We start from the raw sequence: 69,637 nt of genomic DNA, 5'->3' as shown, positions 1-69,637 counted from the left end.
CCAGTTGAGCCGATGTTGTGGAGTCGGTTCATCCGCCAACCATCAGATGCACCGGTGGCCGTCGGTGTAGCGGTCGGAGGTTGTTCCAGAGACGATGCAGAAACCGAGCCACGAAGACTTAAGCACCGGTTGAACCGATGCATGGTAAGCCAGGATGTCGGTTTAACCGGTGGTTAAGAGAACTTTCTGCTGAACTACAAACTCTACTTCTGATCCAAATTTTCAAAACCAAAGCCATAAACACTCAATTTGGACCATTTTCGAGAGACAACCTCACCCCTCAAACACTCATACATAGTGCTCGCAAGCTTTTACATAAACATAGGCAAATTAAGATCCAAGCGAGGTTTAAACACAAAAAATCAAATGTATGAGCCACTTTGCCTATTGTTGGCGCTCCTTAAGTACCCCTTTTATCCCTTGTTTATCCTTGATAATGGCATGAATTTAATATCAAAATCACTAACCGTCCTAACCCCGGCCTAATTATTGGTCATTTTCACACTTGCACATATATTTTGGAGGAACTTCGTTTTTGCTGGTTTTTGGCCTATTTTGAAGCATGAAATGACGAGGCCCGTGATCGAGTACTAACACGGAGAAAGACGAAGGCCAAAGCCCAAAGGAAGGACCAAAGCCCCTGTTGATTCGAAGCCCATTCACGCACATCCATCATCCAAGAGAGCCCAAAGGACCAAGCCCACGAAGATGAGATCAAGATACTTCGGGATTAAGCAAAGCAAATGAAGATTTAAGGAAGGATTCCCTATCCTATCCTTTCCTCGAAGATATCTCCAAGATAACGACGTCCAAAGGGGTGCAATTGTGAAGGAAAGAAACTCTAGAAGATGCGAGGAGTCTACACGTGAAAAATGAGACCGAGGCGAGCCCGAAAAGGGGTAGGCCGGCCGGCCTAGGCCTATGGGGCCGGCCGGCCCAGCCCGTTTTCGAGTCGGTTTGGCCTCCCCTTCGACCGGTGGCTTCCTCGGCTTATAAATAGCTCCCACCTTATTCAACTCGAGGCATCCATCCACCCAGAACTCGACGAAAACCTAGGGCAAAGACCGGAGGGAGACGACGGCCGCCGCAAGTCCTCGACGTTGCCTAGGAGATGGCTTAGGCCGCCCCTAGCCGCCATGGCCTCCCTGCGTGGTTGTCCCAAGGCGGAGTTCCGGAGCCATGCCATCAAGGCATATGTATATTGAATGGTGATGTTAATCTAATCTTGTCTCTACTCTGATCCACTTCGATGCATGCTTTCTCGTTCATATGATAGCTAGCATATGTTCTTAGTAGGAATAGATCTAATCGTGGTGATTAGTCTTTGTCTTGCGGATTCATCATTGTGGTGCATGAGAAGCCGGTCGTATTATCCTCGTGTGGTGACAGCATGCGGGAGGGAAAAGGCCGGATGAACGTGTAATGTTGAGTAGGATGACTCTTTATCATGGTACGAGTAAGATTAGGTTATCGCTTTGGCCGGAGTTGCAACTAGAAGATAATAGGCTTAGTCACCCCTTTGGTTATGCTCTGGTTGTGTCTTTGTTCATGGATGAGATCAACCTATACACATCACTCACATCTTATATAGGTTTACTCTTTATATGCAATTCATGCTTCATGTTAGGATAGATCCGTTAGATTAGATGGAAAACCCTAGGTCGTTCATTGTCGATCTGTGGATTGATAAACCTTGGATGGAATACTCTAAGGGAAAAGCTACACACGATCCGTGCGCTTGCGGTACGTAATTGAGGGCTCTAAGGAGCATCAACAAGCTTTTCTGGCGCCGTTGCCGGGGATCGGCAACTCGAACCCTAGGGCGATCTATCTAATTTTTTTGGGCTAACCCTAAATTTTATTATTGCATATACCCTTATTTTCTTGTTTGTGTCCTTGAAAGCAGGTGGAAAAAGCTAGACACCAAATTTGGGCTTCGAGAAGTCCACAACCCGCTCCAACAAACTTCGACAATCGACGACAAGACGATCGAGGAGTTCTCGACATCAACATCGAAAACCCTAGATCCACTTCGACAAGATGTGAATAACATCAAGTTTCGCTCTTTAGTGGTAGGTGCTAACTTTTGTTAGTGGCCCAGCATCCGCTATCGAGTCCCCACTCCCAAGAAAAAAAAAGTTGATAAACAAGGTACGCCGCCGTGTCAATTAGTTTTAAAGACTAATGTTTTTGGGAAGATTTGTTTGCTCAAGCAATAGGTATGAAGCATGTCCGAAAAGAAAATCGTGCGATTGGATCATCATCATCTATGAAGTGTCGCTGTTGTGATGATTTTTTCGTCAAGATCAGATATGTGCCATGAGGAAATAATAGATCATTATGAAGCTCCGTCAAGTCTTCTTTCCAACGTATCAAAAATCGTTAATTTTGGAGATCGGTGTGAAGAGTTATGGAAAGATCTTTCAACGCTGCGCGTTCTGAAATCTCTCGGGACGAAGCGTAGCGCCGGAGTAAAACAAGCATAACTTTTTCATCCGAGGTCCAATTTGGGTAAATGACCACCTCACAATGAGCTTGGAGTTTTGTACATGTTCTGCACTGGACGAAGGAGCAATTCAACGAAGAAAGGTGCAGCAGCAAACAACGGAGAAAGTGATGACGATGTCAAAGGATGATTGGAAGGCCGAGTGCACAAACGATGATGATTTGAAGTTGACCAAAGCTGGAGGCAACAAGATTAGAAGAATTATGACACCACCTATCTTCTCCAGTGGGATGCTCGATATACTTCTAGTCGAGTGATGCTATCAAGGAAGAAAACCGCTCAAATCATCAACACAAAGCACGGGAGCCTCCACTAATCCCGATACCTTGGGTAAAGCAAGAATCATGGAGAAGACACATCATTGAATCCATGCTATGTGCTGGTAAATCAATGGTGATGACCTTGGAGCCTAGGGACGCACAACAAGGCGCTCTAAAGACCACAAGATCATGATCATCGACATCTTCGGATCAATTCGCGAGAAGGTACTGTTCTCATCAACATTCAGCTCCACCTCAGAGGAAACTAGCAGCATATTTTTGGATATTCGAAAGCTCCATGAAGTTCCGGTTCCAACAAATCAAGAATCAAGTCAATCGGAGATTCCAACAAGCGGTTATGGCTGAAACATCGAAGGTCGTGCACTCTGAAATTTTCTGGACAGCACGCAGCGCCAAAATGAAACGGGCATAACTCCCACGTCTGAACTCGGTTTAAGATGAATGACCACTCGTTGGAAAGGTAATTTCATAAATTTTTCAATAGATCTATATTTCGGTATATGTTCTGTTGAGTACACAGGAGAGAGTCCACGAAGAAGAGGTAGGAGCAATGCGATGAGAACAAGATATAGGAAATAACGATGACAACAACAAGAAGGAGGAGCTTGGGCGATGCTTACATTGAGCATGCATGATCGAATTAAGAGGCTTATAGCAGAGAAAGAGCCCCAAAAACATTGGTGAATAAAGACACAAGCGGTCGACCTTTGACAAATAAAAGATATTGCAAGCAACCACGACGGATTTCAAGGGCGACATCAAGCTGCATGGCTACTTCGGATTCTTGCACGAAGAACCATGGCTTCACAACAATGAAAAGGTGTGTGAGAAAGTCGAGCTTTATGACTTTAAATGAAGCGCTTTGCGGGAGGCAACCCGGTATTTTATTTTAAATATGACCGTCTACATTGCGTTTTTTTTACTGGAACATCAAATAACATTGTACCATTGCTCTAACAAAAACCACAACATCATGTTGTTCATTCTAAATGTTATTAAGGGAGCACTTTGTTATTTGATCTTCGGAAACTTGTAGACCTTTTTTGTGTGTCTATTAGTGTTTTGAGTCTTTTTCTTTGAGTCTTTTTAGAGAGATTTATGAAGCATTGCACCACCCTTTGATTCTAAACTTGTGGCTAGTTAACTTAGGCTAACTTTTTGTTTTGTTTTAGACCACCTCATCGTTTCATATCATTTTGTTCATCCACCCCGTGTTGCATTGCATACCATGTTGTTCATCTCACCCTTGCATTGCATTGCATGTTGCATTTAAAAAAAACCTTTTCTAAAAACATTGACTAGTCTCGCTTTTGAGATCCTAAAACCCTTAGGAAAACCACTCATAGAGCAATCCCAAAACCATAGGGTATGTTTTTCATTCAAAAAAAAAAAGAAATTTAACTTTTGTTTCTCTCTAGTTTTTTTTTAAACCACCTTAGATATAATTTCTATACCCAACACTCTCTCTTCAAAATTTTTGTTTTAAGCCAAAACAAATATAGGAAACCCATAAACCTACTTCTAAAACCTTGTTAGCTCGGTTGCTTGATCCTTTCTCGATAAATAACCTTTTTATTGACAAAAGCCTCACTTCTTATGAAGTGTCACGAAGGCTTTTTGTCACTCTTAGCAATTGTTTTTGAATAAACTAGTTGCGGAACAACATCGAAAGGTCATTTCAACCATGCTAACACTTGTTTTTGCTAACTTTGCATTTGCACTTTGCATCCATTCCATTGTTCATGCCCTTATTTTGCTAGCTTGGTCTCAATTTTATTGATGTATGCTTTCCTATCCATGTAATGCTTGTCATGACAGCATTTACCTTTTGCAATCTTGTGTAAACGTGGTGTTTAAACTTGTTTGCGGACTTCCATCTTTAAGCTCTTTTGACCAAGATAACAATCCATTTTGTTCTCATGTTGCATTTGGTTGGTTTATAAGCTTTGCAATGCGCTTTATTTTTTTTTCTTGTGCTATGAAGGCCTATTGATCTTGGGATAGAGATGGTGTTTTGACCTTGGTTAAATAATTCTTTTTGGCTATGGAGAAGTCCGGCAACCTAGTTGTAAATATGGTGTTTAGAACTAGGTGTAAACATTGTCTTTGTTTATATACTTTCCTCTCATTTGCATTTACACTAGCACACACGTACACTCACTAGTTTCGCTAAGCTAGCTATGCTACAATTTGAGATCTTAGGAATGGTAGGTTTGTTGGCAATTTTCTCTACTCCCGACCGTCACCTTGGGGGTAGATTGTGCACTTGAATTGTTTTGCAGGCATGACAAAGCGTTCCCATGAATTCGTGATCAAAGAAAAAAATCAAATTCGTCAACATCTCCAAAGTTCTAAAGCAAGCAGGTGTTTTCATCAATTTGAGAACATGTTCAGAGCTGTACAAGAAGCAAAAAAGTTGATATTCAGAAGCTCCATCAAATTTCCGTTCCAACACATCAAGATCAATGAATTTCAAGACCCGTATAAGGAGATATGGCAAGAACATTAGACATTGCGCGTTCTGAAATTCGTCGGGACAGATTGCAGCGCTGGGATAAAATGGACATAACTCTCTTGTTCGGAATCAATTTTGGGCGAATAAGGACTCGTTGGAAAGGAAAATTCGTGCACTTCGCAATGGAGCAATATTTCAGTATAGGTTCTGTTCTGGAAATTGAAAGAAAAATTCGTGAAGATGAGGCAGCAATGGGACAATGAGGAATTGAAGGAGGCGACGACGATGAGAAGCAAAGATTGGGACCATGGCTTAGTACAAGAAGAAGTTGAAGGAAATTGAGGCAACAAAGGTGAAGACACATTGAAAATGATATTCATACACATGAGGGAAGGACTTCAAGAATTGCAAGATGATCCATCTTCTCTTTCCACGCCTAGCATCATGCTAAGCATGGGGAGGATTTTGTGGACAAGGAAGAAAGATCTCATGGAGTAAGATAATCACGGTTGCCACAAGATGCTCATGATTCGTCTTCCATACTTAGCACAATGCTTAAGTATGGTGGAGGCCGCGCTACACTTCATTACGAGCATCGAGAAGGACGGTAATTCTTCCTCAACTCTCTCTTTTTCTAAATGCTTGTACATGCATATATGCCTTCAACCAAAGATGCAACCTTTGTATATCTCTCCCTATAATAACATGGCTACTAGGAGTACAACCTAGATTTGTTTTTGTTTTCAATGAATGATAACCACCATCACCTTGAGCTCACCACGATGATATTCTTATATGCTCTTGCTTATGGAAAAGTGACGAAAGTTGCTGCTTTGTTTTAACTACGCTATGTTGTATATGACTTGACCATTTGCTCTCAATTAAATGGAATTAAAATGATTAAATACCGGCTCTTTTATTTGTGGAGGTTAAATGACTAAATTCTAAACCCACATATTCTATGTTGCTCTTTGATTTAAGTCTACCGATGATCTTACACCTTGTGTTGTTTAATTTGAAAACTTAATTCCTATGCTATCTACATTTGTGAATCTCTTGCAAAGTTCTACCCACCAAAGCCTATACATACATATTCTTTCATGACGAAACCTTTAGATTGCAAACTTATATTTTGATGAGTTGGATTAAGATTGATTTCTTTGGTACGAGACTAAGAAGCTGGTCATTCCATTTTTTGTGTAACCTTCTTTTTGCTAGCCTATTTATCCATGCATTGTGAATTTCTACTTCGGGAATTTTGCAAACCTCGCTGGATATCCACCCTAAACCAAAAATATCTTTTTGTGATTACCTCCTTGACCACAACCCAATTTGAGTATGGATTATCATTTCGACGGAATCAAAAGAATCAAGGGAACCATATAAAGAAAAGTTTTGGGAGACAAGGCTCACCGGAGATTCAAGAGGTTCTACGAAGAAGAAGGTGAATTTGAGATACTTACCCTAGCTAGTTGGTTCTCCCACTATTCATACTCGAGGACGAGCATTCGTTCAAGCATGGGGGGATGGCTGGGTAAGTATTCTATGTTATCAAAAGTTCTAAGGAGTAAAAAGATTGAAAAAAAAAAGAGAAAGAAAGAGAAAAATGAAAAAAAAGAGGAGAAAAGAAAAATGAAAAGAAAAAAAAAGAGAAGAATAAAATGCTCCTTAGTTCTTTTTGGCTTCATTAATTTTCCAAGTTACTTTGAAGAACTATTCCATACTCAAATCTTCCAACCATGTGCAATCCGATAACGAGAACTTCATTTGTGTCTCGGGATCATCCATTTGCCACTTGCACATGTCCACCTATCTAAATGTGTGTGTTACATCTTTCCCCCTGTCCAACATTATTTTCCAATGGCCTTTTTGACTAGTCTCAGTAATTCCATTAGATCTATCTCTTAGTTTGATAATATTTCAAGTATAAAGTTTTGCTAGGATTGTTTTTACCTACCAAGCTCCACATAAGCCTTCCACTTTTATATATGAGTAGAATAGGTTGAAAACAATCTAATGTAGGCTTGAGCGACTTGATGAGATGAGTATTTCCATGATCTTTTGCAAGAGAACCTCACTTATGTTTGATATGCATTCTTTTGAAAACTCTTCACGATGAAACAAGGTAAAGGTTTGAAGTTCGCTTAAATTTGAGAGCATTGCATTTATTTATTATTGTGGCTTGTTCTTTAATTGCTAGTCTATCTTTCATAATTAAAAAGTAGCCGGTCACAACATGAACTTAAATGCTAAATACTTGAGAGAGCAATATGTCTTGTTATGTATGACTAAGTGCAGAGAGGACATTGAGGGGCAATGCTGATTTCTTTATAAGCAAAGCTCCTGGACTTACTCGAGGACGAGCAAGGTTTAAGCATGGGAGGAATGTTGGCGCTCCTTAAGTACCCCTTTTATCCCTTGTTTATCCTTGATAATGGCATGAATTTAATATCAAAATCACTAACCGTCCTAACCCCGGCCTAATTATTGGTCATTTTCACACTTGCACATATATTTTGGAGGAACTTCGTTTTTGCAGGTTTTTGGCCTATTTTGAAGCATGAAATGACGAGGCCCGTGATCGAGTACTAACACGGAGAAAGACGAAGGCCAAAGCCCAAAGGAAGGACCAAAGCCCCTGTTGATTCGAAGCCCATTCACGCACATCCATCATCCAAGAGAGCCCAAAGGACCAAGCCCACGAAGATGAGATCAAGATACTTCGGGATTAAGCAAAGCAAATGAAGATTTAAGGAAGGATTCCCTATCCTATCCTTTCCTCGAAGATATCTCCAAGATAACGACGTCCAAAGGGGTGCAATTGTGAAGGAAAGAAACTCTAGAAGATGCGAGGAGTCTACACGTGAAAAATGAGACCGAGGCGAGCCCGAAAAGGGGTAGGCCGGCCGGCCTAGGCCTATGGGGCCGGCCGGCCCAGCCCGTTTTCGAGTCGGTTTGGCCTCCCCTTCGACCGGTGGCTTCCTCGGCTTATAAATAGCTCCCACCTTATTCAACTCGAGGCATCCATCCACCCAGAACTCGACGAAAACCTAGGGCAAAGACCGGAGGGAGACGACGGCCGCCGCAAGTCCTCGACGTTGCCTAGGAGATGGCTTAGGCCGCCCCTAGCCGCCATGGCCTCCCTGCGTGGTTGTGTCAAGGCAGAGTTCCGGAGCCATGCCATCAAGGCATATGTACATTGAATGGTGATGTTAATCTAATCTTGTCTCTACTCTGATCCACTTCGATGCATGCTTTCTCGTTCATATGATAGCTAGCATATGTTCTTAGTAGGAATAGATCTAATCGTGGTGATTAGTCTTTGTCTTGCGGATTCATCATTGTGGTGCATGAGAAGCCGGTCGTATTATCCTTGTGTGGTGACAGCATGCGGGAGGGAAAAGGCCGGATGAACGTGTAATGTTGAGTAGGATGACTCTTTATCATGGTACGAGTAAGATTAGGTTATCGCTTTGGCCGGAGTTGCAACTAGAAGATAATAGGCTTAGTCACCCCTTTGGTTATGCTCTGGTTGTGTCTTTGTTCATGGATGAGATCAACCTATACACATCACTCACATCTTATATAGGTTTACTCTTTATATGCAATTCATGCTTCATGTTAGGATAGATCCATTAGATTAGATGGAAAACCCTAGGTCGTTCATTGCCGATCCGTGGATTGATAAACCTTGGATGGAATACTCTAAGGGAAAAGCTACACACGATCCGTGCGCTTGCGGTACGTAATTGAGGGCTCTAAGGAGCATCAACACCTATGAACTTAGAGATTGAAACTTTAAGTTCGATAGGACGTGACTCAATAGGCATGAAAGCGCAATATTGATGTTATCACTCTTGTAGAGATGATATATCATATTTAGCATGAATATCTTTCTCAAAGTGTGATTTGCTCCCTTGTGATGCTACTAACATGATGCAATGACAATGCAAAGCTAGAAATTAAACATGGATGCATTCTATACGACAAGCACATGCATTGCAAAAATTTAAATCTATCTTGTCAAGTTTGAACCATTGGCAAGCTTCTTCATGATAACCATTCTTCATGCCATGAGCGAAACCAAGACCACCGGCTCATGCAAGACCCATGTTCATCACTATCTTGACAACGTTAGACAAACCCCTAGCATTTGTATATATGAAATGCATCTATATGACAAGGCAATTACATGACGTTAGAAGCATCTAGAACGTTAAGCTCACTTCGCAACCTACAAAAGGTGCTCTCATCTAGAGGTTTGGTGAAGATATCCGCAAATTGATCTTCGGAACGAACACCACAAAGTAGTATATCATTCCTTGCCACATGATCTCTTAGAAAGTGATGGCGAATATCTATGTGCTTGGTGCGAGAGTGTTGAACCGGGTTATTTGCAATTTTAACGGCACTCTCGTTATCACAAAGGAGCGGGATCCTATCTAATACTACACCATAGTCCAAGAGGCTTTGCTTCATGTAGAGGATTTGAGCACAACAAGCCCCGGCGGCAATATATTCTGCCTCCGCGGTTGACAAGGCCACGAAATTTTGTTTCTTTGACGACCAAGAGACTAAGGAACGCCCTAGCAAGTGGCACCCACCCGATGTACTCTTGCGATCCACACGACATCCGGCAAAGTCCAAATCCGAGTATTCTAAGAGTGTAAAACTAGCGCCTTTGGGGTACCACAAGCCTATGCTAGGCGTATGCTTGAGATATCTAATGATCCTCTTAACGGCACTAAGGTGTGATTCCTTAGGATTAGCTTGAAAACGGGCACACATGCATACGCTAAACATGATATCGGGCCTAGATGCGGTTAGGTAAAGAAGCGACCCAATCATGGAACGATAGAGAGTTTGGTCAACCGATTTACCTCCCTCATCCAAGTCAAGATATCCATTAGTTGGCATTGGAGTTTTGATCGGCTTGCAATCATCCATCTTGAATTTCTTGAGAATATCCTTTGTATACTTTTCTTGATGGATGAAAGTCCCTTCCTTCAATTGCTTGATTTGAAACCCAAGGAAGAAATTGAGCTCACCGATCATGGACATCTCGAATTCCCTAGCCATCATTTCTCCAAATTCTTTGCAAAGAGTGGGGTTAGTTGAACCAAAAATGATATCATCAACATAGATTTGACATACGAATAGCTCTTCATTGATGATTCTTGTGAATAGAGTTGTATCCACCCTCCCGATCTTGAAGCCCTTGTTGAGAAGGAAGTCACGAAGGCGTTCATACCAAGCCCTTGGCGCTTGCTTGAGACCGTAGAGCGCCTTGTGCAACCTATAAATATGATTAGGATATCTAGGGTCCTAAAACCCGGGAGGTTGTTCAACAAACACCAACTCATTAATAAAGCCATTTAAGAACGCACTCTTCACATCCATTTGAAAGAGTTTCATGTTGTGATGTGAAGCGTACGCTAAAAGGATACGGATGGCTTCAAGTCTTGCAACGGGGGCAAATGTTTCACCAAAATCCAACCCTTCAACTTGTGCAAAGCCCTTTGCCACAAGTCTTGCCTTGTTGTGAACCACTAAACCATGCTCATCTTGTTTGTTGCGGAAGACCCACTTAGTACCAATGATATTATTGTCTTGAGGACATTCTTCAAGAACCCAAACTTCATTGCGGGTAAAGTTGTTGAGCTCTTCTTGCATGGCCATCACCCAATCCAGGTCCTCAAAAGCTTCATCTATATTTGTGGGTTCCAAGCAAGAAACAAACGAGTAATGTTCACAAAAAGAGGCATATTACCGTCTACGAGTTTTTACTCCACCGGAGGGGTCACCCATGACCAAGTCAATGGGATGATTTCTTGAAGTTCTTGTAAGCCTCTCTTGTGCTTGAGACGTTGATTCTCCTAGTGGTTCGCCATCTTAATCTTGAGCTTGGGCTTGTTCACTTGTGATGTGCGTGTCATCAAATGGAATTTGTTCTTCAACCATTTGTTCATCTTGGGCATCATGGAAAGGAGGTGAGGCATCATCTTCTTCATCGGATGACTCATCATTGTGATGTGGTGGTGTAGACTTGTCTTCATCCTTTGAGTCATCCTTGGAAGTGACTTCAACTTGAGTGGATGAGACTTGTAGCTCTTCTACCTCCTCCTTTGGCTTGACTTGCCCAATAGTAATATTCTTCATGACTTCTCGAAGTGGTTCATCACCAACATCATCACAAGAGAAAACTTCCCCTTAGGAGCCATTAGTCTCATCAAACTCCACATCACAAGTTTCTTCAATCTTGCTAGTAGCACTATTGAATACTCGATATGCTTTGGAGTTTGATGAATAACCAACAAGAAAACCAACATCACATCTACTTTCAAACTTGCCTAGGTTCTTTATTTTCTTGAATATGTAGCATTTGCATCCAAACACCCGGAAGTAGGAGATGTTGGGCTTCCTCCAAATGAGAAGCTCATAGGGTGTCTTTCCCAAGAAGCGGTGGAGATAAACTCGGTTGGATGCATGGCATGCGGTGTAGATGGCTTCCGCCCAAAATCTTTGCGAGATGCCATAGTCATCCAACATTGCTCTTGCAAGAGTGATTAATGTCTTGTTCTTCCTCTCCACCACTCCATTTTGTTGGGGTGTGTATGTTGATGAAAACTCATGCTTGATCCCCATGTCGTTGCAAAGCTCTTCTACTTGAGTGTTACTAAACTCCGTGCCATTGTCACTCCGGACCTTCACAACACTTGACTCAAATTCATTTTGAGCTTGCTTGACAAAAATCTTGAAGATCCCCATAGTCTTGCTCTTGTCCTCTAAAAAGAAAGTCCAAGTATATCTAGAGTAATCATCAACAATTATAAGACAATAGAGATTACCGCCAAGACTTTTGTAGGTGGTTGGCCCAAAGAGATCCATGTGTAGTAGCTCTAAGCTTCTTGATGTTGACAAATAAGCCTTCATGGGATGTGATGATGCAAATTGCTTTCCGGCTTGACAAGCACTACACAATTTGTTTTTGTCAAAAGTAACATCTTTGACACCAACCACCATACCTCGTTTGAAGGCCTTCTTAAGTTGGCTCATGCCAATATGAGCAATGCGGCGATGCCAAAGGCAACCCATGGAGTTCTTGGAGAAGAGACATGTCACCAAGCTTGCTTCATTAGATGAGAAATCAACAAGGTAAATGTTACCATGTCGAAATCCTTTGAATATTAAGTTCTTGTCCTCCTTGCTTGTCACTACAACCTCACTATCACTAAAGGTGCATATTAGTCCTAAATCACAAAGTTGAGCAATAGATAACAAATTGAAACTAACCGACTCAACAAGCAACACATTGGAGATAGAAAGATCCTTGGTAATGGCTACCTTACCAAAACATACCACTTTTCCTTTTGAGTTATCACCAAAGGTGACATGTTCATAATCGCCCACATCTTCATCTAGTGAGGTGAACATCTTTACATAGCCGGTCATGTGTTGTGTACATCCGCTATCAAGTACCCAATGCTTGCCACCGGCTATGTAGTTCACCTACACACAAATGAATCACTTTTGAGGTTTGGGAACCCAAGCAAGCTTGGGTCATTTGACATGAGTAACTAAAGCTTTAGGAACCCATAGTTGGCGTGGTAGCTTTCCCTTCATGTGAGTGCCAATGAACTTTGCCTCGACCTTGCCACTTTTAAGCTTGCTTAACAAGAAATGATGTTCATTGAATTGAGACTTGTAATTAGGAGGCAAGGTAGGAGGTGGACGAGTAGGAATTGGACACTCCCTTGTGTGATGCCCGGTGATTTGACAATGTTGACAATATGAGCCAACTTCCTTGTTGAAGCATGCCTTGAGCTCCAGTGACTTGGGACAATTTTCCGGAGGCTTGGGAAATGATCCAAGTCCATTTGTCCCAAAGTGCCTTGCATTGTGAAAGAGGATTTCCTTGTGCAAGTATTCTCCCATTGTCACGTTGAACATGCATTTGGTCATACTTTCAAGTTCCTCCTTAAGTTGTTTCTCCTTGTCATGGTTAGTCTTTGATCAAGAAGGAGAAGTGTAATGACAAGTAGTAGGGTGAGACAACTCCACAAGATCATCACAAGAAGTAGCTATATTGACTTTGATGACTTTCTTTTGAGTTTCTTTTAGTTCTTCATCCAAGACATCAAAGGCAAGGTCAAGTTCTTGATACATCATACTTAAGTTAGCATAATCAAGCTTAAACTTCTTGTTGTATGAAGTAAGTGACTTGTTAAGCATAACTACTTCCTCATATTTAATATTCAATTCATCATGCTTAACAAGTAGCTTGTCATGCTCCTCTCTAAGTTTTCTTACTAGGAACAATGCATATATCATGAGTTTCTATTACCTCATTGTGCCTAACAATCAACTCATCATTTGAGGCCTTAAGCTTGGCATATTCAATTTCAAAAACTTTACATTTTGATTTGTACTTCTTGATCACTTGTTGGTACTCATCTAGGATGTTTTGCACTTCATTAGGAGATAAGCAATGTTCACTTTCATCACTAGAGGAGTCGTCATCATTACTCACCTTGGAGTTACCTCTTGCTATGAAGCACATGGGTGGTGGAGGTAGAGGTGCCTCATCACCATCATCTTCATCATCATGCATGGCAATCCGCACAAACTTTTTCTTGGATTCTTCATCACTTGAGTCATCACTTGAGAATTCTGCATCTGTGATCCATTCTCCAAGGAAAGCCTTGACCTTCTCTTTTCTTGTGAAAGACCCTTTCTCCTTGTGGTCCTTCTTCTCATGACTTTTCTTTGATATCTTGTGTTGATTGTCATCATCTTCTTGTTTTTTGTTGAGCTTTGAAGGCTCCGGACAATCATATGAGAGGTGGCCATATTTGCCACAATTGTAACAAATTTTCTTGACATTGTCCTTGCTTTTCCGGGTACAAAACTTGTTTTTCTTGGGGTCATAGTTGTACCATCTCTTGTTCAACCTTGACATCATCTTGGAGGTCTTCCTCATGAGAAGTGCTAGCTCAACATCACCATCTTCATCACTTAAATCTTCGTTAGCTTCATCTTCGCTTGAGCTTGGTGATGGAACTTTGCACTTGTTCTTTTTCTTGGACTTATGATCACTCTTAGCTTTGAGTGCAAGATCTCTCTTTTCTTGCGGTGGATCAACTTCTCCCAAGAGGAACATATCATGAGACCGAATCTTCCCAACAACATCACTCACTTCAAGTGTTTCAAGATCCTTCTCATAGAGCAATGAGGTGACGATGTTGTACTTGGGCTTGTGTAGACAATGAACGATCTTCCGGATGATGTCACTAGTAGACAAAGGAGAAATTTTAAGAGAATTAATGTCCTCAATAAGCACATTCGATCGATCATACATTTGTTCAACCAGCTCATTTGGAAGCATTTTGAATTCATTAAGTTTTTCCTTAAGCACTTGATATTTTTCTTCACGAACCTTTTTAGAACCAACATAGATAGCTTCAAGTGCTTCCCAAATTTCATGAGAGGTCTTTTTACTGTGAACACGAGCAAAAATCTCCTCACTAAGAGCATCAAACAAAACATTCTTCGCTCTAGCACCATATTTGACTTGATCTTCATTCCAAGGACCAACGATAGGTTTTTCCGTGACCGCCCAAGCGATGGAATTAATAGCCTCAAGGTAACCCGCCATGCGAGCTTTCCAATAAGCATAGTTTCTCCCATCGAGCTTGGATGGACCACCACTTCCCCCGGCCATTCTCTAGGATTTTAAGCCTAAAAAGAGAGCCCTGGCTCTGATACCAATTGAAAGGATCATGGCCCAAGAAGGGGGGGTTGAATTGGGACTTTTTCAAATTTGTACCTAGTCCTTAGCCTAGACTAGTATTGCCCAATTTATAAATTTGAAACCTAGTCACTAGAGCACGCTATCAAAAGATCCTTAGGTAGGTAAACACACTATCATGATCATTTTGTCTAGATGGTTGCATACTAGCAAGATCAAAACCTAAGCAAGAGTTCACACTACCATACAAGTTGTCCTAGTCAATCTATAAGCAATCAAAAGCAAGAATAACAATAAAGGGATTTAATTGCTTGAAATAAAAGTAAGAGACACGAGACAACAGGATTTTTTCCCGTGGTATCAAGGAGTTGACGCTTCCCCCTAATCCATGTTGGAGCACCCACACAAGGGTATAGCTTCACCAAGGAGCAAGTGATCACTAAGAATGCTCTTTCTCCATCTCCGGAACGGCGAGCTTCACACCGTGTACAATCTTCTTGTCTTGGGGCTCCCACAAACTTCAAGAGCTCACCAAGAACCTCCCGATCACCGAGACCGGCTAGGTGCCATCAAGCACCAAGAGTAACAAGCTCCTAAGCCTTCACTTGACCTACACTTAGTTGGCCCTAGCTCAAACACACTTGCTACACTTGCAAAGGTTGAATTCTTCAAGGTTGAAGCACAATCAATGTACTAGATCTTCACTCTTTTGCTCAAAGCACTTTCTCTTCTTCTCAAGGGTGGCCTCAAGTATATAAGGTGTCAAAGGCACTTCAAATGAGCCAGGGGGTTCCCTTATATAGAGTGGAGAGGGTCACATAGCCGTTGGAAGTCCACTGCAGAAAAACCGTGACCATCGGAAGAACCGACGGGTGACAAATTTGAGGCGTCGGTTCAACCGGTCTCTCTGTGTCCAATTAGTAGCCGTTGGGGTTTCTAACACAGTATCCAGGCTTGCATCATTGCACCGGTGCATACTCCGTAGAGGCATCGGTTCAACCGGTGCTGAAGAGGTTCACTGATCAACTCAAACAAGCTCTCTGGAACATAGTACATCCAATGCACCGGTGGTTGATTCTGAAGCGTCGGTTCAACCGGTGCTGAAGACGAGTTGAGGTCCATCAAAACATGCTCTCTGTAACATAGTACATCTAATGCACCAGTGCTTTGCTTGGGACCATCGGTTCAACCGGTGCTATAGAGATTGTTGATTTGATTTCTGCTTGCATCCAGAGAGATAGAACGACAGGGGCGTCGGAACTTTCGCCAAGCGTCGAATGCACCGATGCTAAGGCATCGGTTAAACCGGTGCTGCTGTTTTCATCGTTTTCAACTGAATTGACTTGGATTTGAATGTAACTTCAATTGTTTCTTCTTCCAAGCGTTGTGTTAACTTCTATTGACCATCTTGTGCTGTTTTTGAGCGAGTGTGTAAGATTTCTAAGGCCAACTCAATTTTGGTCAAGCTACTAACTAATGAACCCCTCTTAATAGTACGGTCAAGAACTAAAAACTATAAACCCTAGCTAAATCAAGTGTCCTTCATCTCCTTGTGACACTTGAGACTAGAAAGGTCCTTAATCTTTAAAATTGAGTCCTTGGCACGCATGATTGTTCCGAATTGAGGGGTCTCCTTTCACATTTCATATGAGACAAGACTAATCACTTATTTTTCCTTCAAAACTCATGTTAGTCGCATACGGTTGACATTAATCACTGAAACTTACCATTAGCATCTATCGGCCTAGATGCGCTTCAATGGGACTGTAAGGGCACAGGTTTACAGCCCTGCTGTACCTAATTTTTTTTCCCTCGGGGAAGGTCTGGGCCGGCCTCGCGCTGTGGAGCTTGCTGCACGAGCCGTCCATGCACAGGCAGACCACACCTATCCTCTCCATGTCCTCCGCCTGCACCTCCTCCTCCTTGGCGCCCTGCTCCTCGACGACGGTGACCTTGCACCGGATGGCGAAGCAGTCGCCCTTCAGGGACCTGGAGCCGCCGCCTTCGAGGGCACCGGCGCCGATGAACCTGGGGAAGCCCCAGGACTTGCCCGGCTGGAAGGGGGAAACCTGCAAGCGCTTCCGGTGCCGGCACCAGAGCGGCAGCAGCGGCCATTGGTCGACCAGCTCGAACTCGACATCGGCATGGACGGCGGCGCTCGTCCCGGGGTCGGCGAGGGACAGGTACAGCGAGATGAAGCCGGCGTCCTCCTTGTGCGCCCCGTCCAGGTAGCAGCAGATCTTCCAGGTGTGGCCGCCGGCCCTGAACTCGCCGGACAGGAGGGGCTGCTGTTGTCACCGTGCGTGTGCTTGAGCCGCGAGTAGCCCTCCACCTTGAGCATGTGGTGCCCGGTGCCGACCGCCCTCGCGACGGATCAGGTCATCGTCCTTGGCACCGGCAGCTAGGGGCGCGTACAATGGGCTCATCGCCGCAGAATAATCGTCGTCAGTGGGAACTAGCTAAACTAGAGGTGATAATGGGCAAGTGCGAGTAGTATTAGAGGTGATAATGGATCATGACTCTATACTTTTATCGCAATCCAACTTGATCTTCATATATACTCTATTTTTAGCTCAAAATTCTATAAAACAAAAGTTGGGCTCTTTTTAAGTTGTACCCTAGATTATATCTAGATTAAATTATTTTTGTCTCCTTAGGCTTTCTCCAACCATTCCCCCCATCCAACTCCCCCCAAACGTACTATTTACTATATTTTACTACCTCCCTCCAAAAAATTCCTCCCCCTATAACTCCTTCTCTCCAACCATTCCCCCTATACACTATACCTCACTCTTTAACTATTTATTTATCATTTTTAAATTCTGAAAAAAATAGTACTATATTTGTACTACTATAATACATATTGTTATCAAGTTACGAAATTCAAATAAATTTTTTATCATAAACAAATGACGTGATTAGAGTATAGAGGGAGTTGTAATCTCCCCCCTATATGTGGGGGGAGATTCAACTCCACCCCTACGTAGGGGAGCTTTAGGGGGTGCTGTTGGAGGCACCCTCCCCTCTAAAGCTCCCCCCACACGGGGGAGGGGGGTTTGGGGGGAGGCGTTGGAGAACGCCTTACCACCTCTACTAGAAGTACTATACGACTACCACATGGCCTATCCCGACCACGTACGGAATTATAGCCTTATATATACCATGAAAAAACAAGCTTATACATACCAATATATAAATTATATCCTACAAGTATATATTAAATATTGTACGGAAACCGAAATGAACGCTTTGATATTTATCCCTCAAAAAACAGAAATAGGTAGGTGATGCGATGGGCATCGATCATGCGCGATAAAATCCTCGCGTCAATCTCGTGAACTCCTATCGTTCCCATCGCCGGCCCTAGGAAACTAAGCTTGCGCGCGCCCGCGTCTCTTTGCGCTCGATCTGCCATGCCGGCGTCGGCGGCCATGCCGTCGCCACCGTGCGACCAGGAGGTGCTCACGATGACCGTCGGCTCCTACTTGGAGGCCACGAAGCTGGCCAACGGCAGTTGCGCCAAGTCTGCCCTGGTCCACGTCGGCGGCCACTCCTGGCGCGTCGTCTTCTACCCCAACGGGAGGCTCGCCGGCACCACCGGGTTCATGTCCCTCTACCTCCTGATGGACGAAGATGAAGGAGGCGGCGGGGCAGCCGCCGCCGCCGCAGTCGGGGACGACGTCCACGTGGTGTTCATTTTGATGATGTGCGACGTGGGAGGCGGGGCGCGGTATCTCACGTCCGGCAAGGTCGCCGCCGCCTTCGGCCGGAAAGGGGACGTGTGTGGCTACGAGCGCTTCGTCTCGCGCGAGCACTTCGTGGAGTTTTTCAAGAGCAGCGATGCTTCGCGATCCGATGCGAATGCGACCTCACCGTTTTTCCGGCGGGCAGTCGGCCAGAGCTCGGAGCCAGCCGCCGAGGTGTCGTCGTCACGCTCTCTAGCCACTCGAGTCCATCCGGCGAGAAGGCGCCGCCGCCAACGCCTGCCCCGATGAATCCATCCGTTGGGAGGCTAGCACCTCCGCCGTCATCTGCCTCGCCGGCGCCATCTGATGGGCCGAGGTGACAGCCGCCGCCGGAACCGCCCGTCCTGAGGGCCAGGGCGCCGCCGCTGTCCGGGCTGCACGCGGATCTAGGCCGCCTCCTGGCGACGAAGGAAGGGGCAGACGAGGAGTTCGAGGTCGGCGGCAAGATTTTCGCCGCGCACAAGTCCGTGCTCGCCGCCCGGTCGGTAGTTTTCAAGGAGGAGTTCTTCGGCCCGACCAAGGAGAAGGACACCAGCTACGTGCTCATCAGCGACATGCACCCGGAGTCGTTCAAGGCCCTCCTGCATTTCATGTACACCGACTCGTTGCCGGAGATGACCATGAATTCAGTGAAAGAGGGGGCCGTGCTCGCCGAGGATCTCCTCATCCCCGCCGGCCGGTACAACCTGAGGGATCTCAAGTCACTGACGGAGAACAAGCTGAGCAGCCATGTCGGCGTGAGCACGGTCCTGCTGATGCTGGCAATAGCGGAGCAGTACCAGTGCTGCAAGCTGAAGAAGATGTGCCTAGGGTTCATTGGTTCTAGAGCCAACGCGTGGGCGATCATGGCGACGAACGACATTGAGAATCTGGCAAGAAGCAGCCCCTCTGCCGTGAAGGATGTGATCGTTGAGATTTTGGACACAAGGATGGCGAGGAGCAAGCGTCTCATCAAAGCTTTCATTTTTGCTTGCTGTTTCCAGATGCTTCTTTTGGTGTTTATTTGGTATTCTTAAAAAAAACATTAGAGATGCAGAGGTCATTCTTTTCTTAGTTTCAGCATACGTTGTAATCGTGTGGTACTTGTCATTCTTCAATAAATGTTGTGAGCTTTATGTTTCCCTGTAGTAAAAAATTTGGTTTAATTTACACCCTCAAACTATTACAAAAGTTCAATTTTCAACCATCAACTTTGAAATCGGATAACAGAGACCATCCAACTGTTGAAGCCAGACAAATTTAGCCCCTAGGTGGTTTTCCATTTTGTGAGAACTAAAACTATTCAAATTTCAACTAAAAATTCATAAGTAATTCATTTTAAGTTAAAAAATCATGAAATAAGCATCAAAAGTTTTAAAAATGTAACTATATAGTGGCATTATACTTGTAAGTTATTCAGATCTAATTCTTTTATGTTCATAATATTTGGATGTTTGTGGTTATGCCTATTTTCTTTTGAATAACTAAGATCCAAATAGAGCAATAATAGATAGGTTATATTTTAGACAATTTTTAGTACTAATTTTCTATTTTTTCTAATTTAAAATAAATTAGTTTTGATTTTTTTTAGATCTAACTAGAATTTTTTTATTTTTAAAATATAAAATCACCTTCGAAACTACTGTAAGAGCCAATCCGTCCAGTTTCGAAGTTGGATGGTTTTTGTTGTCCGGTTTTGCAATTGAAAGATTTAAAATGGACTTTTACGATAGTTGGAGGGTATAAATCGGGCTTTTTCCTTTCCTCTATGCGCGTCTTTCTGCGCATTTGGAGCATCACATTCAATTTAATTATGTTCTTTCTGCGATTTTGAAGACGAGCAACATCCATTGTGCACCTGTACTGGAGCAGCTGTGCCATGGAGGATAGTGGTGTTCTTCTGGAGTTCCAATGACGATTCAAGATGCTTGGATCATTGTGCTCTTGTACGCTGTAATTTACAAAAGTGATTTCTTGCTGCATAATTGGGCAAAAATTGATAACTAGTACAATCAGGGTGTGCATATAATCAACAACCAATAAATCTGGTAGTTCGTTTGGAAGATCACGCGAAGGCGTGATTTGCAGGTCTACAACAGACGACGTGATCGCCAGAGAGAGAACGGCCGCGCGCCTCTAGCGTTCTGCCATGCCGGCGCCAATACCAAAGCCGCCGCCGCAACCATCAGCCCAGCAGGCAACGACGCCGGCGGGAGCATCAAGCAGAGCGCCTCCACCGGCCGTGAGGGCGCTGCGCTCCTCCATCTCCATGTCCAGCCTGCCCGCGGATCTCGGCCGCCTCCTCGAGACCAAGCAGGGGCGCGGACGTGGACTTCGAGGTGTGCGGCAAGGTGTTCGCCGCGCACAAGATCGTGCTCGCCGCCCGGTCGTCAGTCTTCATGGCGGATTTCATCGGCCCGGCCAAGGAGAAGGCCACCGTCGCTGCATTACATGTACACCGACTCGCTGCCGGCGACGGTGATGAACGCGAGGGAAGAGGCCGCCGTGATAGCCCAGGATCTGATCGTGGCGGCTGACCGGTACAATCTCAAGGACCTGAAGCCGGTCACTGAGAACAAGCTGTGCAAGCACAGCTTCAGCGCAAGCACGGTGCTGCCGATGCTGCTGGTAGCCGAGCACCACCAGTGCTGGAAGCTCAAGGACAAGTGCCTGGTGTTCATCGCTGCTGGGAGGAACACGAGAGCGATCATGGCGACGGATGACGTCGAGCATCTGGCGAGGCGTTGTCCCTCTGCTGTCAAGGAAGTGCTCACCAAGATTCTGGACGCAAGGGAGGCGACGCCAAGCAACCCTCTGATGGTCAGCGTAGATGCCTCCTTCTACATTTATGCATTGATTTTCATGGTGCCCTTGGGCTTATGTGTTCTTCGTGTGTTATTCCGTTAAAATTGGTGATCTAGTTGTCGATCCAACTCGAATGGATCGGAGCTTGTGTGGCTGATCTTTACACATAATGCTCTTTTTTACACTCTTTTTCAAGAATCAGTTCAGTTCCATTTAAATAGATAATGAAAAGAAAAATCCAGTACGCATGCATTTTGGCAGTCTTATGTCATTGTTTTTTGTCTGGTTCGTTCTAGCTTGCCTGCATGTGTATGTATATTCAAAGTTTATGAATTCTGTTGTGATTCAGAAGAAAGGGAAAAAGAATCTCTGAACTATGTGAGAACATCACTGCCGTGCCATGTCAACCTTATGTTATGAAGGGTGAATTTTAGTAAGGAGCCTGCGGGCAGTAGTAAATTTGGCGTTAACTAGCTGTTCACCAGTCACAAAAAGGTTATGAGTTCAGCATCTACGTTTGAAGCGGCACGATGCATTTTGAGTTTCACTTACGATGAGATAGAAGGGGATGCAACAACAGCTTGGGAACATGCATGTTGTGTGGTGTATGTGACACTGTCTTTGCAAGTTTCTTGAGAATGTGCAAGTAAAATCCTATTCACACAAGTACAGACCTACAGTGCATGTAAAATCCTACCTACACGTACAACAACAACAACCACAACATAGCTTTTTTTCCCAAGCAAGTTGGGGTAGGCTAGAGATGAAACCCGAAAGAAATAAGTTCAAGGTTCAGGCACATTGATACTAGTCTCCAAGCGCTCCTATCTAAAGCTATCTCTTTAGAGATATTCCAATCCTTATGGTCTCTCTTAACCGACTCATCCCACGTCAGTTTAGGTCTACCTCTACCCCTCTTTACATTATCGACCCGTTCAAGAACCCCATTACGCACCGGCGCCTCAGGAGGCATTCGTTGGACATGTCCAAACCATCTCAGCCAATGCTGGGTAAGTTTCTCCTCAATTGGTGCCACCCCGACCCTATCCCGAATAACTTCGTTCCGGACTCTATCCCTCCTTGTGTGCCCGCAAAACCACCGCAACATCCGCATCTCTGCTACACTCAGTTGATGGACATATCGCCTTTTTGTAGGCCAACATTTAGCACCGTATAACATCGCCGGATAAATTGCTGTCCTATAGAATTTGCCTTTTAGCTTTTGTGGCACCCTCTTCTCACAAATGATGCCAGAAGCTTGCCGCCATTTCAACCAGCCAGCTGAAATTCTATGCCTAACATCTTCATCAATGTCGCCATCCTTTTGTAGCACCGATCCTAAATACCGAAAAGTATTCTTCTGGACCACCACTTGCCCATCTAGACTAACGTCTCCCCCCTCATGCCTAGTCGCGCTGAAATCGCACATCATGTACTCGGTCTTGGTCCTACTAAGTCTGAACCCTTTCGACTCTAACGTGCGTCTCCACAGCTCTAACTTCCTATTAACCCCTGCCCTACTCTCGTCAACTAGCACCACATCATCAGCAAAGAGCATACACCAAGGGATCTCACCTTGTATATCCCTTGTGACCTCATCCATCACTAAAGCAAATAAATAAGGGCTCAATGCTGACCCCTGGTGTAGGCCTATGTTAATAGGAAAGTCAGTGGTGTTGCCATCACATGTCCGGACAAACATCGTCGCATCCTTGTACATATCCTTAATGAGGGTAATGTACTTAGTTGGGACTTTGTGCTTCTCCAAGGCCCACCACATGACATTTCTCGGTACTTTGTCATATGCCTTCTCAAGGTCAATGAAGACCATGTGCAAGTCCTTCTTCTGCTCCCTATATCTCTCCATCAACTGTCGTATTAAGAAAATCGCCTCCATGGTTGACCTTCTAGGCATGAACCCAAATTGATTTTAGGTCACACTTGTCACTCTTCTTAGGCGATGCTCGATAACCCTCACACAAAGCTTCATCGTATGGCTCATCAGTTTAATCCCATGGTAGTTAGTACAACTTTGAACATCGCCATTGTTTTTGAAGATAGGTACTAATATATTTCTCCTCCATTCTTCCGGCATCTTGTTTGACCGAAAAATGAGATTAAAAAGTTTAGTTAACCATACTATTGCTCTATCTCCTAGGCATCTCCACACCTCAATGCGGATACCATCAGGGCCCATCGCTTTACCTCCCATCATCCTCTTCAAAGCCTCCCCGATCTCTACCTCCTGAATTCTCCTCACAAAACGTCTGTTGGTATTGTCAAAAGAGTCATCTAAATCAAGGGTAGGGCCCTCACTCTCCCCATTAAACCACTTGTCGAAGTACTCTCTCCATCTATCCATGATCTTCTCATCCTTCACTAGCAGTCGATCTGTCCCATCCTTAATGCATTTGATTTGGTTGATATCCCTTGTCTTCCGCTCGCAGATCCTAGCCATCCTATAAATGTCCTTCTCCCCTTCTTTCGTGCCTAGCCGCTGATACAGGTCATCATACGCCTTACCCTTTGCTACACTCACAGCTCGCTTTGCAACCCTCTTCGCTAATTTATAGCCCTCGATGTTGGCTGCACTCTTGTCAAGGTGGAGGCGCTTGAAACACTCCTTCTCCTTAATAGCCCTTTGCACCTCGTCGTTCCACCACCAGGTGTCTTTCCCCTCCTGTTTGCCTCCCCTACTCACGCCAAACACCTCTGAGGTCACCTTCCGAACACATGTTGCCATCTTTAGCCACATGTCATCTACATCTTCTCCTTCTTTCTAAGGCCCCTCACCTAGCATCCTTTCCTTAAATGCTTATACCGCGTCCCCTCTAAGCTTTCACAACTTTGTTCTCGCAATCTTGGCACATTTGTCCCGGTGGACACGTACCCGAAGACGAAAGTCTGCCACCACAAGCTTATGTTGAGGGACAACACACTCCCTAGGTATCACCTTACAATCTAAGCAATCACGTCTATCTTCCCTCCTAGCAAGGATAAAGTCGATCTGGCTCGAGTGTTGTCTACTACGAAACGTCACAAGATGGGATTCCCTCTTCTTAAACACGGTATTCGCTATCAACAAGTCGTAGGCTAATGCGAAGTTCAACACATTCTCCCCCTCTTGACTCCTGCTACCATACCCAAAACCCCTGTGCACTCGCTCGAACCCTACATTAGTCGCACCCACATGGCCGTTGAGATCTCCTCCTATGAAGAGTTTCTCGCTGGTAGGCACGGTACTAACCATGCTATCTAGATCTTCCCAGAACTGCATCTTGATGCTCTCACTAAGGTCTACCTGAGGGGCATAGGCACTGATCACATTTAAAACCGAATATCCAACTACCAATCGTATTAGAAAAATTCGGTCGCCTTGCCTTCTAACCTCTACGACTCCATCCTTAAGGCTCCTATCAATCAAGATGCCTACACCATTCCTATCCGGAGTTGCTCCCGTGTACTAAAACTTGAAGCCAGTATTCTCAACCTCCTTCGCCTTCTGGCCCTTCCATTTAGTCTCCTAAACGCATAGAATATTTACACGCCTCCTAATTGCTGCATCAACTAGCTCTCGCAACTTACCCGTTAGGGACCCTACGTTCCAGCTACCTATACGAATCCTAGTTGGCTCGGCTAGCTTTCTTACCCTTCGCACCCGTCGAGGGAAGTGCGAAGACCCTTGCTCATTTTTCACTACACCGGGGCGTAGATGTAGCGCGTCATTCAGGTGACGACCCGACCCTTGCTCACTTATCATCGTACCCAGGTCACGATACGACGCGCCCTTGGGGGGATGGCGACTCGGCCCTTGCCCATTTATCACCACACCCGGGTTCCGATGTAGCGCGCGCTAAGAGGGTTACGCCCCAACGAGTTTCTTGTGGGTTTCAAATCCATTAGAATGGCTATTTTTTATGCTGGTTTGCCAAAACCTAACGCAACCCTCCTCCTTTACTCGGACTTGGGACCGATTATGCTGAGACGACTCAGAAGAGAGAGTCTTCCAGTCAGCATAGGCGGAGCCTTGGCCTACACGTACAACTCAAAATTTCAGCGACGGAACTAGATGGTCAGCTTGGCTCGGCTCAGCTAGTTGCCAATCTTGTGCAGCGTTGATCTCTCTTCCTGTAGCATATGCCTGGAAGAAGTACCAGTAAGCTTCTTGGTTTATGAGATTGTGTACCGTTCTGAAACTCAATCTTGGTCAACCATGATACGATTTTATTAACAGAAGAACATCTATCATCATTTATCAACATCTAGATCAATACACCTACTTCATCTAAGGTGCCGATGCTTGATTACACCATCGCTTACAAGAACCATTACGCTGTAGTGATTGTGTGGCGCAGCGGCCTGATTTAATCGTCCCCGCCGGCAAGGCTCGTCTCCTGAATCCTGATGCAATGCCATTGCTAGCCATCAGCACTAGACGTCTGCTTTAGCTGCGGTCTGAGCAGAAGCTCTCGGCTGCGTTCTTGCTACGTAGACATCCCTATTCAGAAAGAGAGATACGAGAGAAACAATACCATGGGTTAGTCCATGATCCTAGTTGCCAATGCTTTGGCCTAATACAAACTGAAACTTATCTGTAACTGCAAAGGTAGGTAACAAAGTTCTTCAGAGAAAAAAAAATGCAAAGGTAGGGACTGAAGAGTATGTTGATTGGATTGGATGTCTCTGCTTTTGCACGAAGTTAATTCAGAATCAGGTAGCAATCAGGGAACAAATTGCAAGTTTCTTCATAATCAGGTGGCAGCAGCAGAAGAAGAAAAAACAAGGGAACAGAAGAACAGGAAGCAAGTCATCCCTTGCGTCAGAGTTACCCACTGCGTCAGGTAACAACCGTCTTATCTTTGCTAGATAAGTATATATCCTTTCTTGTTCTGCTCCTATGTTTGAAAGTTTCATCGTAATGCACGAGTGGCAGCCTTCTGCAGTTTCCAGCAACAGACAAATTGTACACCGTACTGCTGAAAAAAAGGGAAATTGAATCGTTGGCTCGGAGCTGAACTGGATAGCTTTCTTTCTTTTTTCTTTTTTTTTTGAAGCGGCAACTGGATAGAGAAGCTTATTTTATTTTTCATTTTTTTGGGGCATCAGACTGGGGCATAATCACACCATTTCAAAAGTTAAATCAGCTCATCACCACTGTACTAAATATGGTTTGACCCTGCTGAATCAACTGTGCCCCCATTGTCATCCTTGGTCAGAACTCAGAAGAACACCATTGTTGTATTGCTAGCAAGTGAAAAAAAAAATGATCTGGAACACAGGGAAATATGCCCTCTTACAATGATTTGGGGAAACACGCAACTTTCCGTGTCAGTATAGGAGGAGCCAGAGACAGGCAAAATGGAATTCGTTGCGAAGATTTCATGTACTGAAGATGAGCTTCATTGCGTTGCCCTCTCTTGCAATGGTTTTGACAAACAGCAACGAGCATTCCATGCTACTACTACTACAGCATGACCCACAGAAATAAGCAAAAAGTTACCTATTGAAGCCTACATTATTAAGTCCATATAGTATTAAATGTAGCAATTAAACATGAGCTCCATACATCGCTACACATAACAATCATGCAAGCTTCATTCATTCAGTCTACAAAACTGATGGATGCTGCATTGTACTGAGCAATAACCACCACCCATTTTGAGAGAAGTGACCACCTTCAGCCCCTGCCAAACAGTCAACTGAAGGTTCAGTTCAAGGAGGGCAGCAAGTACAATGTCTGGGACATTAAGCGGAAATAAAGATAGGAACTATTACCTTACTTGGTTTCCCCCTCATCATTTAGCATGAAGCCACTCCACAGTAGCGAGGTCTCATCTTTTGTGTCGGCCGAAGTGACGATAGTCACGTTGAATCCTCGGATATGCTCGAAGATCTCAAAGTGATCTTCCAGTTCCGGGGAGAACTCACAGAACTCCGTCTCCATGAAGAACTTTATGGTGTTTTCCCGAATCTAACATGGACATCACTGTCAACATTCTGACCAAGAAATTGTACGTTGCATGCCCTCGGAGAACACTCTGTCGTGCAAAGGCATTGCCACTGTCTTTGCCAGCCCCAATGAATGGATTGGTTCGAGCAGACTTTCTTGCTTTAGAAAAAGGGTCACTTTGTACCTCTTTGAATCTCTGGCCACTCAAAATCTCCATTGCCAATTTTCCAATTGGAACCCTCAAATCAGAACCTGCTTTTGGTGCTAATCTGATTCCATACAATCCAGGAACTTGCATGATATTGGCATGGTTCTGTTTCAGCAACAGATCCTGATGTAGTACATCTTTGTAATGGAAATGTAGTGGAAGCATCATGGCTGTTCCGCTTTTCTTTGCAATACGTGATCGATTACGCTTTGGTTTGGGTGCATCCAATTCCAAGCTCATCTCTAAGTTCCCCACTGCTTCACTGGACGGTGCTGCAAAATGACGAAGGCCCTGTGTGGAAATTTGTAATTAGCTCAGTGAAAACATCGCCTTCTTATAGAAGCATAAAAATTAAAGAAAATGTTGAATTACGTGTAGGGTGATAGAACCAAAACGAAACAGAAAAAGGAGATGGTGCAAGGACAATTCTTCACTTAATTTGTTTGTCAAATATGATAGTATTGGACCAAGGAAAAGTTATCTATGTCATTGGGCTGTGACCACTAGGGGGGCATATATAGTTCCTAAAAGCCTGTGGTGGCAGTCATAGTTTTATCATTAGTGATAGTTCAAAATGTAAGATGACTGCATTTTTAATTGGCACACTTGTGAGATCACTTGTGTTCTTCATTCCAGCAGCTACACACAAAACTGAATATGGTTCTGAGTTGTTGCCTTGTTAGAAATGTAGGCTGTCTGATTTGATCAAGATAGGTTTGTTTAAGCAGTAACAGCAATCATAAAAAATGTGAGTGATAAAATTATTTTTGAAAGCCACATGAAAGGATTTTGGGCAAGAATAAATTCTCCTGGGTCACACACTACAACAAGGTAAACTACCCATCAAGCCAATTAGCTAACATAAACATCAGTGATAAACTACTTTTTTGTTACACAGTGAGAAAATTTAAAAATGAAACTTTCATTGACTTTGAGTCGAGAGGAAAAAGATGTGATTGAGAATGTGGAACAAAACAAACAAAGCATATATTCAGGGATCATGTTTCTGTGAGCATTGAGCCTTAAGACTTGCAACGAAGCAAACAATCCCATAAGTTTGTTCTGTACCCTAAGTTTCAACCAAGGCCATAAGGTGGTTCAGTTCCTTGCTTGCAATGGTTCTCACGCTCATCTAGAGTTAAAAAAAAAATTGTGAGAGTATCAGTATTATTGGCGAAGTTCCAACATGCAGATGCAGTTGCCCATGTCAAATGTTTGAAGATATTCTCCTCTATTTATTGGCGAAGTTCCAACATGCAGATGCAGATGCAGTATCAGTTATAGATTTGTGAGCATCCTTATTGCTTATGACCTTATCAATACCACCTCTATTTATTTTAAATGTTCGCACTTTGAAATGTTGATCATTTATAACATCTATTATCTATATATGAAAAATTTCAAGTTACAAACCATTTATATTATCGGTACTCAATTATGTACTATTAATGTGTATTGGACTGTAAAAAAAATTTACACCATTTGAAATTTTGAATACCAACCTTATGAATCCTGGGCCCGCCCCTGGTATTAACCCTGCACGTCTCCCCAACCTATGCTACTTGGACTTGTTTGTGGAAGATATAGACGAGGCCGGTCTGCGAGCCGTGGGCGGGTTGCCACAGCTCCGTCGGCTTAATCTTCATAGGCCTCGGCCGTATTTATCGTCGTCCGGTTCCACAGCAACTGTTGTTATTGCCGGCGATGGCTTCTTCCAGAAGTTGCGACTTTGCAGTTTCAGGGGCTGGATGGTGCAGTTTGTGGTCAACGAGGACTCGGCTTGTGTTTCATTTAGCCTCTGGAAGGGAAAGCAGCAGGGTGCTCTGGCGGCCTTTGGTTCCAGCACAGAGGACGAGTCCTCCAGCAGATCAGTCCCACCAACCGTGATGCCAAATCTCCAACACCTCGAGTTTCATGTTCCCGTCAGGGCCCTATACAAGGATGGGAACGGTAGCTGCCGCATCCTGGGGTTGCACTGCCTCCTTTCGCTTCGCAGCGTCAGAGTATTTGTCGACTGTGAGGGTGCCTCTCCTGATGACGTGGAGAAAGCAGAGGCTGAGCTGAGGCACGCAGCACAACTCCATCCCAACAGCCTCATGCTCGATCTCCCTCGATGGAATCAAGGTAAAATGATGCGACACTCAACGGATCAAATCGGCGATCACTCAACGGATCAAATCGGCGATCAGGTACATACAAGATGCTCTGCTCACTCGCGTTCGTATGTGAATTCAACAATTTTTTATTTTTTTATACTGACGATCAAATTACTTCCCGCTTCCAGTCCAAGGATGGTGATGATTTGTGTGAGGAGGAAGAGGAAGAGGAAGGTGAGGTCTCATCTGCTGGCGATGAGGTCATTGCCACGGAGTTAGGAGCCGATCCCACCAGCGCTTGAATCAGTTGGACGCAAGTCATCCTTATTTCCTTCCCGTAGCATACATGTAAGCAGACTCATTTCGGACCCTGCATTCTACTTCAACATTATTATTATTTCTTCATCTGTTTCATTTTCTTCGTCCGTTGCACTACCTTCTTCCACGTTAATAGTCCGTCCGGGAATCAGTTACTAGCATGCGTGTTTTCAATGTTCCTCAGTTCGTTGGCAAACAGACTGTATTTTACTTCCTCCAGGTATACATGTAATTAAGGAAAAGGTCCAATTTACTAATCCGATGAAGATTCTCTTACTTCTCGGTCTGTTTTATTTTATTCTTTTTCTACCATCTTCTTGGATGTTATGCCATGAATATGTTACTATAATGTTTTTGCTTTGGTAGGTTAGATTGCATGCCGCATTATACCCTATTTATTGATCATTAATAATTGCATTAATACACAAATTAAATCTCTTGGTAGCCAATCCTCGGCATATCAAATTTCGTTCAGTAGTATTGCGCCAATCCGTTCTTGTGTCTGAGTTCCATTTCCGATGACTTTCGCCGCTCATTAACGTTGGTTTCAGCGTGTGGTAGATATTAGGTTTCTTGACCACCTTCTCCTCTGCCCTCTCGCAGGTCCAGCTTGGCTTGCTCAATGGGAGGACTTAATTTCACCACGTTGGAATTGTGGCACTACGTGTGACCTGGCGCAAATGGGGCCTTCCTGTCTATCTTTGTGGGTCCATGTACTTTCATTGCTTCTTAGCTTAGAAAAAACAAAAAAAAAAAATAGAAAACCAGAAAAAAAAACAAAAAAATGCAAAACCTAAAAACTACAAAAATGCATTATTTCTATATTTCTTTTTTTGGTTTCATTGCTTCTTAGCTTAGAAAAAACAAAAAAAACAGAAAACCAGAAAAAAATGCAAAACCTAAAAACTACAAAAAATGCATTATTTCTATATTTCTTTTTTTTTTGGGGTGGGTGGGTAGGGAACTCCGCCTATGCAACTTGAAGTAACACTTAATTTCGCATAGCTGGTCCCAAGCCCAGAAAAAAAGGAGGAGGGGCTACCCATTCACATTGCTGAGATGTTGTAACACTTTAACTGTTTGGTCATATGGTTTTGTTCCCATCGTTCTTATGGTTTTAAGCCCATCGGTCAGTTCCACGACAAAAATATTCTCAGATTTGAATAGTGCTGCATCCTAGGAACAAAAATTGTCATAGACTATAGGTCTTGATGGTGCTTTTATGAAAATACGAATCTGTTGTGTGAGAAATTTTTTTCTTTTCGTTTTTAGTATATTACAGTAATGCTGAACTTTTGATTTTCCCATGGCTATCTTAGGATGCTCTTACTTTTAGTGGTAGATATAAAATTATTAAACCGTTTCAAGTGTTACAAGACCTCATCATCAAGCTAAGCTACCTCATTATTAACTCGTCAGCTTCAGTCGTGGAGTATTCTCGCCACCTACCGTTGATTTGCTTTCAAGTTTTGGAGCTGTTGCCTCACCACATAAATATTCAGTGGGTTTCTCTAGAGGCGCACCCTTCCCTAGAGGCGCGCAGGGCACATCTAGGGTTTCTCCCGAGGCCGCCTCCTCCGTGACGGTGCTAGGGTTTGAAATCAGTGGTGGTGGTGGAACCGGGACATGCCGCTGCCACCTCCAGGCGGGACAGATCCATAGACCTCTGGACCCCGGAGGCTGCCCTCGGTGCAGTCAATGCCGACGAGGAGATGGGATCCAGCCTCGACGCCCGCCGGTCCAGCCTCGGTGGCCATGGATCTGGCAAGGTGGGTTGTTCCCTCCTCTACTCCTCCAATTTACAGCACACCCCGCTCTTCGTCCCCTATGAGCCCGGCCCCTCTCAATCCCCTCCTGCTCCAGGTATGCCCTCCCTTTCTCTTCCCTTTCTGCTGTGGGTAGGTCCCTTACTAGGTGTGTGATGCGTCTTGGGTCGTTTCGGTAATGTGTTCGATGATATGCCTCCGAGGTTATCCTTGCATTGGTTTGATAAATTGTTCGTTCCCCTTCACAGATCAGACAAACTCTAGGTAAAAGGCCTCTAGCTCCTTGATGTGTTGTATTTATGCAAATTGTTCCTGTTCTGAATAATCTAGTTCTTACACTTGATATGTGATGAAGAATTATTTATAAGCTCCAGAACATGCTATATGCGAAGGTGTATATACTCTAAACCTGTGCTTGTATAGGCTATAAAACAAGCATTTGACCTGTATTGAAAGTATTCTCTATATGGCTCAAAAAGTTTGGATGTTCTGTTGAGAACATTTGTTTGTTGACCGAACATATTCTCTATATGGCTCAAAAAGTTTGGCATCTTTCTTGTTTTGAACATGTTTATGCAAGTATGATCTCTGCATATCCATCTGGTACTTATCTGAATTATATTGTGGATCCATGTCTTCGTTTTTATTTGGACATGAGCCTACTGTCAATAAAGAAAACTGATAGTAAGGACCCAATAATTTTCACTTCTTTTGGTGCCCCTCTGCACCTCATCCTGATCTTAAATTCCGCTTAATCGTAGATGCAATTCATGCACAATTGAGCGAAAACTCATTGATAACTGTCTCTGTTGCTGAAGATATATCATAAAACATGAATATAGCTTTGTTCTAGGAAGCATTATGTTGCTCTTTCATTGATAATCATCTTTCTCAATGCACGTTCATGGGATGTAGCTGTAAAAAGCTTTCCCAGGGAACACCAGATATAACCTGGTGATCTTTCTTGTTCCAAAGTTTATTTTGGTTGCTTGTTTATATATTTTCTTGCACCTGTATCAGCTTTATGTGGTATCAAGATTAATTACTATATTGCTGCTATGTTTCTCTTTATCATCTTATTGCAGCTTGGCTTCTGGCAATTGCTATGATGTATGATGGTGTATCTTTGTTAATCCTTTTTCCGGTATTGAATACACTTGGAGCATGAATTACCTTCTGAACCTTCTATCACTTGAGTTTCTTTATAACATTTCATTGCTGGTAGCATTTGGTGCAGAAAAACTAACAATTCTGTTTGGTCTACAGGCTATGGTTAAAAAGGGCCCATCTTCCCCTCCTTTGTTTGTTCCTGCGTCCCCTCCTCCCTTACTCTGGTGACTATGTACGACTTATTTGTTGCTGTCGATGCCAATTGTGTGAGATACATCTGAGAAAGATTTTTTTACTAAGCACTTGTGCATGCCGATATACATCTGAGAACAAATTTTTTTACTGAGCACTTGTCCATGCCGATGATAATAGTTTTCATTCTGCCTAAGCACTTGTTCAATGCCAATGATGATTTTTCTTATTTTATTTTATAATTTTGCCGAGGCATTGGGCATTTTCAATGATGTTTTTTGGATGCTACACTTGAGATGAGGCATTGGACATGTGCAGTGATGGCTAATTTTTTTCATACTAAACATGAGCCGAGGCATTGGACATGTGCAATGATGGTTAATATTTCTCATACTAAACTTGAGCTGAGAGAAAATTTTTCTCAGCTTGAATATGTAAGCTATGCTACTAATGTTTTTTCTTCTTATTTGACAAAATACAGTGGTTGATACAATATCAGCTCTACCGATGTCCTTGATATTCTTTCAGCTCATTGATGAACTGTGGAGATTCTTGCTTCGACAGCTGTGGTAAGTATCTGACCAAACATCTTGATTTATACATTTAGTATATGACCTCATTATATATGTATTGGATGCTCTATCACTTGCAATTGCAGTAAGATCATGATGTACATGTCATTTGTTGTCAATGTTGGTGCTCCCAAACTACTTACTGTATTGATATATTTATGAAAGCTGATTATTTTTATGATATATCATATATGCCATGTAGAAAGCATTGACCTGAGTTTTGTTGATACTCTGTTTTACTGCTTCGGAGCCAGAACAAGAACAAGAATCCAAGCCAGAACCTGAACTATTATGTGCAGTCACACATACAGATGAGTAAAAATATTGAGACTGTCTGCATTCTACTGCTTGTCTGATAAAAAAGACAGTAACCTATTCATTCTAATGTATATGAGAATGGCCTGTTTTTTTACTGTTTTCAGCTTGGACTTACAGATTTAAAACTTATTTACTTTGATGCTTTTCTTAATTATATTATGTTGCTCTTTCTGGGTACTGAACAGATGCTCTTGCTTGATTTATTTTACTGTTGGTTAACTCCCAGTTTGAGTAATATACTTGCTTTCTGCAGGTCACATGCTTCAATCTCGGTTCGTTAGGAAGTGAAGGGCCACATTTTGGTATGTTTGTGCATTTCATATTAGCTGGTAGTTGCCTCGTGCTAATGAGTTTGGATATCTTAATACTTTGATCATAATAGGAAGAGGCTACATGCATGGTTAAATCTGAAATAGATGCATGATGGATGCAGTCTATGCTACTTTGGCAATTGATCCTCATCTTGAGACTATGTAGAAAGAGGTGAAGCAGCTCATTGGTATTGATAATTCAAGGGGTGGGGTCATATCAATGGTCTCATTGCCCTAGTGGGACGAGGTGCCCTACGAGATGATGAAGATTGTATCAGTTGTTGGAGGGGGATTGTGCAAGACTACTCTTGCCAAGTAGTGTATGATGAGCTTAAACCTCAACTCGATTGTGGGGCCTCTGTTTTGGTTGGCCGAAATCCTGGTTTGAAGAAAATTTTTATGGATATTCTTTCAGATCTTCACAGGGGCGACAATAAACCTGTTGACGCTCGTTAATGACACCTTTTTAGTGTTGTTTTGGTGTGGTTTTCATACTCATTCTTATACTAACCCGCCACTTGGCACTTGAAATAACCCCATTTTTGCATATGTATCTGGTTTTGGAACAATGTTCTTTTTTGAAGGAAAATGGACCTAAATGAACTACTTTTGCACAATGCTCAAAACCATGGACGGGAGCCCAGAACTCACTTAGGAAACAGGCCTCGAAAAGGGCCCAGGGCACCCCAAATCCAAGCCTAAACACCTAGCCTGGCCCGGTTCGAAGCGCATTAGCACCCCCCCTTCACAAAGCAAAGGAAAGTTGTTGACTAATTATGAGAAATACACTACTACTAGTATAGTAGTATAGCTTAGCTAGCTTATCCACAGATGGAAAGACAGAAGCTATCAAACGCCTCCGTGAAGGTCTGGGCCGGCCTCGCGCAGTGGAGCTTGCTGCACGAGCCATCCTTGCACAGGCACACCACACCCATCCTCTCCATGTCCTCTGCCTGCACCTCCTCCTCCATGGCGCCCTGCTCCTCGACGACAATGACCTTGCACCAGACGGCGAAGCAGTCGCCCTTCAGGAACCTGGAGCCGCCGCCTTCGAGGGCACCGGCGCCGATGAACCTAGGGAAGCCCCAGGACTTGCCCGGCTGGAAGGGGGAAACCTGCAAGCGCTTCCGGTGCCGGCACCAGAGCGGCAGCAGCGGCCATTGGTCGACCAGCTCGAACTCGACCTCGGCATGGACGGCGGCGCTCGTCCTGGGGTCAGTGAGGGATAGGTACAGCGAGACGAAGCTGGCGTCCTCCTTGTGCGCCCCGTCCAGGTAGCAGCAAATCTTCCAGGTGTGGCCGTCAGCCCTGAACTTGCCGGACAGGAGGGGGCTGCCGTTATCGCCGCACGTGTGCTTGAGCTGCGAGTAGCCCTCCACCTTGAGCATGTGGTGCCCGGTGCCGACCGCCCTCGTGACAACGTTGGACACGGTCACCTCCTTCGGGAGCAACGTGCGGATCAGGTCGTCGTCCTCGGCACCGGCAGCTAGGGGCGCGTACAACGGGGACATCGCCGCCGAATAATCGTCGTCAGTGGGAACTAGCTAAACTAGAGGTGATAATGGGCAAGTACGAGTAGTATTAGAGGTGATAATGGATCATGACTCTATACTTTTATCGCAATCCAACTTGATCTTCATAAATACTCTATTTTTAGCTCAAAATTCTATAAAACAAAAGTTCGGCTCTTTTTAAGTTGTACCCTAGATTATATCTAGATTAAATTATTTTAGTCTCCTTACCACCTCTACTAGAAGTACTATACGACTACGACATGGCCTATCCCGACCACGTACGGAATTATAGCCTTATATATACCATGAAAAAACAAGCGCAAAGTCTATCCAGCGACGGGTCGCCCCAGCAACCCAACGCGCGACCCTCGCAGCCCAGCAGGCCGACGCGAGCCCACGCTCCCTTTTTCGGCCTGTTTTGACCGTCCCACGCCCCTTTCACCTACCGTCCCCCAAACGCCGCCTCCACCTGCACACCCCCAACGGCTGCCTCCAGCGACAGGGGGCGAGAGCAGCCGTGCGGGTCCTGGTCGCCGGCGAGGAGCGGCAGCAGAGGACCGGCCGGCGAGGAGCGGCGGCAGAGGACCGGCGAGGAGCGGCGGCAGTGGATCGGGGTCGCTTGCTCCGCTGCGGATTCAATGTGAGTTGCAACCCCCATCCTCTCCCCCTCCCCCCCCGCCATCTCACACCTGCCCTGCCCTCCCCCGCCATGGTGCCGCAGCCGAGCTCGCGCAGGAGGCGCAGGAGGTAGAAGGAGCCCCCACGCCGCATGCTATTGCTCCACCCGTAGTTGGCTTTGCTGTCGAGGTAGAAGGGGGGCTCGCCCTGCCGCCTGCCATCGCCATGGGTCCACCCGCACCCCCTAGCTGTAAAGGTAGGCGGCAAAGTTGCAGAGGATCCACGGCGTGTTGTAGAGGTAGAAGGGGCTCCGTGCCGCTGCCGCGCATTGCTGCCTCCACCCGCACACCCCCTGTAGTACAGGTATGCAGCGAAGTTGCTGGACCCGCGGCATGCTGTAGAGGTAGACGGGGCTCCCAGCTGCCGCCGCCATTTGCGTCGTCCACTCGAACCCCCTTGCAGCACAGGAACCCGTCGTCGCCATGGCGTAAGCAGTGTTTCGGTGCCGCGCCCATGCCTCTCTTTTTGCCGCTGGCTGCGGCGATGGGGGAATCCTGTATTTTTTTTTAGTGTCAAGTTATGTGAATTTTTTGCACGCAAATAGCGTCTGAATTCATCTATTAAGAACTGAATAATGTTCTCCATTATGAATTTATGGAAACAGCAGCAAATCAGTTGTTTTCAGATTCCATTTTTTGTATGTTTCCTATGTCTGGTGCCCCCATAGAACCAAATTACACGACATGGGGAAATCTAGTGAGTCATTTTGACATCAGTCATTTTTCAGTGTCAAGTTGTGTGAAATTTTGCATGCAAATAGCGTCGATTTAGTGTCAAGTCAGACATCCCTGTATTGCCAAGTTACATACTCAATATATAGTATCACATTAGGGTCAATATACGTTTTATATACTCTAACTCAAATTTTTGTGCCTGTTTTTTTAGCATGGCTAAGAAACGGAACCTTGAAACTATGGGACATCCATCTCCACCGAGAAGAAATACAAGAGCAGCTTCTAAATCAGATTTGGGAGGTTGTGGTGCTGGTGGGCCCTCACAAACACAGCGTGCTAGTGATGCTGCCCTCTCGCCGAAGAGAGTCACTAGAGCAAGCTGCAGGGATATCAAGGGAATGCCGGATCAAGATGTGGAAAACAAGAGGCGCAAGAAAAGCATCATCATGGGCGATGAAGTAAAGTAGAAATCAAAAGGAAAAGAGGCGATGGATGAATGCCACACAATCAAGAAGCAACCAGATAAGGTTCAACACACCCTCCTTCTCCTTTTGCATTTTTTTATTCACACACCTCCCATTTCTTGAAGCACTTGTGTTTTTGCCACTGTTTTTTTTCTAGCGCTACATACTGATTTTTTTTACACTTTTTTTCATGTTCAAGGACTTGAGGAAAAAGGGATCAGTTAGGAGGTTGATACTTATTAACAGCACACTAGAAGATCCTCAGAAAAAGGAGATCGAACGAGTCAGTTTTGGGGGGCTGCTTCTAGTTCAATGTTGGTCAGTCCCAGAGAAGCTATCTTCCTGGCTCATCAAGAGATTTGATGTCACAATATCCGAATTGGTCATACCGTACAGGGGCAGAATAAAGGTTGATGACCACGCTGTCCACAGGATCCTGGGGCTCCCAATGGTTGGAGAGCACATCGATTATGCAAAGAACAGCTTTGCTGACACATATGAAGAATTTTACAAAGTTTTCAACCATGAAAATGACCAAAAAGCGCCAACATTCACCGAAGCTGAAAATTGGCTATTGGGTGAGGGAAAGAAGAGGAGTGACACCATATGGCTGTGGTATTGGCTTGAGTTTGCCATCAGCTCATTCTTGTGCCCTACTTCAAACCCAAGTTTGTGTGTGCGGGCGTTCCATGCGATCGCAGATATAGAAAAGATCAACAAATACAATTGGTGCAGGCTTGTAGTTGAAAAATTGATTAGAGGCATCACGGAGTTCAATGAAGTAGGAAAGAAATCAGTGTCAGGCTGTCTTTTTCTCCTTACGGTACGGCGGATTATCCCCCATGTGTTTTTTTGATTCACACAATGCAAGTTATTTGTTTTTGCCCAACTATATAATCTGAGTTCCACACATTACCTACAGATTTTGTATTTGGATGCCCTCGACACCGGTGATATTGTAGATCAAACTGCAAAAGTAAGAGCTTCTATTTGGACACAAAGCTTGGTTACCAGAATCACTACAATGGACAAGGTATCCAGCACTGAATTTGGGAAGTTACATGTGAGTCATTTGTCCCTTTTTTTCTCTCAGTTTTTCATGGAGTATCAATCTGCATGTTGTCTTAGTATCAACTTACTCATGGACATGTATCAACTTACATCACCACCTTGAGTCAAGTTGACTATATACGTCATATAATTTTTTTTGCAGCTCAAAGCTAAGTACCAAATGAACTCCCCCAACATGCTCATACAACCAGAAAGAATTGATGAGTTTGTCAACTCCAACACGCCTACTGAATCAGTCACCATGGTAATTTAGCTTTTTTTTCACACTCCCACCACATCATGTGCAATGTATCAATGTTAATATATATAAGATTGCAATATATCAATGCAGGATAGGAACACCTTCAAGCAAGCCATCAGTGAGTTCAGCTTGGCCATCAATGAAGCAGTGGTAAATCTTACCTTCAAACTATCTCAAGGCGGCAAGCAGCCAACGATCAGCACAGGTGCACCAGCAAGAGCACAGAGCACACGTGCAGCTGCGGCAGAAAAACAGAGCAGCTCGGCAGCAACAAAAGACGAAGATGCTGAGTTCGAAGATAAAAGTGACACACCCTCCGGGGGGGATCTTGAGTACGCTGAGGAGTCTGAAGACGAGCCCATTGTTAATTGTGAGCGCAGATCCAAAAGAAAACAAGATGATGGGGGAAAGGGTCAGGAAAGTAGTAGTGAGGAATTGGAAGATTATGCCGATTCAGATTCTGGCAACGATCGGGGAGAAGATGGGGGAGAAGATCGGGAAGACGAGCCTATTGTTAGTAGGTATGCAATCATCAACTTTTCATGGATAGCAACTTTTCAACGATTATGTCTTCTTTTTCACCCATCATATATTTTTTTCAAGATAAATTTTGTTTCTTTTTTTTTTGCACAGGGATATAAATGAGGGATCTCAACTTGCTTGCAACACCCAGTCGCTAGACATTGATGTCACCGGCTTTACTGCAACACAAAGAGATGGTACACAAGAAGTTGACATCACCGGGCTACAGAGTCAACAAAATGATGATGAAATACAAGGTATATCGAGTTTTAATCTATACTAGCAATTTCTTCAGTACAAGGAGCAATTTACTTAGTTCTGAAGTGGCAAGTTATACATTTTTTACATGACTTTTTTTCATTTTTGTTGTTTGAGATTTTCAGTTCAAAGCAAGGAGAAAGGTATCCCTCAAGGCAAAGAAGACAACAAAGATGGTGATGACAAAGAAGAAGACAAAAAAACACACCACTAGCAAATTGTGATGATGCTAAAGGCAAACAGCCAAGGAAAGATGACGACCAAGATGATGAAGGATATAGTGGGGCCAACAATCCCGAAGAGCAAGCTGCAAGCAATATAGGGGATGAAAGTGGGAATGCAAGTCAAAGGTTAAGACCTCAAAATTCTAAAGGGACAGCAGATACAAAAGTCTCAGGCAAGTGCAGTGATGACCATCTGGAGCCTAGGGAAGAAAATACGCTGAGTATCAGAGAAGAGATGAAAGCATTAGGGCTACTTGATGATACAATATCAGGTCGTGCGACTGCAAAGCAAATGGTTTTTGAACCAATAGAGATTTTAGAAGTGAGTGCAATAGCGGAGGTGAAGAAAATGGTTGAGGATTGCATGCAGCCACTACCTATGCCGGACTCCGGATTAAATCTGCCACTCAAAGAAGAATCTGAGAAGTTCGAGGCTAAACAAATCAAAGATGCCATCGACAACCACCTTTCCCCTGAAACAAAAAAAAAAGAATTGAGGACCAATAGAACTGCTACAAGGACAGATTTTATGACTAGAAAGAAGTTGGCTGCTGAAAGTCCGAAGGCTGCATGCCACTTGCCTCCACTTGCACCCAAAAAGGATAATGGAAAGAAAACTTCAGACAAAATGCAGCTCCCCCAAGAAGTAAAGGGTTCAAACGAACTCAAACAAAACAGCAAAAGCCCACAGGTACAAATGGTCACATCATTTTTTCAGCATCAACTTGTGCATAAATTGTGTCAACTTGTGCACCACTGGACTAGCAATTTCCACATCACTGGCTATCAACTTTCTAAATAGCAATTTTTTTTCAACAGAGCAATGAAAATCAAAAAGATGAAGCATCTGCAGCATCATCAACAGCAGCAAGGATAAATGTTTACACCAAGAAGCCAAGGAAAATTTCAACTGAAATGGAAAAGCTAGTAGAAGCTTCGCTTCCAACAGACAAGGTTTTTGCTTGCCTCCTTTTCTTTTCTTTCTTTTTCTTTTTCTCACTTCCAATATGCCAAGGCATGTTTGTAAATATTCATTTTTCTCTAAAACGGCCAGGGTGAAGAGAGCAAAGGCCCGCTGGCAGCCAAAAAGTTAGATGAGAAAGCAAAGGTGCGAGTAGTTTTTTTAAGCACTACCCTGACATATGCAACCAACAAATTGAGTACAAATGTTTTTCCCCAAACATTTTTCCTTCCTTTTTGTTTTGGCAGGGCATTTCCGGTGAGGGAGGAAGCAATCTTCCAATCATGCGCACTATTGAGGAGATCAAGAAATCTAAAGGATACAGGGATGCCCCAGACGCACCCAGTTTCTCACTTGGGTTTGATGATGTTACCCAGAAGAGCCCAATTAAATCAACTACTGACGACTTTATCACCTCCTCAATGTTTGACCAACTTTGTGATGATGCCATGAAGAACTCAGCGAAGCATCAAGATTACCCCACCATAAACACAAACCCCACCATAAACACAAACCATTTGAGCCCGGAACAAGAAACCATATACAATGAAATTTGCAAGTGGAGGTCGCGGTCCGGTGCTGATACCAGGTATGTAGGTGAACAAATAAAGAAACTACACATGCACAATAAAACAGTACTAACAAGCTCTCCCTTTGTTTCACAATCCGGACGCATTCAAGTCAAATGAAATCACAGCTACTGCGAGTGAGCAAGCAAATAGCATGGCCATGGGCAGATCGCTAAACACAATTGCGCTCCAAGTTGGGACATTTGTATTGTCGAAAGATCCAGCACAAAGGAGGAAGAAAATAATGTCACCATGGGTTGGGGTAAATTACTTCCCCCCTCCCCTATCTAGTTATTGTATGATCTATTTTTATCAGTTGGGTCTAATAATGTGTCTTTTTTTTAACGGCAAAACAAACAGTTGAAGATGATGACGCCAACAGAAGCATATTGCAGGATGGTTGAGAAAGCATTTGATTTCCTCAACACAGAATATGATCTGGTATGCTCCTGAAAATATTATTTACCCCTTTTTTTTCATGTCTAGTTACTTACATTTTAGCACACAAGTTACATCACCTACTAGCAACTTACATATGAATTAATTATCAAGTTGTTCACCTGGAATCCAGATCTTGTTCCCAATCCATGAAGCAAATGAAAACGAACCGGATGTAGCAGGGCACTGGTTTACAGTTGTATTAAACCTGGCAGATAAAGAGTTCCAAGTCATTGATTCTCTAAGGACCTCTGGCACCCAGTCACTGGTTCTGAAAGCACACATGGTTCGCACGAAGATCATAACACTATGGAAGAAGTACACGGCAAAGCACAATGGGTGCACAGTCCCCAATATTTTTAGCTATGAACTTCGATTTATCTCGGGCTACCGGCAATTTGGAATGTAAGCACATAGCACTATGCCCCTCTTGTATCTTGTCCTTTTCTATCATATAGTTATTTTTTTATCTAACATTTTAATGATGTACACACTTTTTATTTTTTGTCCACGGCAGCCATGACTGCGGATTGTTCACCCTCAAGGCAATTGAGTTTTGGGATGGAAGCAGGCTGCCCATGTTTATTGGATCTAGTGAGGTAAATTTGCGGAAACAAGTTCTTCACCAGTGGATCACTAGTCCAGCAAACCAAGCTGATTGGAAGAGCACTCTCTATCAAGGAAGCGAGACAAAGTAAGTCACTACTCAAAGTTTAGCAAAGCATTCTTTTTTCTCTTCTTTCCCCCCTATCATGTACTCCTCCCCTGGTGAAGTAACTTGTTGTTTATTTCGTCTATCCAAACAATAGGGGGGAAGGGGCTGGTTGTAGCACATCAATGGGGAAAAGGACATAGAGGAAGCATCGGAAGGGGGGCAAGAAATGCAAAAATGGCGCATGGACGGCGTTTTTTTCCTCTCTTTTTTCAAGGATGACATGTAACAAAAGGCATTACTATTGTGTTTCATGTCAGTCACTTTTTTTTAATGCGTCTTTAGCTAAAGAAATTGTATGATGTGTGCCCCTTGCCAGAACTACAATGTTACAATGTTACACCCATTAAGTTCAAACCTCAAGAGTTGTGCATGCAGAGAAGTTCCTTTTTTAACACATATTGACACATCATCAAAACATAAGTCAATTGACACACCAAAACATAAGTCAATTGACACACCAACCGAGTGACACACCAACCAAGCTGAATAAGTCGGTTAACACACCAATACGACCAGAAGATCAGATGTGTGCATTATATTTTATAGACCAATAAATTTTTTATACACCAATAAGCTGATAAACCAATGGACATTTTGATGTCACACACCAGTAGTCACAAGTTGACACACCAATATGACACAGTTTGACACACCAACAGACACAAGTTGACACAAAGAATCGGTGTTTCTCTCAAAACCACACACTTAGATAGAGCCATCTAAAATGTTTGCAGCACCAATGCCTTTTTGTTCTACAGTTCCGTCGTAAGCTTCTTTGCAGGCTTGGATGGGCAATTTGCTGTATTATGCTCAGTACAACCACAATAGCCACATGGAATTTTTTTTGGCGGTTGCAGTCCCAACGGATTCTTTATTCTCTTCGATCTTGGGCGCCCTTGCCTTTTTGTAATAACTGGATCCTTAACCCCCAAATCAGCACCTGATGTAAAATAGAAAGTACAGTCAAAATGAAAAGCTCTCATATCGCTCCAAACTACTGTCAATTTTGCCTTTTTGTTTCTAACTTTTTTAGTATACCTATTTGAAGAGTTGGAGTCGTATCAGCGCCTGAAGCATTGCTTGCCTTTTTCTTCGAGATCTTACCGCCATGCCGGCCTCCACCAACCACGCTTCCAGCCTGCGCGACATTGGACTGCACTTGTGTAGCAAAACTCGCCACCCCTCCATTTTTGCGTGCATTAAGTTCAGCTTGCATCGCAGCGACATGTTTCAAAACTATGTTGTGACTTTCATCCTCAACCATGAAAGGTCTTACAAACTGGGCAAAGTTGGAGCAAATTGTATGGTAACGGACAGCATGCCTCCCCAGGTTTGAAATTTGCGTGGCCTGCAGCGGCTCACCAGCAACTTCCACATTGTCACCATCATTCGCCTTTTCAGTAGACCACCTAGGCAAAATGTAATGACATGGCACCTCACGGACAGCAAGTGCATCAAACACCTTTAGTATATGGCAGCAAAGAACCCCGTCCCTCTGAAACTTGCAACAATCACAGCTATACAAACCATCAACACTGTTTGCCGAAACCCTGAATGTTCTCTTCCCATATAAGAGATCGGGACAGCGCCCATATGGAACAACATCAAGTAAGCTATCACCTTCAACTCTAACAATACAGTAACTAGAACTCAGCTGTAGCTCATCTTGGAAAATATTGAACAACTTTCTTGTGTACATTTGCTTCATTTGTCTTTCCATGGGGTGCCCAGTCAAGTAGTGCGGAACCTTGACAGTTGTATTAGCCTCATGCATTGTTTGTTTGCCGAATATTCTATCCTGTATTTTCTTGTACTGGTGAACAAAGTTTAGTATTGAATTCATTGGGTTCACATATCGCTTCAGGACAGCATTGAATCCTTCGCTCCGTGCTATTGTTTGCAGAAAGGGGAAGAAGTTGTTCATGAAGTAAGCCGGAACCAAGCAATTTCTCATTTCATACAAATGCTTGAACCTTTCATCATCATTGATCTCATGTTTATCCAGCATAGCTTGCCATTTGAATTCAAACTCTACAATTGAGAAGCTATTGTCAACACAATCATTGAAATCATCAGCCAAGCCTGGTTTACCATCTAAGAAAGCCCCCAATCTTTTTCTAGCATTCTCCATGATGTGCCACCTACAGTTCCTATGGACTGAAGTGGTAAAAACTTGAGCAATCGCAGCCGCCATCACCAAATCTTGATCAGTGATAATATTAATAGGATCTCTGTCACCCATAGCCTTCTTGAACTCAGTAAACAACCACACAAAAGCTTCTGTTTTTTCATTCCTCATGAAGCCACAACCAAGCTGAATAGTTATTCCATTTCTGTCAATACCTGTCAAATTGATACAAGGGGAAAAATACATAAATTGATACCTGTAAATATTAAGTTGCTACACAAGCAAAACACAACTAGCCACATAATAAAGCACATAAATTGATACAACAGAAAAAAAGGACATGCGCAAAACACCAATGAGTTGTTTTTACCTATGAAAGGAGCACACGGCATATTATACATGTTGGTCAAGTAAGTTGTGTCAAAAGATATACAATCACCATAGAGCTCATATGACTTCCTTGCTGCACCATCAACCCAAGATAGATTCTCCACCCTATCAAATTCATCAAGGGTATAACTGTAAATGAAATCAGGATCCTCTTTCTTCAGTTCCTCAAAGTGATCAAGGGTTGCTTTCATGTCCTTTCCTCGATACTCAGCACAGTACTCCACTCTCAAATTTTTTGCATCACCTTCCGTGTATGGACAGTTTTCAATACCACCATACAACTCAACCATTATCTGGTAAGCGCGCGTAGTTGTTATGCAACACCCATGAAGAAACTTTATGAACTCCTTCTCTTCAGCGAGTATCTCTCTATGGGACTTCATGTACTTTGTAAGAGAGAACTTCTTCACACACTCATGATTGTGCTCCCGCTCAAAGTGAACGACCTCCCATTGAGATGGGGCTGTTTTTCTCACAATCATGCGTACAGGATAGCGAGTCCTATCAACATAATCTCTGCGCCTTTGCCTCACTATCTTCTTCTCAGTTATTGGTCCTTCCTCATCAAGTTTTGCTTCTTATTGACACCAGCTTTTTGGCATACAAAAATAACTTTCCTCTTGTCATTGTCCTTTTTGGATTCACGGGAGGTGTCAATTCTGATGGAAAAACCAGCGTGTCTAGCATACCTATTATAGTAAACCCTAGCATCTTGCGGGGTGCTAAATGTCATGCCAACATAGGGCTCTTGCGGTGTTGATAGAACCTCAATACCATCCTCTACATCACCCCCATCTATAGCAGTTTGAGCTGTTGTCACTATGAGACCATCAGATTCTACAGGCATTGATGAACTTGGTAGAGTAGGGACAGGGGTTATGGCAACAGGATCATCTTGAGACATAGCAATAGGATCATCTTGCGACACATTGATCAAATAAATAGTAACAGGATCATCCGCGAAACTAACATCTGCTGGTTCAATATTAAGGTCAAACCCCTCTATAGCCGGCATCTTTTTTTTTTTGAGCTGCAAATAGCAAAAGGAGAGAAGTCTGTTACTATCAAGTTGACAATTTTCTACAAACCGTAGTTTGACACAACAGCAAACTAACTTGACACTTCGGACAGACAAGTCAAAATAACAGATTTAGATCAGGGAAAAACATGCAGACAGAGAGAAATTGGAGACAAAATTGATACGCAGAACAAGATCAATGCGTGCTGCACCCCAAGATCAGAGGTGCAGCAAGCAGGATGTGAAGGGGGGGGGCAGGGGGCGCACCTTTTTCTGACGGGATGAAGACACCGAGCGGGAAGAGGCAGGCACGACTGAAGGGGATGGCAGCGAGCGGTCGTCGAGGAGGAGTCACGGAGCTCTGGCGGCGGCCAATGTGGGGGGAAGACGGAGGTTTTGGTGGCGCGGCACGAAGCCTGGCGGCGGCTGACGGGGCGGGACGAGGGGGGTGGGAGTTTTTTTTTGTCGGATGGATGGCGCTCCCCTCCAAAAGTAAGGGGTACGGGGCGTCGGGGTCGCGCGGTCGCGCTATGCGCGACCCGTCGCGCCTTATCCCATACATACCAATATATAAATTATAAAAATTATATCCTACAAGTATATATTAAATATTGTACGGAAACCAAAATGAACGCTTCGATATTTATCCCTCAAAAAACAGAAATAGGTAGGTGATGTGATGGGCATCGATCATGCGCGATAAAATCCTCGCGTCAATCTCGTGAACTCCTATCGTTCCCATCGCCGGCCCTAGGAAACTAAGCTTGCGCGCGCCCACGTCTCTTTGCGCTCGATCTGCCATGCCGGCGTCGGCGGCCATGCCGCCGCCACCGTGCGACCAGGAGGTGCTCACGATGACCGTCGGCTCCTACTCGGAGGCCATGAAGCTGGCCAACGGCAGTTGCGTCAAGTCTGCCCCGGTCCACGTCGGCGGCCACTCCTGGCCGTCGTCTTCTACCCCAACGGGAGGCTCGCCGGCACCACCGGGTTCATGTCCCTCTACCTCCTGATGGACGAAGATGAAGGAGGCAGCGGGGCAGCCGCCGCCGCCGCAGCCGGGGACGACGTCCACGTGGTGTTCATTTTGATGATGCGCGACGTGGGAGGCGGGGCGCGGTATCTCACGTCCGGCAAGGTCGTCGCCGCCTTCGGCTGGAAGGGGGACGCGTGCGGCTACGAGCGCTTCGTCTCGCGCGAGCACTTCGTGGAGTTTTTCAAGAGCGGCGATCGCTTCGCGATCCGATGCGAATGCGACCTCACCGTTTTTCCGGCGGGCAGTCCGCCAGAGCTCGGAGCCAGCCGCCGAGGTGTCGTCGTCATGCTCTCTAGCCACTCGAGTCCATCCGACGAGAAGGCGCCGCCGCCAACGCCTGCCCCGGTGAATCCATCCGTCGGGAGGCCAGCACCACCACCGTCATCTGCCTCGCCGGCGCCATCTGATGGGCCGAGGGGACAGCCGCCGCCGGAACCACCCGTCCTGAGGGCCAGGGCGCCGCCACTGTCCGGGCTGCACGCGGATCTAGGCCGCCTCCTGGCGACGAAGGAAGGGGCAGACGTGGAGTTCGAGGTCGGCGGCAAGATTTTCGCCGCGCACAAGTCCGTGCTCGCCGCCCAGTCGGCAGTTTTCAAGGAGGAGTTCTTCGGCCCGACCAAGGAGGACACCAGCTACGTGCGCATCAGCGACATGCACCCGGAGTCGTTCGAGGCCCTCCTGCATTTCATGTACACCGACTCGTTGCCGGAGATGACCATGAATTCACGGAAAGATGGGGCCGTGCTCGCCGAGGATCTCCTCATCGCCGCCGGCCGGTACAACCTGAAGGATCTCAAGTCACTGACGGAGAACAAGCTGTGCAGCCATGTCGGCGTGAGCATGGTCCTGCTGATGTTGGCAATAGCGGAGCAGTACCAGTGCTGCAAGCTGAAGAAGATGTGCCTAGGGTTCATCGATTCTAGAGCCAACGCGTGGGCGATCATGGCGACGAACGACATTGAGAATCTGGCAAGAAGCAGCCCCTCTGCCATGTAGGATGTGATCGTTGAGATTTTGGAGACAAGGATGGCGAGGAACATGCGTCTCATCAAAGCTTTCATTTTTGCTTGCTGTTTCCAGATGCTCCTTTTGGTGTTTATTTGGTATTCTTAAAAAACATTAGAGATGCAGATTCTTCTAGAGAAACACTACGGCAAGCTTAACACTGGCCTGTATTGACGAAGTTATTTTAGTTTCAGCATACGTCGTAATCGTGTGGTACTTGGTCATTTTTCAATAAATGTTGTGAGCCTTATGTTTCCCTGTAGGAAAAAGTTTGGTTTAATATACACCCTTAAACTATCACAAAAGTCCAATTTTCAACCATCAACTATGAAATCGGATAACAGAGACCATCCAACTGTTGAAACCTGACAAATTTAGCCCCTTATTATAGGTGGTTTTCTATTTTATGAGAAATAAAAAAATTCAAATTTCAACTAAGAATTCATAAGTAATTCATTTTAAGTTAAAAAATCATGAAATAAGGATCAACTAAATATGTAACTATCTATTGGCACAATACTTGTAAGTTATTTGGATCTAATTCTTTTATGTTCATAATATTTGGATGTTTGTGGTTATGCCTATTTTTTAATAACTAAGATTCAAATAGAGCAATAATAGATATGTTCATATTCTTAGAAAATTTTTAGTACTAATTTCATATTTTTCTAATTTAAAATGAATTAGTTTTGATTTTTTTTAGATCTAACTAGAATTTTTTTAATTTTTTAAAAAATATAAAACGACCTTCGAAACCACCCTAAGAGCCAATTTGTCCGGTTTCAATAGTTGAATGGCCTCTGTTGTCCGATTTTACAGTTGAAAGTTTTAAAATGGACTTTTACGATAGTTGGAGGCCATAAATCAGACTTTTTTCTTTCCTATATGCGCGTCTTTTTGCGCATTTGGAGCATCACATTCACCTTAATTATGTGCTTTCTGCGATTTTGAAGAGGAGCATCCACTGTGCACCTGTACTGGAGCAGCTGTGCCATGGACAATAGTGGTGTTCTTCCGGAGTTCCAATGACCACTACCGGAAACCGCCTCTTTGCCGAGTGCCAAGTGGTTCGCCGAGTGCCAGAACACGGATACTCGGCAAAGAGCACGTTTGCTGAGTGCCGACGGTGCAGCACTTGGCAAACACACGGCACACGGTGACCATAGAGGGCCTCTAGGAAACCCTCTTTGCCCAGTGCTAAAGCCCAAGCACTCGGCAAAGATTTGAAATTTGCTGAGTGTTAGAAGCTGGGCACTCGGCAAACATTCAAACTTTGCCGAGTGCCAGAAGCCCGGTACTCGGCAAAGTTTCGAATCTTTGCCGAGTGCCGTACCGTTAGGCACTTGGCAAAGTCGCGGTTTGGCTCTCAGCAAAATCTTTGCCGAGTGCTCGAAAAAAACACTCGGCAAAGTCCGTTTTGCCGTCACAGGGTTTGCCGAGTGTTACACTCGGCAAAGCCTTTGCCAAGTGTAATAGGGTCTTTGCCGAGTGTTTACCTTGATCCGGTAGTGGACGATTCAAGATGCTTGGGATCATTGTACGCAGTAATTTACAAAAGTGATTTCTTGCAGAATAATTGGGCAAAAATTGATAACTAGTACAATCAGGGTGTGCATATAATCAACAACCAAGAAATCTGGTAGTTCGTTTGGAAGATCACGCGAAGGCGTGATTTGCAGGTCTACAACTGACGACGTGATCGCCAGAGAGAGAACGGCCGCGCGCCTCTAGCGTTCTGCCATGCCGGCGCCAATACCAAAGCCGCCGCCGCAACCATCAGCCCAGCAGGCAGCGACGCCGGCGGGAGCATCAAGCAGAGCGCCTCCACCGGCCGTGAGGGTGCTGCGCTCCTCCATCTCCATGTCCAGCCTGCCCGTGGATCTCGGCCGCCTCCTCGAGACCAAGCAGGGGCGTGGACGTGGACTTCGAGGTGTGCGGCAAGGTGTTCGCCGCGCACAAGATCGTGCTCGCCGCCCGGTCGTCAGTCTTCATGGCGGATTTCTTCGGCCCGGCCAAGGAGAAGGCCACCGTCGCTGCATTACATGTACACCGATGTCACACCCGGTTTTAAGGACAAAACCGAATGCATAACTATATGTATGCCAGTATCAAGTTTCATACATATAGAGACATCATAAGTGAATAATCAGTACAATATCATGAAAAAGAGAACTAAAACAAATAAAAGACTATCAGAGTTTTACAGCTTATCCTGGAAACGAAGGCTCCAAACTTCACAAGCAATCGACTAGGGGTTGCGCATGCCTAGAACTCAGCATCATCTTCAAAAGACTTCACAGCAACTTTCTCCTTCTGAGCAGCAGTAAGTAAGGATGAGTACACTTATGGTTGGTACTCAGCAAGGCCACAAGAAATAACCAGAAAGTGATTTAAATCCATCTTTAAGTTTATTAATCATGTGAGGGTCCAAGCCGCTCTTGACCGTGAGCACGGCTAACCGGTTAGTTTTAACTCTGCAGAGGTTCTACACTTTCACCACAATTCGCGTAAAAGTTCCGAAGAACTTTGAACCCAACCATGCAATGTGCTAGCTAGGCACAATACCACACTTCCGAGGTGTGATTGCATAGGGACGCTACGAGGCCTTTCCAAAGAATCACTATATGTACGCACTGGTCCCTTTTTCTGCGGTACCTCAGAAGACGAACCTTCCTTCACCCGCTCCTCAAAGCACGATAACCCGAAAAATCCACCAATCACCGCCCCAGCACGACATATAGATCATCTAGTTACTTAGCCAAGACCAGAGCCATATAGTATTGTGGTTGTACTGTTTTCTTGGGTGGTTCTCCATGTTCCAATTAAATCATAGTACTCTTGTAAATAAAGCATAGATAGAAGTATGGTTAGGGTCACTTGCTTTTCTCTAACGAAAAGCTACTCTTACTACTCTTCAGCTTTTGCTCACTTAGAACTCTTGATCTTCAATCTCCAAACAGCGATCTTTCTACTCGGAACAATCTTCAGGCAAACATACAAAGCAAACAAGAAGATACATCTAAGAACAATACACCAAACAAAAGAAAAGCTTTAAGAGAGCGTACTAACGGATAGGGCTCGCTGCTACGGTTACAAGAGCGCAAGAAACACGGAAAACGGAGCTAGGACATGGAAACTATGGGATAAACAATGAGTAAGGATTTGGTCGCGATTAACCAAAGGGTTATGGACTAATGGAAAAAAAATATTTGTGAGACACAACAAAGTGTGCTCACAGAGGATAAAAAGGTCATAAAGCTATTGCACACATCACAAGGATCACGTGAGCACAAGAATCGATGAAAACGGAGCTAAAACGAAGAAGTTATAGCTAAAACAAGGTTCTAGGGGCTTGTTTGTGAGGAAACAGAGCTTCCAGGGGTTAGATCTGAAGAAACCAGGGGCTAAAACCTAATTAACCATAGACTTCAAGGGCTAGCACGTAAAAACACCTAAGCAGGACTGCGGGTTCTATTTTGGAGAAGTTCAAGGGCTAAAATGAAAAACAAAGGACTGGTTTGTAAATACTTTTGAACTGTCTTGGACCGCGGGTTGATTCTCATAAAACCGAGGGTCTCTTTTGCAAAACAACCACACGAACCGGTATCTAGGGTTCTGGGGCGTCGGATCTGGATCTACCGGCTTGGATCGATCGGAGAAACTAATCTAATCTAAACCGTAGAAAGCGGATCGGGCGGACGGGATCAGGTCGGGGATGCGGCGGCGGCGCTGGGCTGCCGGCGGCGAGCTTCTACGGCGGCGCATGGCCGGACTTAGCCGAAATCGGCCGTTTGGACTTGGATTAGGCTCAGGTTTGGACGGGGAGGACGAGAGCGGCGCAGTGAACTCATCTGGGTGCTCTGTTGGGCGAGAGGGAGACCGGAGGAAGGCGCGCAACGGTGAGGGGCGGCGCGGACCGTCGGAGCTTGCTCCGGCGAGCCATCCCGCCCGGAACAGAGAGGGAAGAAGGGTAAAAGGAGCTGGCGATGTTGCTCACCACGACTCGGAGCTCCGGGGTTGCGTGGCCGACGAGGTTAGGCGGCGGAACGGCAGATCGGCGGCGGCACAGAGCTCTCGGGCTCCAATGGAGGCGGCGCGCTAGCGTTTCGCGCGAGAGGCAACGGCGGCTTCGAAGAAGGGTTCAAGAGGGTTTGGCGACGCTTATATAGGGCGGGGACGAGGCCTCGGCATGCGGGCCATGCAAGGCGCGGGGAGGCGCGCGCGGGGGCGGCGGACGGGCTCGAGCCAGAGTCCGGCTCGAGGTGGAGGACGCGCCCGACGGGCGGGCCCCACGCGTCGGCGACAGAGGGAGGAGGGGGGGCGCGAGCTGGGCCGGGGGGGAACTGGGCCGGCGGTGGGATTTTTTGGGCCGCGAGGAAAGAAGAAATAAGAGAGAGGGAGAAAGGAGAAGTGGGCCGGCTGGGCTGAAAAGAAGAAGGGGTAAAGGAAAGTCTTTTCTATTTTTTTAAAGGATTCAAACACATTCAATTCAAATTTGAATTCAAGAATTCAAATTCAAACTGAACAACAAACAATAAAACTATGCAAGGACAGCATGAATGCATAACCAACAAACAACCTCATTTAATTTAAAAAGCAAACGATTATTTTCTTTATACTAAATTCTCTGTAATGAAAAATAAATGTTGACAAAATTTTAAAAAATGATGTGAAAATTGTTGTTTTATTTTTAATTTTAATCACATCCTGAAATTCAAAAATTTCAGGGTGTGACAGAACTACCCCCCTTAAAAGGAATCTCGTCCCGAGATTCACAAAGCTAGCAAGAGACAAAGGTTTATGTGGGTAGCATCCGACACACATTAACTTCCCTCTCAAGTATTCCTTCTTGCAATGTATTCTTCTTAATTCCTGGTAACTCATACAAAACGCTTCACGGGTACTCAGTCTAATTCCTCCTTTAACTTCCATTCTTTCCACAGCTTCGTTAGCACATCTTTCGAAGAACATCCTTCGTACCTTGATAAAGTGATTTGAATAGAGCTTGATTGTTTCTTTCTGGCTTGGAGTCTTGTATCACCTCTCAAGTCTTCATGTAATTCTGTCATTAATTATCATTTTTTTTCACACCAACTGGCAAGATGTCCGTCTTCTCCACACTTGAGGCAATACAACCCAAGATCATGGGACCTGGTCTTCTTATACTTTGTTGGACAACTATGGGCATTGTGCCCTCCTTTACCACAATTGTAGCATGACCACTGAGTATTGTCTACATCTCGCTTTGCTGGGCATCTTCTAGTGTGATGATCTAACTTGCTACGGTTGCAACACTGTTGTGAAATATTCCCCTGTTCACATGAAATAGCAAGACATCCATCTGGGCTATTTTTCTGCTCCACCATAACTCTTTGCACATCATGATTCTTCTCGGTAGAGTTATCATGCGAAGGTTGAACAGCTTTAGGCTGTGGTTGGTTGAAACTGGATTGAGTACGGCTATCTGCCAATGGTTGCGGTAACTCCAACTTTTCTTGGCTTGCTTTACTAATTTGTTTCTTAGGCTGCTTGCTTCTTTTAAGCTGATATTCTTTGAAAGTGATAGTCCAATCCTCGACGTTTATAGTCGGATTTCTATCTTCAGCTTGAGTAACTCCTTCTTGGTTTGGAACATGCATAGATAACTTTCCATTGATATTTGAATGATAACGTTGCCTTGCTTCTGCTGTCATTAAGCTATCTTCTTGTAGACATTGACGGCCATAATGCTCACAACATTGGCACTTTTCTGAAGTCTTACTAATCTCATGTTGTTCCTCTATCTGTGGCTTTGGTGCTTCATAGTTTCTCTTACGCTTTTCATTGTTCCATGCTTCAGCTACTTGCCTCTTCACTGGTCCGGTAGGAATCTTTGCTTTGGTCAACTCCATGCTATGAGGTGATGCTATATTAGGCTGCAACCTTCCTTGTAAAACACGAGCTTGCATAGCTAACAGCTTCTCTTTATCAAATGGTGGCAGACCGGTTGGGACTTGATTATCACTGCTAACAGGGTTGTGGCTCCTAGGAAATGAGGCTTGCTCTGTAACATGTTGTTGGATATTGACCCTGGTTGGAACCATTGCTTGTACTCCCTGAGTTTGTGCTGGGATGTTGAGGTCTTCTTTCTCCTTTCTGCTGGGACTCACCATCTAGTTGCATGGTAAGGATAAGGTCAGTAGAGAGAATGAAAAAGAAAGATCGAATTAACAAGGCAAAATCCATGATACCCTCTTCAACTCTTGGTGGTCGCAACTTAAAGAAATCAAGGTGGAGGGGAGAAAGACATGGGGGTAACAAAAAGGAAAAGAGAGCATTCTTGTCTTCAGTTTCTTTCATTTGTTGATCATTGTAGACGAGTGTTGCCATGAACTTCTTTCTTGACATCCTTTAAAGGATTAGGTAGAAAGATAGAAGATAACAAGGAGGTGGGAGGTACATAAGAACCCATCTAGATAACTGATGTCATTGTAGGTAGAAGACCCACAATACACCAACAATCATTACAAAGAAGCGAATCAAACAAGGTCATAAAGACAAGCATCATCATGCAAACACAAAATTCCACCAGTCAACACGATGCTAACGTTGTTAATAGGGCTAGAAGGGGTACTCCTAAGCATGGTTATATCTTCCAGCTTCGTTGTTGATGACACTTGCCTCCTTCAACTTGTCCAGCGTTGACTCCACCATCATGATTGCAGTGGGAGTGTCATAATCTCGCTCAGGCTTGATTCTTTGGTGGAGCTTTGAATCCTTCATCCAACTTTAGCAGGAAAGTGGACACGTGGTACCATTTTCCAATTGCTTCAACTTGACTCCTCATGATCAACTTAGCAGCTACATTCTTTCGGTAACTTGGACATGCATTAGGATACGTGTCACGGATCATCTAAGGATTTTTGGATTCAAAAGAGACACTTTGGAATCAAAAGTCAAGGGATGAATCCAAAGCGGCATTTATTTGGAAAGAAATGAGAGGGTGTCGGGAATCAGGAAAAGAGATATTTGACATAGGGTCGAACATCAATAAAATTGGGAGTAGGTCAATAAACATAGAGTAAGCATTTTACATTTGCAATTAAGGAAGTGCAAATGAAAAGAGGGTCGCTGAAAATGCGAGTTGTCAAGGCTAATTAGGAAAAGAAAATAATTAAGAAGAGAGAATATTCAACGGAGGGGGTCAAAGAACAAGCAGGAATAGATTTGATATCAAAAGAAACCTTAGAGCACGGCCAATGCTATCTAGGCTTACGTCCTACAGTCGATACAGCTCTGATACCACTTCTGTCACACCCGGTTTTAAGGACAAAACCGAATGCATAACTATATGTATGCCAGGATCAAGTTTCATACATATAGAGACATCATAAGTGAATAATCAGTACAGTATCACGAAAAAGAGAACTAAAACAAATAAAAGACTATCAGAGTTTTACAGCTTATCCTGGAAACGAAGGCTCCAAACTTCACAGGCAATCGACTAGGGGTTGCGCATGCCTAGAACTCAGCATCATCTTCAAAAGACTTCACAGCAACTTTCTCCTTCTGAGCAGCAGTAAGCAAGGGTGAGTACACTTATGGTTGGTACTCAGTAAGGCCACAAGAAATAACCAGAAAGTGATTTAAATCCATCTTTAAGTTTATTAATCATGTGAGGGTCCAAGCCGCTCTTGACCGTGAGCACGGCTAACCGGTTAGTTTTAACTCTGCAGAGGTTGTACACTTTCACCACAATTCGCGTAAAAGTTCCGAAGAACTTTGAACCCAACCATGCAATGTGCTAGCTAGGGACAATACCACACTTCTGAGGTGTGATTGTATAGGGACGCTATGAGGCCTTTCCAAAGAATCACTATATGTACGCACTGGTCCCTTTTTCTGCGGTACCTCAGAAGACGAAGCTTCCTTCACCCGCTCCTCAAAGCACGATAACCCAAAAAATCCACCAATCACTGCCCCAGCACGACATATAGATCATCTAGTTACTTAGCCAAGACCAGAGCCATATAGTATTGTGGTTGTACTGTTTTCTTGGGTGGTTCTCCATGTTCCAATTAAATCATAGTACTCTTGTAAATAAAGCATAGATAGAAGTATGATTAGGGTCACTTGCCTTTCTCCAACGAAAAGCTACTCTTACTGCTCTTTAGCTTTTGCTCACTTGGAACTCTTGATCTTCAATCTTCAAACAGCGATCCTTCTACTCGGAACAATCTTCAGGCAAACATACAAAGCAAACAAGAAGATACATCTAAGAACAATACACCAAATAAAAGAAAAGCTTTAAGAGAGCGTACTAATGGATAGGGCTCGCTGCTACGCTTACAAGAGCGCAAGAAACACGGAAAACGGAGCTAGGACATGGAAACTATGGGATAAACAATGAGTAAGGATTTGGTCGCGATTAACCAAAGGTTTAAGGACTAATGGAAAAAAAATATTTGTGAGACACAACAAAATGTGCTCACAGAGGATAAAATGGTCATAAAGCTTAAAAAGGTCATAAAGCTATTGCACACGTCACAAGGATCACGTGAGCGCAAGAATCGATGAAAACGGAGCTAAAACGAAGAAGTTATAGCTAAATCAAGGTTCTAAGGGCTTGTTTGTGAGGAAACAGAGCTTCCAGGGTTAGATCTGAAGAAACCAGGGGCTAAAACCTAATTAACCATAGACTTCAAGGGCTAGCATGTAAAAACACCTAAGCAGGACTACGGGTTCTATTTTGGAGAAGTTCAGGGGCTAAAACAGAAAACAAAGGACTGGTTTGTAAATACTTTTGAACTATCTTGGACCGCGGGTTGATTCTCATAAAACCGAGGGTCTCTTTTGCAAAACAACCACACGAACCGGTATCTAGGGTTCTGGGGCGTCGGATCTAGATCTACCGGCTTGGATCGATCGGAGAAACTAATCTAATCTAAACCATAGAAAGCGGATCGGGTGGACGGGATCAGGTCGGGGACGCGGCGGCGGCGCTGGGCTGCCGGCGACGAGCTTCTACGGCGGCGCATGGCCGGACTTAGCCGAAATCGGCCGTTTGGACTTGGATTAGGCTCGGGTTTGGACGGGGAGGACGAGAGCGGCGCAGTGAACTCATCTGGGTGCTCTGTTGGGCGAGAGGGAGACCGGAGGAAGGCGCGCAACGGTGAGGGGCGGCGCGGACCGTCGGAGCTTGCTCCGGCGAGCCATCCCGCCCGGAACAGAGAGGGAAGAAGGGTAAAAGGAGCTGGCGACGTTGCTCACCATGACTCGGAGCTCCGGGGTTGCGTGGCCGACGAGGTTAGGCGGCGGAACGGCAGATCGGCGGCGGCACATAGCTCTCGGGCTCCAATGGAGGCGGCGCGGTAGGGTTTCGCGCGAGAGGCAATGGCGGCTTCGAAGAAGGGTTCAAGAGGGTTTGGCGACTCTTATATAGGGCGGGGACGAGGCCTCGGCGTGCGGGCCACGCAAGGCGCGGGGAGGCGCGCGCGGGGACGGCGGACGGGCTCGAGCCAGAGTCCGGCTCGAGGTGGAGGACGCGCCCGACGGGCGGGCCCCACGCGTCGGCGACAGAGGGAGGAGGGGGCGCTAGCTGGGCCGGGGGGGGGGGGGACTGGGCCGGCGGTGGGATTTTTTGGGCCGCGGGGAAAGAAGAAATAAGAGAGAGGGAGAAAGGAGAAGTGGGCCGGCTGGGCTGAAAAGAAGAAGGGGTAAAGGAAAGTCTTTTCTATTTTTTTAAAGGATTCAAACACATTCAATTCAAATTTGAATTCAAGAATTCAAATTCAAACTGAACAACAAACAATAAAACTATGCAAGGACAGCATGAATGCATAACCAACAAACAACCTCATTTAATTTAAAAGGCAAACGATTATTTTCTTTATACTAAATTCCCTGTAACAAAAAATAAATGTTGACAAAATTTTAAAAAATGATGTAAAAATTGTTGTTTTATTTTTAATTTTAATTACATCCTGAAATTCAAAAATTTCAGGGTGTGACAACCGACTCGCTGCCGGCGACGGTGATGAACGCGAGGGAAGAGGCCGCCGTGATAGCCCAGGATCTGATCGTGGCGGCTGACCGGTACAATCTCAAGGACCTGAAGCCGGTCACTGAGAACAAGCTGTGCAAGCACAGCTTCAGCGCAAGCTCGGTGCTGCCGATGCTGCTGGTAGCCGAGCACCACCAGTGCTGGAAGCTCAAGGACAAGTGCCTGGTGTTCATCGCTGCTGGGAGGAACACGAGAGCGATCATGGCGACGGATGACGTCGAGCATCTGGCGAGGCGTTGTCCCTCTGCTGTCAAGGAAGTGCTCACCAAGATTCTGGACGCAAGGGAGGCGACGCCAAGCAACCCTCTGATGGTCAGCGTAGATGCCTCCTTCTACATTTATGCATTGATTTTCATGGTGCCCTTGGGCTTATGTGTTCTTCGTGTGTTATTCCGTTAAAATTGGTGATCTAGTTGTCGATCCAACTCGAATGGATCGGAGCTTGTGTGGCTGATCTTTACACATAATGCTCTTTTTTACACTCTTTTTCAAGAATCAGTTCAGTTCCATTTAAATAGATAATGAAAAGAAAAATCCAGTACGCATGCATTTTGGCAGTCTTATGTCATTGCTTTTTGTCTGGTTCGTTCTAGCTTGCCTGCATGTGTACGTATATTCAAAGTTTATGAATTCTGTTGTGATTCAGAAGAAAGGGAAAAAGAATCTCTGAACTATGTGAGAACATCACTGCCGTGCCATGTCAACCTTATGTTATGAAGGGTGAATTTTAGTAAGGAGCCTGCGGGCAGTAGTAAATTTGGCGTTAACTAGCTGTTCACCAGTCACAAAAAGGTTATGAGTTCAGCATCTACGTTTGAAGCGGCACGATGCATTTTGAGTTTCACTTACGATGAGATAGAAGAAGGGGATGCAACAACAGCTTGGGAACATGCATGTTGTGTGGTGTATGTGACACTGTCTTTGCAAGTTTCTTGAGAATGTGCAAGTAAAATCCTATCTACACGTACAACTCAAAATTTCAGCGACGGAACAAGATGGTCAGCTTGGCTCGGCTCAGCTAGTTGCCAATCTTGTGCAGCGTTGATCTCTCTTCCTGTAGCATATGCCTGGAAGAAGTACCAGTAAGCTTCTTGGTTTAAGAGATTGTGTGCCGTTCTGAAACTCAATCTTGGTCAACCATGATACGATTTTATTAACAGAAGAACATCTATCATCATTTATCAACATCTAGATCAATACACCTACTTCATCTAAGGTGCCGATGCTTGATTACACCATCGCTTACAAGAACCATTACGCTGTAGTGATTGTGTGGCGCAGCGGCCTGATTTAATCGTCCCCGCCGGCAAGGCTCGTCTCCTGAATCCTGATGCAATGCCATTGCTAGCCATCAGCACTAGACGTCTGCTTTAGCTGCGGTCTGAGCAGAAGCTCTCGGCTGCGTTCTTGCTACGTAGACATCCCTATTCAGAAAGAGAGATACGAGAGAAACAATACCATGGGTTAGTCCATGATCCTTGTTGCCAATGCCTTGGCCTAATACAAACTGAAACTTATCTGTAACTGCAAAGGTAGGTAACAAAGTTCTTCAGAGAAAAAAAATGCAAAGGTAGGGACTGAAGAGTATGTTGATTGGATTGGATGTCTCTGCTTTTGCACGAAGTTAATTCAGAATCAGGTAGCAATCAGGGAACAAATTGCAAGTTTCTTCATAATCAGGTGGCAGCAGCAGAAGAAGAAAAAACAAGGGAACAGAAGAACAGGAAGCAAGTCATCCCTTGCGTCAGAGTTACCCACTGCGTCAGGTAACAACCGTCTTATCTTTGCTAGATAAGTATATATCTTTTCTTGTTCTGCTCCTATGTTTGAAAGTTTCATCGTAATGCACGAGTGGCAGCCTTCTGCAGTTTCCAGCAACAGACAAATTGTACACCGTACTGCTGAAAAAAAGGGAAATTGAATCGTTGGCTCGGAGCTTAACTGGATAGCTTTCTTTCTTTTTTCTTTTTTTTGAAGCGGCAACTGGATAGAGAAGCTTATTTTATTTTTCATTTTTTTTGGGCATCAGACTGGGGCATAATCACACCATTTCAAAAGTTAAATCAGCTCATCACCACTGTACTAAATATGGTTTGACCCTGCTGGATCAACTGTGCCCCCATTGTCATCCTTGGTCAGAACTCAGAATCAGAAGAACACCATTGTTGTATTGCTAGCAAGTGAAAAAAAAAATGATCTGGAACACAAGGAAATATGCCCTCTTACAATGATTTGGGGAAACACGCAAACTTTCCATGTCAGTATAGGAGCCAGAGACAGGCAAAATGGAATTCGTTGCGAAGATTTCATGTACTGAAGATGAGCTTCGTTGCGTTGCCCTCTCTTGCAATGGTTTTGACAAACAGCAACGAACATTCCATGCTACTACTACTACAGCATGACCCACAGAAATAAGCAAAAAGTTACCTATTGAAGCCTACATTATTAAGTCCATATAGTATTAAATGTAGCAATTAAACATGAGCTTCATACATCGCTACACATAACAATCATGCAAGCTTCATTCATTCAGTCTACAAAACTGATAGATGCTGCATTACACTGAGCAATAACCACCACCCATTTTGAGAGAAGTGACCACCTTCAGCCCCTGCCAAACAGTCAACTGAAGGTTCAGTTCAAGGAGGGCAGCAAGTACAGTTTCTGTGAGCATTGAGCCTTAAGACTTGCAACGAAGCAAACAATCCCATAAGTTTGTTCTGTACCCTAAGTTTCAACCAAGGCCATAAGGTGGTTCAGTTCCTTGCTTGCAATGGTTCTCACGCTCATCTAGAGTTAAAAAAAAAATTGTGAGAGTATCAGTATTATTGGCGAAGTTCCAACATGCAGATGCAGTTGCCCATGTCAAATGTTTGAAGATATTCTACCATGGAGAAGCTGATCGATCGGTCATTGGTAAAATTGCATCGCAGGTTTGAGGTCACTTTGCTAATGCTGAAGGAAATGCTAGCATGGAGACTATGGGTCCGTTTGGTTGCCTGGCTAACTCCTAGCCAGGCTCTCCAGAGCGAACCAGCGGACGTTTTGGTTGCCTGTTTAAGCATCTTAGCCAGGCTCTACCAATGCAAGGAGGGGGCTTTAGGCAGGCTTGCTGGAAACGCGAAGATCGAGCGTTTCCACGGAGCCAGGCTCCGCTGAGGCATCTTCTCGGATTAGATCACCTCCCGGTCTCTCTCACGGTGCTCTCTCGAGTTGAACTCTGCAAGCGCCCGCGGAGCTCGCCGGAGCCCGCTCGTGGATGGGGAGCTCACCCGTCGCCCGCAGAGCTGCAGGTCTGAGGCTGGCACGCAGCTCGCCGCTCGTCCGCCCGCGGCTGGGGAGCTCACCCGCCGCCTGCGGAGCTGCAGGTTGGAGGCTGGCGCAGAGCTCACCTCCCTCCCCCTGACGAAGCTTGGCCCCAGTAGCGGAGCGCGCCCGCCCGCGGCCGGCGCGGAGCTCAGCTTTCCCCCTCCGAACGAAGCTCGCCCTCGACAGAGGAGCAAGCCCGCTCGCGCACGGCGGAGGAGCACGCTCGGTGCGGCTAAATTTCTGCAGCCGGGAGGAGCTTTGTGGATGCGTTCATGGTGACGGAGCTCACCCATGCGCAGCCCGGCGCAGCTCGCCCCGCGCGCGGCTCCCACTCGTGCTGCTCTCACCCGTCCTTGCCGCTGCTTCTGTGCTCTTCCTCTTCCTCCATAGACCCCTTATAAATTGATCTCTTCATGGGTTGATTTGCACTTCCAATTGCAATTGCTCACTCATACGAAGAGCACACATGGCAGACATGGGTGAGGAGGCGGGGGGCTTGTGCAAGGTAAGCTAGAGACAGGGCCGTATCTAGGCCCGTGCGGGCCGTGCGACCGCACAGGGCCCCCAAATTTTAAGGGCCCCAAAATATAACGAGTATACTAGGTATAATTATATAGTAGATTTTGTTTTAGTTATATTTTGATCTAATACGAAGCAAACTGTAGCCCAAATATGTCATAGAAGAAGAAATATGCTGCTTGACCATTGTCTTTCAATCAAATCTGCAGATCGCAGTGCAATCTTTTTCGGTTCCACTATAACCGCTCGCCAGGCACGGCACAAGTCACATCTGCACTTCCACTTCCGGATTTCACTGGGCACTCGCAGGCGCAACGATGGTACTAGGGTCCAGTTCATAGTTTCGCACAGGGCCTTCGAATTTGCCGGTACGGCCCTGGCTAGAGATCTTCTGGGCGGCGGCATGGATGATTGGATGAACGGACGAGTAAGTTGGAGACGGGCCTCCCGAACGCCGCCATTCTAGCTCTATCCCAGCAGCTGGTCGCCGTGCAGCTCGGCGGACTGCGCTCACCACCGCATGGCTCACCGCTTACGGCCCAGAGAAGAGAGGAAAAGCAGAGAAAGGAGGAGGTGAAGGACTGCAACAGCTCACCGCTCACAAAAGAAGAGGTAACGCCACCCAAGAGTACAGCAAAACCAAACACAACAATATCGACAGTAAAAAAAAACACAACAATATCGACAGTAAAAAATAAACACAACAATATCAAACCAGGCTCCATAGATGCAAGCAACCAAACATGAGCAAATATACTAGTGAAGCCAGGCTTAGACTGACCTGGCTCCAAATCCTAACCAGGCTAGAATAAGCCAATGAACCAAACAGACCCTATGGTTTTACGTTTAGGCATGGAGACCGATAGTTTCACAGGCTGAAGTTGGTGCCGATGACCACGAAAATGAAAATCATCATCTTTTACACGAGACGGGAGGGTCAGTTCTTTGGATGCTACTTGTCTTGATGATTTATACAAGTGAGATGGAGAAAATAAGAATCAGTCAATCAGTGCGTTCAATTTATGATCCCTCATAGCAGAGAGGTCTGCTCATTTCTCTGTTTGCTTGTGGTGGGAAAGCTGGATTGTGATCACCAGTTTTGAACCAAAAAAATAAGAAACATTTGACAGTGTAACTGCAGGAAGTGAAAATCAATCTACGGCAACGACAACGACAACGAGAACCTGTCAAGTAGAACGTGGGTACATTTCGAAATGCTCCCTCGCTTGACTCCATCACTACTACAGATTGGGTCATTTGTCCCGGTTCCAAAGGGCTATTTGTCCCGGTTTTGGAAGCGGGATTCGGCCGCCGGGACAAAAGCCTCTGGAGGCTTTTGTCCCGGGTGGTAGAACCGGGACAAAAGGTCCCTCACGCTAAAAAATCTTTGCGTCTTGCGGGATTCGAACCCAAGACCTATTGCCTAGCGCATGGCTTCCTTACCAACTCAGCTAAGTAGTACATGTGACTCAGTAAAGAATAACTCTCTTTTGAACTATCACGTGGAGGGGTCTTTTATCCGGGTTGGTAACACCAACCGGGATAAAAGGGTCACCCTTTTGTCCGGGTTGGTGTTACCAACCGGGATAAAAGGGTTGGGGCTTTTGTCCCGGGTGGAGCCACCAACCGGGACAAAAGTCCCTTGTCTCCCCCGCTGGCCCGGCTAGCCTTTATACCCGGGACAAAAGCCACCTATTGTCCCGGGCCGAAAGGCAACCGGGACAAATGGCCTGGAACAAAAACCTATTATGTAGTAGTGCATGAAGTAAAAAAATGAAAACCGATCCCCCCAAACTCGCTCGCCTTGCCGCGCGAGTGAACTATGGGAACACCGACGAGATCCTCGCCTCCCAGCTAGCCACTCACCGCGGTGCGGCAACGGGGCGTCACGCGCACGGAGCTAGGGTTAGCGCAGGAAGCTGAGCAAGGGGGGTCGGATGGGGAGCGGACAGACCTGAGTGGCGGGGGCGGTGCCTCGGCTTCCAGGACCGGCAAACGCGCTGCAGGGGTCCCTCGGCTTCCAGGACCGGCAAACGCGCTGCAGGGGTCGGGGACGCGGTGGCAAGAAAATTGCATTTTTGGGACTCGAAACATTGTGCTTCGCTATTTTAGAACTTCAAACATCGACTTCGTTAAAACGACCTTTGAAATTCAAACATCGACTTCGTTAAAACGACCTTTGAAACATTGGCTCTTCGCTATACATGACATTTGCTCCTTTTAATCAATTTAGTAAATCAAAATACATGTATTTGCACCCTCTAGGACCCTTTTGCCCTTATGCCTAAACCCTACACACTCAACGTGACCTCCGTTTTCCTCCCGACGCATCCTCCCGACGCCGACATCCGCCGCCATGGATGGCTCTCCTCCCGAGATCGCCATAGAGCCCTCTCTGCCCGACGCTGCCATGGCCTCGCCGCCCGATCCATCCTCATCTACTCCCGACGCCGCCATGGAGGGCCAAGGCGCAACGGCCTGTAGCCTGGCTGCCTCTGCCCTAGCTGCCTCAGGCCTAGGCACGCCGGCTGTTGGCCTTGGCGATGGTGGCTGCTGCGCGCCGGCCGTCGGCCTTGCCGAGCCGGCCGTTGGCCTTGCCATGCCCGTCGACGAGTGCTGCAGCGCGCCGGCCGCGGGTCTTGCTGCGCGGGTCGACGAGTGCCTTGCTCCTCCCGACGCCAGTGCTATAGCCCTTGCTAGAACGTTGTTGCCCACTACTCCTCTTCAAGCAGTAGAGTACAACCTTCCTGTACTTGAAGTGCAAAGGTAATAGCCATAATGAATCTATTTTTTTACCTGTACAGTAGTAGGCAGTAGTACTAAAAATTGTTTTTTCTTGTTTAGTTTCCAAGTAGATCATGTGGAAAATATAGAAATAGTTGACTGGGATAGTATACAGATAGTGGAGACACATGATGAAGAAGGTCGTATTGCCGTTATGAGTGAGAACCAGATGTGTGAGCTTTTAGGTTTGTCAGAGGAGGAAGCAAGAAATATACCTGCACAGGGTTTTGAACGCCGAATGGATGAACAGGGGCATGATGATGAGCTTGGGCAAAAATAATGATGGTGCTGAAATTCCTACCAGTGATGCCATACCAGGTGAGCATCGTCCATCTTCAGCGTCTCGCCGGAACCATGCGCCAACATCGTCCAGCATGCTCACAGTAGTAGGCGACGAGGGGCGTTCGTGCTTCTGCCCTGTCGGCGCGCCGCAGTTAGGGCAGCTGCCCCTTGGCTCCGCGTCGCTTGCCATCGAGGCGGGAGGTGCCGGCGCGCTGCAACACTCGTCGACTGGCGTGGCAAGGCCAACGGCCGGCGCGGGAAGGCCGGGGGCCGGCGCGCCGCGGCCGCCGTCGACCCGTGCGGCAAGGCCAGCGGGCGGCGCGCTGCGGTCGGACGTCGGCGTCGGGAGGAAAACGGAGGTCACGTCGAGTGTGTAGGGTTTAGGCATAAGGACAAAAGAGTCCTAGAGGGTGCAAATACATGTATTTTGATTTACTAAATTGATTAAAAGGAGCAAATGTCATGTATAGCGAAGAGCCAATTTTCAAAGGTCGTTTTAACGAAGTCGATGTTTGAAGTCCTAAAATAGTGAAGCACAACATTTTGAGTCCCAAAAACACAATTTTCTCCGTGGTGGCCGCGCGCCGACCGGGCCGCAGTGGATGCCACATCGCGCAGGAGTCGCCGCCATGCCGCCGCCGCCGCTCTTCTTCTTCCCCCTTCGGTTGTTCCAGCAGAGGAGGCTCCTTGAGCGGCCTCACTGAGCCATGTTTGGGCTATAGCGGGCCGCCATCTGTGTGCGAAGGCCCATTTAAAGTTCACTCAGAGAAAGGAAATCTGGGCCTTTTTTCATTTTTATATTTTAAAAAAATTCAAAAATATATGTCGGGGAAATTTTCAAAAATGGGTGTCTGTCGCCCCACTAATGGGCAACAGGGTGCCTGTCGCCCATCCAGTGGGCGACATGACCTAAATGTAAAAAAATTTACATTTAGGTCATGGCGCCTAGGGCGCATTAAACAGTGAACTTGTAAAATTGATATAAAATCGTAGAAAAATCGAAAAAATACAAATTCAACTGTTCTGGATTCTATGAAATAATATCTACAACTTTTGTTACATAAAGTTTTTCATTTGATCAATGTATCTAAATCAAGAAAAATAGTTCTTGTACCTAGAAAAATCTGAAATAATTCATTTGGTCTAGTTGTGCTTATCTAAAATTACCAAACTTTTTTTATAGCTCTTAGGAAATAAAATAATGGTACTGTAAAAGTTATGACTTCTAATACTCAGTATAGCAGCATGGATAAATAACCCATTTAAACTAGACATATTGTAAGATCTAATTTAAAAACTTATTCTAGAAATGTTTTTTGGGCCTACCAATTTTGTACAAGCCTATGCTTACCATATACAACACTCTGACCAAAGATGACATGCATCCAAAGGATGGATCTTGAGATTTAAATAAAAGTGCGTTAAATTGGTATTTAAAATAGAGCAAGATACATTGATCAAATGAAAAACTTTATGTAACAAAAGTTGTAGATATTATTTCATAGAATCCAGAACAGTTGAGTTTGTATTTTTTTGATTTTTCTATGATTTTATATCAATTTTACAAGTTCTCTATTTAATGCGCCCTGGGCGCCAGGACCTAAATGTAATTTTTTTTACATTTAGGTCCTGTCGCCCACTAGATGGGCGACAGGCACCCTGTCGCTCATTAGGGGGGCGACAGGCACCCATTTTTGAAAATTTCCCTATTCGGCATATATTTTTGAAATTTTGTTTTTTAAAATATAAAAATGAAAAAAGCGCGGAAATCTGTGCACCCGCGGCGGCCCATTTTGCATATCCTAATTTCTATATGTTAAAGCCGCACGCCTCCGCAGCACCTCATTGGGCCGCGACAGTAAAAAAACTCTACAGCATCGAATTGCATATCTATGGCTCCCGTTTCACTTCAACTCCGGTAAAAATCTTAGCTTCCACACCTTTCTTCTTCCCCGACAAGCTTGCCGTGAGGGGTGTGGATAGCTGGCGCTATTGGCCGGAGGACGCGGCGCGGTGGCTCCGGCGTGGCCGCTAGCCCGGTGAAAGAGCATCTAGGCCCTAGTGGGTTTTGGAGCATTGATTGACAATACGATTAAAGGACTAACTTGTTTGCATAAGATTATGAACATGTATTTAATTATGAAATGTGTATTAAAAGAGATGGCTCAAGTGTTGCAAGCAAGCGTGTTTATCCCATTGGTATAATGTGTATGTGACAAGCAAAATAAGAAAAGGAAAATAGAGCAAAGTATTCATGATTGATATAAAGACTCTAATATTTGCAAAGGCTTGTTTCGATCTATGATGTAATTTAAAGTGACAAGTAAAGGTTTTGTGAATGAGATGTGATATGCTTATGCATAATCTCAAATATGGAAGATCTCGTCACATGTGATAAATGGTTATTAAATAAAGAAGCAAACAAGGCAAAAGAGAATGAGACATGAGTTGATGCATATATGATGTCTCAAATTGAAAAGCTTGCATATAAGATTGAATTGAGAATTCGAATTGACAATAAAAATTTCATGCATGACACAAATCAATATGAGTTCAAGATGGACGGTTAGTATAAAGGTAGAGGACCGAGAGGCGTGTTACAAGAGGCTACGCAAGTGACGGCTTGGGGGGAGCAAAGAAACCGATACGGGTCAAAGGCCGGAGATCCTAGAGTCATGGAGAGCTCTATGTTGAAGAGTGTCATTATTCAAGAAAAGAAGGTGACTTGTGAATCAAGGTGGATTTCATTCCTATGCAATTCAAAGATTCAAAGTCACTAGCTCAAAGCGGGTATGCTCAAAAGAAAGAAGATGTTGATGCCCTCACGGTATTGATCGAAGAAAAGTCGGCATGATCATATTATGAAGAAGCTCAAGTAATCGTGGAAATTGTATATTTCATTTGTGCACTTGAGTATAGGTATGCCGTACTATCAAGAGGGATGCAACATCAGTAGGTTTAGACAATACCAAAAGTACTCAAATCAGTCCCTAGAGAGTTTAGCCTAAGGAGTGAGAGCTAACTGCAGAAAATAGAGAGGGACCGGTCTGACCGGTCTGAGCAGGGTGAGCCTCCAATGGCTAGTTTTCAAAAGAGACCGGTATGACTGGTCTAACACAGACAGTGCAACGGCTAGTTTTGTGAGAAGGGGTATTTATACCCCATGACTTCACCCATTCGGGGGTGCTGATGCTAGAATATTTCAGAACATCTTGAGAGCCTTGTGAGCACTTGTAGAGTCCTCCCCAACCTCTCTTTGTGAGAGTTGCTTGATTCAAGGTGAATCTTTAAGTTGGGTTGAGTGAATCCATTCCTTGAGAGCCATTTGAGCAAGAGAGAAACATCCCGAGCTTTGAGCACTTGAGGTTGCGTCGGCCAACTCGATTGAAGCATTTGTTACTCTTGGAGCATCGGCTCCTAGACGGCTAGGCGTCGCCGGCTAGCTCCCAAGGTTGTGGTGAGCAGCGGCAAGTTTGTTGCGACTTCGATCGTGTGCCAAGAGGGCGCATGGTCATATAGTGGAGAAGAGGAGATAGCTTGACCTTGGGGTCACTACGAGCTTCCTCAACGGAGAGTATGATTCACACGTGGGTGCACGGGGTGAATCCGAACTTCGGTCAAACAAATCACCGTGTCTTCATTGCATCATCTCTATTTCGGTTTGATTTACTTACCTTGCATTTAGAGTTTTGAGTTTGAATTGTGCTTCCGCTCAATCTGACCGGTCCAGGCAGTCCCAGCAGGGATTAAGCGCCAAATTTTGAAGAAAAGCCTATTCACCCCCATCTAGGCTACGACATTGTGTGATCAAGATCCTTTCAATTGGTATCAGAGCTTTGGTCTCCGGATTGAAGCCTCACCGCTTGGAGAATCACCATGTCGACATTTTGCGAGGTACCGTTTGAGCCCCTTGGTATAAATGGCTCAAACTATATTTCTTGGTCAGCTCATATTCGTAATATGCAAAGGAACATGGGTCCTTCTTTTGAGCAAGCCATAAAGACTAGCATTCTACCTAAAAGATTTAAAAATTTGTCAAATGAAGAAAAGGAATGCTTGTTGTGTAATCGTCGTGTAATTGACCACTTGTTTGAAAGCATGGAAAAAGATTTTGCAGATTCTATACAAGAGGAAAAGAAATTTGCAAAGATACGTCTTGATGCATATAGTCTTTGGAAACTTCTAGAGGCAATATGTGAAGAAGATAGTGATGACAAAGATCAAGAAGAAGATGAAGGGTCACTAGATGAGTATATTACTTCAGAGAATCATACTCATCCTCTTGTAGCTTCTTCCGATGATCAAGGAAGAAAAGGAGCAAAGTCTGCTGGTTCCCTGTTGGAACTGGTCAGACCGGTCTGTGTGACCGGTCAGACCGGTCTGACCAGGGGACGGAGCAAAGAGAGCAAAAAGTGCTCCCGACGGCGATCAAGGCAA

General features: G+C 44.9%; 9 protein-coding genes, 3 long non-coding RNA genes and 1 pseudogene across 13 annotated transcripts; 9 read left to right on the top strand and 4 right to left on the bottom strand.

Moving 5' to 3' along the window:
• Positions 1 to 16,726: 16,726 nt before the first annotated feature.
• LOC120659114 lies at positions 16,727 to 17,416 on the bottom strand. The gene is made up of 2 exons (XM_039937170.1): positions 17,406 to 17,416; positions 16,727 to 17,252 (listed from the first exon to the last, which is right to left on the bottom strand). The coding sequence occupies exons 1-2, from the start codon at positions 17,414 to 17,416 to the stop codon at positions 16,727 to 16,729; spliced, it is 537 nt and encodes a 178-aa protein (XP_039793104.1).
• Positions 17,417 to 18,403: 987 nt separating this feature from the next.
• Positions 18,404 to 19,752, top strand: LOC120659113 (BTB/POZ and MATH domain-containing protein 2-like). The gene is made up of 2 exons (XM_039937169.1): positions 18,404 to 18,940; positions 19,060 to 19,752. The coding sequence occupies exons 1-2, from the start codon at positions 18,404 to 18,406 to the stop codon at positions 19,750 to 19,752; spliced, it is 1,230 nt and encodes a 409-aa protein (XP_039793103.1).
• A 1,414-nt stretch (positions 19,753 to 21,166) lies between these two features.
• On the top strand, positions 21,167 to 21,622 carry LOC120659112 (BTB/POZ and MATH domain-containing protein 2-like). Its single transcript, XM_039937167.1, has one exon. The coding sequence runs from the start codon at positions 21,167 to 21,169 to the stop codon at positions 21,620 to 21,622; it is 456 nt and encodes a 151-aa protein (XP_039793101.1).
• Positions 21,623 to 26,872: 5,250 nt separating this feature from the next.
• Positions 26,873 to 64,139, bottom strand: LOC120663016 (annotated as a pseudogene).
• On the top strand, positions 29,267 to 30,869 carry LOC120663018. The gene is made up of 3 exons (XR_005670254.1): positions 29,267 to 29,867; positions 29,969 to 30,122; positions 30,696 to 30,869. It is a non-coding gene; the product is annotated as an uncharacterized LOC120663018 (long non-coding RNA).
• On the top strand, positions 32,796 to 34,750 carry LOC120663017. Of its 2 annotated transcripts, none has more exons than XR_005670252.1 (3): positions 32,796 to 33,200; positions 33,642 to 33,729; positions 34,304 to 34,750. It is a non-coding gene; the product is annotated as an uncharacterized LOC120663017 (long non-coding RNA). The 2 variants fall into 2 exon arrangements; XR_005670253.1 differs by having other exon boundaries at positions 32,797 to 33,200; positions 33,689 to 33,729.
• On the bottom strand, positions 35,183 to 35,872 carry LOC120659111. Its single transcript, XM_039937166.1, has one exon. It carries the CDS (start codon positions 35,870 to 35,872, stop codon positions 35,183 to 35,185), a length of 690 nt encoding a protein of 229 aa, XP_039793100.1.
• LOC120663015 lies at positions 37,931 to 38,933 on the top strand. The gene is made up of 2 exons (XM_039942052.1): positions 37,931 to 38,514; positions 38,614 to 38,933. The coding sequence occupies exons 1-2, from the start codon at positions 38,140 to 38,142 to the stop codon at positions 38,863 to 38,865; spliced, it is 627 nt and encodes a 208-aa protein (XP_039797986.1). The 5' UTR covers positions 37,931 to 38,139; the 3' UTR covers positions 38,866 to 38,933.
• Positions 39,181 to 42,529, top strand: LOC120659110 (the record flags this gene model as incomplete). The annotated part of the gene is made up of 10 exons (XM_039937165.1): positions 39,181 to 39,524; positions 39,637 to 39,782; positions 39,909 to 40,698; positions 40,827 to 40,961; positions 41,062 to 41,115; positions 41,217 to 41,557; positions 41,634 to 41,799; positions 41,898 to 41,978; positions 42,109 to 42,380; positions 42,493 to 42,529. Coding segments are annotated over exons 3-10 (1,542 nt in total), but the record flags the coding sequence as incomplete, so codon positions are not given.
• Positions 42,544 to 43,060, top strand: LOC120663019. Its single transcript, XR_005670255.1, has 2 exons — positions 42,544 to 42,669; positions 42,785 to 43,060. It is a non-coding gene; the product is annotated as an uncharacterized LOC120663019 (long non-coding RNA).
• Positions 43,691 to 46,223, bottom strand: LOC120659108 (protein FAR1-RELATED SEQUENCE 5-like). Its single transcript, XM_039937164.1, has 3 exons — positions 45,975 to 46,223; positions 45,258 to 45,501; positions 43,691 to 45,033 (listed from the first exon to the last, which is right to left on the bottom strand). Exons 1-3 carry the CDS (start codon positions 46,221 to 46,223, stop codon positions 43,691 to 43,693), a joined length of 1,836 nt encoding a protein of 611 aa, XP_039793098.1.
• LOC120659107 (BTB/POZ and MATH domain-containing protein 2-like) lies at positions 47,218 to 48,255 on the top strand. The gene has a single exon (XM_039937163.1). The coding sequence runs from the start codon at positions 47,218 to 47,220 to the stop codon at positions 48,253 to 48,255; it is 1,038 nt and encodes a 345-aa protein (XP_039793097.1).
• On the top strand, positions 50,005 to 58,705 carry LOC120659106 (BTB/POZ and MATH domain-containing protein 3-like). Its single transcript, XM_039937162.1, has 3 exons — positions 50,005 to 50,194; positions 54,104 to 54,126; positions 58,247 to 58,705. The coding sequence occupies exons 1-3, from the start codon at positions 50,005 to 50,007 to the stop codon at positions 58,703 to 58,705; spliced, it is 672 nt and encodes a 223-aa protein (XP_039793096.1).
• Positions 64,140 to 69,637: the final 5,498 nt, after the last annotated feature.

This window comes from Panicum virgatum, chromosome 2N (genome assembly GCF_016808335.1).
Source record: "Panicum virgatum strain AP13 chromosome 2N, P.virgatum_v5, whole genome shotgun sequence".
NCBI classification, from domain to species: Eukaryota; Viridiplantae; Streptophyta; class Magnoliopsida; order Poales; family Poaceae; genus Panicum; species Panicum virgatum.
This window is presented reverse-complemented; position numbering and strand designations above follow the sequence as displayed.

What these genes read in the sequence shown, in the direction of transcription:
- LOC120659113 (XM_039937169.1), top strand. Translation starts at nt 18,404, where the DNA reads ATGCCGGCGTCGGCGGCCATGCCGTCGCCACCGTGCGACCAGGAGGTG. An exon ending in CACGCTCTCTAGCCACTCGA is followed by an intron (nt 18,941 to 19,059) that starts GTCCATCCGGCG and finishes CCGAGGTGACAG; the next exon opens with CCGCCGCCGGAACCGCCCGT.
- LOC120659112 (XM_039937167.1), top strand. Translation starts at nt 21,167, where the DNA reads ATGTACACCGACTCGCTGCCGGCGACGGTGATGAACGCGAGGGAAGAG.
- LOC120659111 (XM_039937166.1), bottom strand. Translation starts at nt 35,872, where the DNA reads ATGTCCCCGTTGTACGCGCCCCTAGCTGCCGGTGCCGAGGACGACGAC.
- LOC120663015 (XM_039942052.1), top strand. Translation starts at nt 38,140, where the DNA reads ATGGTTGGAGAGCACATCGATTATGCAAAGAACAGCTTTGCTGACACA. An exon ending in GCTGTCTTTTTCTCCTTACG is followed by an intron (nt 38,515 to 38,613) that starts GTACGGCGGATT and finishes CATTACCTACAG; the next exon opens with ATTTTGTATTTGGATGCCCT.
- LOC120659108 (XM_039937164.1), bottom strand. Translation starts at nt 46,223, where the DNA reads ATGCCGGCTATAGAGGGGTTTGACCTTAATATTGAACCAGCAGATGTT. An exon ending in ATGTAGAGGATGGTATTGAG is followed by an intron (nt 45,502 to 45,974) that starts GTTCTATCAACA and finishes CGCGCTTACCAG; the next exon opens with ATAATGGTTGAGTTGTATGG. An exon ending in GAAGTCATATGAGCTCTATG is followed by an intron (nt 45,034 to 45,257) that starts GTGATTGTATAT and finishes TCAATTTGACAG; the next exon opens with GTATTGACAGAAATGGAATA.
- LOC120659107 (XM_039937163.1), top strand. Translation starts at nt 47,218, where the DNA reads ATGTCCCTCTACCTCCTGATGGACGAAGATGAAGGAGGCAGCGGGGCA.
- LOC120659106 (XM_039937162.1), top strand. Translation starts at nt 50,005, where the DNA reads ATGCCGGCGCCAATACCAAAGCCGCCGCCGCAACCATCAGCCCAGCAG. An exon ending in GCGTGGACGTGGACTTCGAG is followed by an intron (nt 50,195 to 54,103) that starts GTGTGCGGCAAG and finishes TCCATGCTTCAG; the next exon opens with CTACTTGCCTCTTCACTGGT. An exon ending in CTTGCCTCTTCACTGGTCCG is followed by an intron (nt 54,127 to 58,246) that starts GTAGGAATCTTT and finishes CAAAAATTTCAG; the next exon opens with GGTGTGACAACCGACTCGCT.